General features: G+C 33.4%; 1 pseudogene; it reads left to right on the plus strand.

The window, feature by feature from the left end:
• Window positions 1-3,327: 3,327 nt before the first annotated feature.
• LOC116587264 lies at window positions 3,328-52,723 on the plus strand (annotated as a pseudogene).
• Window positions 52,724-72,089: the final 19,366 nt, after the last annotated feature.

Genomic DNA, 72,089 nt, shown 5'->3' on the forward strand with positions numbered 1-72,089 from the left:
GTGGTATTTGTCTTTCTTTGACTGACTTATTTTGCTTACCATAATACACTTTAACTCCATCCATGTCACTGCAAATGGCAGTATTTAGTTCTTTTGATGGCTGAATAATATTCCGTTGCATGCATATAATACATCTTCTTTATCCGTTCATTAGCTGATGGACATTTGGGCTCTTTCCATAAGATGGTTAATGTTGCTAATGCTGCTATTAACATGTGCAGGTGCATGTGCCCCTTTGAATCAATATTTTCATATCCTTTGGGTAAATAACCTAGTAGGGTAGTTCTTGGGTAGTAGGGTACTTCTACTTTTAAGTTTCTGAGGAATCTCTATACTGTTTTACAGAGTGGCTGCACCAGTTTGCATTCCTACCAACACCCTTCACCTGCATGCTTGCCAACATCTGTTGTTTCCTGTGTTGTTAATTTTAGTCATTTTGACAGATGTGAGGTGATATCTCATTGTGATTGATTACCGTGTCCTTTATTATTTATTTATTTATTTTTATTTTTTGAGAGAGAGAGAGCAAGTGGGGAAGGGCAAAGGGCGGGAGAGAGAAAATATTAAGCAGGCTCCATGTCCAGCCCCATGGGGCTCAAACTCAAGACCCTGAGATTAGACCTGAGACAAAATCAAGAGTTAGACACTTAATCAACTGAGCCATCCAGGCACCCCGATTACTGTGTACTTTAAATACAACTTCTAATTAGTTACACAGCACAACATAAAATTTTGAACTTTCTAAAATAAATACTGGAGATTTATTTCCCCCCAAGAGTAAGCAATTTTAGTTCCACCTCCAAGGTCTCTTGAAATATTCCACTATAATATTGTGTGTACATTTATATAGCACAGTTGTTAATATGAGTAGGCTAATTTCTACAGAGCAGAGCCTGTGTGTTTTCAGAATAGTTTTATGAGGAAATAGCTGTTTATCATAATATTAAAATTGTGTTAATAAAAATCCTTTGTTTAAAAATCATGTATATAAGGGATTAATTACATTTTTCTAAAATATATTATACATATAATCTCAAAAGAAGATATTCAAATAAAAAATGTGATTCTTTCTTCAGAAAATAAGTGGATTAGTTGAAATTCAAGTCATGGAATAGTATCCATTCATTTTTCATGTATATTGGTCAAAGGAGGTTGACCAACAATTTTACTCATATCCTATTAAAGACTATTCAATGATCTAGACAATTTTCTGACTATTGAGCTCATCTCACAGTTATTAATGTTTATATCATATTATGTATGTATAAAGAAATTTCACAATAGTAGTTTGTTCTTTAAATTTGAAAATAAATGCAATGAATATTTTAATACATTTAATAGGGAAGGCCTTCAGGGATCATAAGCAGTAATTATGCTAACAAGCTTCTTAAAATTTTGCAGCAATTGAAATAAACAGGAATGTTTGTATTGCAGTATTTTTAACTCACATTTAGAATAAGATCAATTTTTTCAAGTAAAAGCATCTATTTTTTAAATTACATATCCCTTGCTTATTGTTAAATAACACTAAATATTTTACATTTATATAAATATATTTATATATATGTGGAATTTGGCTGAATAATAGAATAATTTCCCTAATGCTTTCAACAGAGGAAATTCTTAAATACAATTCTGAAAGTGAATTTCTTTTTTGCCAGATCAGTTCCTCATTTGTATCAGAATAATTCAGTAATTATCATCATATTTCAACTGGCCATCACTTTCCACCTGGGCTTTTACAGTAGTCTCCTAATTTGTCTCTCTGCTTTCATCTTTCTCTGCTCTATAACCTATTTTCTATAAGCAAGCAGAGTTCCTTCTTAAATGTAAATATATTCATTCCAATTCCCTGCTCAAACCCTGTAATGGATTTCCAAACTTCTTAGGATCAAAGACCTTAATTTTGCTCCCAACATCCAATATAATTTGACCATCTTTTTTTTTTTTTCTCTGACCTCATCATCTGTTAACTCTGGCCACTCTGCCCCAAACATACTGCCCCCCCCTTGATTCTTGGCCATGCCAAGTGAGTAGTTTTTGGCTTGATTCTCTTTCTTCATGTATTTGTTAAAATCATTCTCTTAAAACTTATAAAGTTTAGCCCCAAAACAACTTAATCAAAAGATTTATTGACTACCCTAAATCAAGTTTTATCCCTACTTCATTCCATATCTTCTGACCCTACTTTCTTTTTCTTTAGAGAACTTATTTCCTAGTCATGCACTATATGTTTCTCTTTTTTTATCCACTTGTTATTTACTTTCTATGTCACTACCCCTATATAATCATGACAACAGTGATTTTTTTAACAGTGATTTTTAAAAATTTTATTTTGCTCTTAGTTTTATATTGTGTTTTGTTTTACTTCTATTCTTGTTGCACTCTTTAAGAATTATAATAATTCTTGGCAAAGCATAGGGGTTCAATGAAAACACACTGAATGAATCAGTGCATATTATCATGTGGTTAAGCAAGATAATAGCTTCATGAGTTTTCATCATTTCCCTCTAGTCTTGTCTGTGTGTTTAAAAAAAATACATTTTTAAAATGTATAGGGACTGAATTAATGTAGGATTGCAAAAAAGTTAGAAAAGATACATTTAGGAAATAGTTCAGAAAGAATGTTTAGGAATTTGTCCAGCAGAGACAAATTACTAATTATTTTTCAGATGCATAGAAGCTTGAATAGAACCAAGTATGTATTGGGTGAATAAATGGATACATGCATAAATCCATGAAAAAGAGAGAAAAGAAAGAAAATGAAACACTTCATTAATGGACAGATGTGTTTTGTTTCCTTTTTGTTCCATTAAGGGAAAAAGGAAAGATTCCTGCCATAGTTTATGGGGATGGCTGAACACAAAACACCTGATGTTGGACAGATGGGATTGACACCTGGTTATCAGTCACATACACTTAACAGCCAGGTGTGTCACATAGGACACTGTGTCACATAGGGCCTCATCAGGGTTTCACTCTAGAGCACACTGAACAAGAAGGGCCTGCAGGAAGCAAACTTTGTAGTAACCAGGGGAAGGATGTGACTGAGTTATTTGAGTAATTCTGAGAGTTGGCAGAAAATTAAATTTGATGCTAAGGAATAAGTAGCCATTGTGCCCAGCCTGTGTGATCAGGAGGGTTGTTTGGTTAGGGAATCTTATCCATAAGAGAAGAGAGGGCTTAGGCCGTTTAGCCCCTTTGAACTTTACTAGATTTTCAAGGCAGCACATAATATTAAATCTTATTTTTAGGCCCTGCACCACTAGATGTTTATGCATAAGAACAGGTAGGGATGAAGACTAACTCAGGATTCTGAAGTGGACGATGGAGAAAGCAGTAATTGAGAGCAATTGTGTAGAAAGAGGAGGGATTGTGCTGAGTGAAGTAAGTCAAGCAGAGCGAGTCTATTATGGTTTAACTTACTTGTAGAGCATAAGGAATAACACGGAGGACATTGGGAGATGAAGAGGAGAAGTGAGTTGGGGGAAATTGTTGGGGGAGACAAACCTCGAGAGACTATGAACTCAGAAACAAACTGAGTTTTGGAGTGGAGGGGTGTGGAGAGTTGGGTGAGCCTCGTGGTGGGTATTAAGGAGGGCATGTATTGCATGGAGCACTGGGTGTGCTGCATAAACAATGAAATTTGGAACACACATAAATTAAATTAAATTAAAAAAAAAGAAAAAGGAGAGATTGAGGTATAAAGTGATATGTCAGTTGTGCTGTTTACCTATAAAGCTGTTGAGTTTTGGTTTTGTTCAAGCTTGAAACAGGGTTTAGGAGTTTTCACTAGGATGTTTAATTAATTTAATTAAATAAAAATTAAATTAAGTTAATTTGATTTAATAAAATAAATTAATGATTTATTAATAATTAATGAATTAAATAATTTAAGTTAGATTAATTTGATTTAATTACTGAGTACCAAATTTTAGTAGCATAAATAAATAGTAGTACTTATGATAAGCATGGTTACATGCACAATTTTAGAACTTTCAAAGTAGAATTCAAACATGTTTTAATGTAGGCAGAAACTGTTGTGTTATTTATTTAGAGAAAAATAGGGGGGTTATTTTTTATCATCTTATAGATAAATATATTGATATTCAAGCCATCAAAATAACCTACTCATGCTTCTGACAACTTCTATCATTTACTAAATCCAGTACACTTCCCAGCAAACCACTGTTCCCATTGTAAGTACACTTTGAATATTTGTAATATATTACAAGGAGAAACTGGTAATGTATTACCAGGAGAAACTGCCAAAATTTTTTCAAGTATAAACTAAAATTATCCAAGTATTAAGATAGTAAGAAGATATGATATGAAGAAGAAATACTCAACTGTATGTTTATTTTTCTTCAGTGGAAGAAGCTAAAGACTATGACAGGGATAAATATGGAGTAGACTAGGTAGGCAGTTGAATAACATGTCAGACAATTATATTATATTTGTTAAAGTATACATTTAAAAAATTTAAACATATAGTGGTCAAGCAAATTTAAAATAAATAAATGTAAAAATCTTTCACCTGATTACTTAATGATGGAACTAAGAAGTAAGTTAAAACCAGTTCAATGATCACCTGAGGAGTTTAGTCCTTATACATAACTTATAAATAAATGTTAAGCTAAGAATTATAGACTCAAAATTGATTGCAAAGTTAATTAATATCTTAAGGATACAAAATTGATTAATATCTTAAATAGCAACAAATGTAACTTTTAGGGTTATCTTTTCTTCAAGACAAAAGTGAAAAATGGTTTAATAAATAGAAAATAAATCAAAGGTGTCAGTCTTATACTTTATTGAAAGAGCATTCAGTAATATCTTTTGCCAATTTTCAAGTTTAGTTTGGTTTTTCGGACAGTTTCAACCTTTACAAAAAATATATGAATGAATCTATTTGACTGTATTTCTCTTCACTTTACAAATTAAAAATAAAGCTCAAAAATCACAGAGTAAGTAAGTAGAAAATATTGGATATTAATAAAAGTCAGTCCACTTCATTTGTAAATCTATCATCTTTCAACTACAACAACTTTCTGCTTAAACCATCTCTTAAATTGGACAATCACTCGGCAGAGAGATATCAGAAGGAATGCAAATACTGGATTGTTAGTTGTTCTACAACCAGTATGTCTACAGAGTAAGATTAAATATATAAATTTCCAAACAATGTATTTAATACCTGCTCTACTTCCCTCATTCTCAGCTGATGACACTATAAAAATAATTTTAGAAGTCTACAAATTCCTAACCATTGAGCTACCCTTCTTCATGCAGCTATCTAGGCATGTAGTCTTCTTTCATACTAGATGCTATGGAAGCTCTGCTCCCTACTTCAAATATGCTCAACCCTTTCGCCTGTGAATTAGAACCCATCCTTTACTACTTACTCAAAAATACTGATACAGAAACTCTATCTCCTTTCTCACGCATATGCAGTTTTCCCTCTCTTTTATTCTCTTATCTTACAAGTATGATGTATCTTTATTCATCTCTAAGAAAAAAATTGACCTAACTTTAACTCCAACTATGAATCTATTTTTCCTCTTCTTTTGAGAGAAAATATCCCATAAAAATATTGTCTTTGCAGTTTCAAAATTCTTGTATTTGTCTTAAATTCCATCTAGAGAGAATTTCATCCCCTGTACACTGAAATTGCTCTTGGCAAATTAACAAATAATGTTTAAATGGTGAAATCCACAATCTATTTCTCAGTTTTCATTTTACCTGAAATGTTTTTACCTGCTTGTATTCCAGGACACGGCATTCTTCAGTATTACTTAGTTCTCTTCTTAGTTTATTTTGCTAATTCTATCTTTAGGGGGGTTGAAGAGCTCACTCCTACAATAACATCAATACACTGATTCAAATTTACATTTCCAGAATGCAACTTTCTCTGAATTCCAGTCTCATATATCCAACTGCCTATTCAAGGTCTCTGATACCATGTCAAACTAGCATCTGAAACATGACAAATACAAAATGGAGCTCCAAATCTTCCCCTGTCTCTCCTGCCATCATCTCCATCTCCTACTCCTCCAATGGCTCAGCCAAAATAATTTGGCATCCTTGACCTTTCTCTTTCTCTCTAATAACCTGTATTTAACCTATAGCACCCCTTCTCGGTTTTATCCTCAAAAATGTATCCAGAATCCAACCATATATTATTACTCTCAATATTAAAATCTTGTCCAAGCCATCATATTCCGATTAGATTATTCAATGGCATCTTAAACTTTCTCCCTGCTTCAATTCTTCTTCCCCTTTAATTTATTCTCAATGAAACATCCAGAGAAAAGCCCCATATATAAACTGCTATTTCTCCATTCAAAATCCTTAATTGAATTTCTATGTCAAAGACTTTCCACCAAAGTCTTTATAATGATTGACAAGACCTTACATCAACTGACCTTTCATTAACTCTCAGGTGTCTTTCTACTTCTCAGACTCTCACTTGCTCTGTCTTCTTCCTTATCAATCTTCTGTGTTTTGTTTTGTTTTGTTTTGTTTTACTAGAAAACTGCAGGAATGAACCCAACTCAGGATATTAGTATCCCCTTTAATGAAACTTGATTTCGCTAGTTATCTACATGGTTTATTCTCTAACTTAATTTGTGTATTTATTCTAATATGATTTCTGTTGGAGTGGTTTTTCCTAACACTATTTTAAAAATAAACATTCTTACTTCCTATACTATCTTCCCTGAATTATTTTTTTTCATTTCTATATTTCAAGCACTATGTTTTAATATTTGTATCCTTTATTTGAATATAAGATGTCTTAGTAGAGAAATTTTTTCTATTTTTGACTCTCCTTCCTCAATCTCATAAAATAGTGCCTGAAACACATGTTTGTTCCTCAGTTAATGAACTATGAATAGATAAATAGCATCTAATCAATAGGTTACAGATGCTCATTAAATAATCTTCTCTTTTTTCTTGGACCTCCATTCCAAACCAGATCCACCTTCCTATGATTTATTGATTCTAGATATTGTTCAGCTTTCCAGAATCAGGATGACAGACCTAAGAAGGATACATGCATAATCTTTACTGCAAATTACTTCCATTTTTTCTCAATGACATTTATATGCAAGCCAAATTTAGTGACATGAATCTAAAGGAATTATTTTCTAATAACGTATTTAAAATATTATAATATGCTGCCTAAGATATTGGCACTACTAGAAAGTTATAAGAACCTACTATGGATTCTAAAGTTTTTTGTTGTTTTTTTGTTGTTGTTGTTGCTGTTGTTAAAATCAAGGGACTGGCAGGGATGCATTCCTTTCTGGAGGCTCTAAAGAAGAATACATTTCCTTGCCTCTCCTAACTCTAGAGGCTGCCCATATTCTTTGGATCCTTAGCTCTCTAATCTTCAAAGTTAGCGAGGGCCAGTCTAGTCTTTCTCATGATGTCATCTTTTTTTTTTTATTTTTCTGACTCTTCTACCTCCCTCTTCCCCACTTTAGAATCTTTGTGATTACAATGTGTCCACATGGCTAAATCTAGATAATATCCTTCATTTAAAGTGAGATGATTAGCAACTTTAATTCCACTTATAACCTTGATTCTTCCTTGCCAAGTGACAGAACATATTCACAGATTCCAAGAATTAGATGTCTACATCTTTAGGGGATCATTCTGCCTACTGCATCTATAAATAACATAAACTCCAACTATGAGTTGGCTAGAAATGCAAATTATTGCACCCTATTCAAGTTCTACTCCTTCAGAATCTATGTCATTTTTAGTCACACTAAATTTTGGGAAATGATGGTTTAGGAGATACAAATCAAGAATAAGTGACTTTCTTTGTCAATAAGAATTAATATCCTAAATTGTAAACATTTAAAGATATAATAAAGATATCAACTTATGTATTTTAGATACTTTTCCAGCTCTTCGTTCCTTGATTTTGCATTGCTGAGCAGTCTACTACCAAATGAGTTGCTGTTGCTATAGCCTTTTCTCTGACCACCTTCCATTCTGTGGTTTGCAGACATTAAATTTCCTTCCTCCCTCTCTTCTTACCCATTTCAGGGACATCCCTGCTGCTATTACTTCTCTCAAACCAAGATTACACCATGCTGATACCTCTGGTAAATAAACGGCATTGGGGATTTCTAATCCAGATTCTGGTTATTACTGTCACCCCTCTGGATATTGGTTTTTGTCATTTCAATCCCTACTTCCAGAGAGGTGTAGTGCATTTTATAAATCATAGATGGACATATCAATATTTTTTTCCTGATGGAAATATCCAGGAAACCAGATAAAATCACACTTCAAATTCTGTAAATGTTTGTCTTAAAGACCTTGTAAGAATTCTACTATTATATAAAAAGTGACTTATAAGATTATTATAACAAAGATCAATTTTAAATAAAACAAGAAACAAAATTGCTTTCCTACTTTGCAACTTTTTCTCATGTTACCAGATACTTACTAGCTAATTAATTCCATATTAGGAAACATTATTTTTCTTTATCACTTAGGTAGAGACATTGATTCAAATCCTTTTTTAGAGATATATTGATTTAAACTCTTTCTCAAAATAAATTGTTATCTCTGTGACATTAAGCAAAAGGTTTAGGGTCTGTAGGAGTGTAGGAGGCAGAGACCAGACAATATCCAAGTAAAGACTCTCCTGTCTGTGAATTATTTACTAAATGTAAGGCCAAGTAATACTTCACACTGATGTTCTTGCTGACTGAAAAGCAAATCCCCAAATATTCATAAAAGTGTAGAGTATCTATCCTGCTTAGTATTCTGAGTGAAAGGGTATCTGTCACAGCCTGTGCTGAATAGATTCCCTGTTTACATTACGAAACAAACACATTTATGACTCAACCCATCTGCTATGTTATTCCTTCAAAAACTTTGGTACATGATATAATTTCTAATAAAAACATAGTTCAGGGAATATTCCCAGCTTTTTTTTCCCTGCAAAAAAATAAGCTTGATATATTTATATATATATATTACCAAAGGATCTTTGACTCAGAAACATAGATCATGGAATATTTTATGTAAAAACAATAGAAAAGGGGTTTAGTTATTTTAACCTATCTAATCTCCACTGGCAAAAGTTACTTTTGGTGTCTTAAATTTTTGTGAGTCTATATCAAGTTTCTTTTCTTTTCTTTTTCTTTAAATTAGGTTTCTTAAATGCCCTTAACTTCTATTCTTCCACATCTGATATAGAACTAATGTCAACCTCATGAAGTCATTTTGAAAAATAAATGAAATAATGATGTACATAAAATCCTTAGTGGATTACATGGCATAAGTAAACTCCTTGATAAATTGTAGTGACAGTGAGACAATATATCAACATTTATATCATTATTGTCTTTATTTTTTATTTTATTTTATATTTTAAACTATTATTTAACTTCAAAATATATGTATTTAAGGTGTACTGCATGACTTATTGTACATATACATAATGAAATGATTAGTACAGTCAAACTAATGAACATATCCTCTCACACAGTTACATACAAATGGGCAACAGGTAGGTACACAATCAACACCACTAATCATCAGGGAAACAAATCCAAACCACAGTGATACATCACCTTACACCTGTTAAAATGGCTACAATCAAAAAACTTAAAAATAAGTCAATAAAATATAGAGGGTGTTGGTGAGGATGTGGAGACAATGAAAATTTTGTATATACTGTTGGTGAGAACATAAATTGGTATAGCCCTTATAGAAAGCAGTACGAAGGTTACTCAAAAAATTTAAAATTGAACTACCATATGATCCAGTATTCTCTCTTTTGTGTATATACTCAAAGAAACTAAAATCGGTACTTTGAAGAGATAATCTGTTTTTATTATTTTAACACAATATTCTACATTTAATTCCATGATTTTTGTTACTGGATCTTTTCTTTCCCCCTCCCTCCTTTTTAAAATATTTTATTTATTTATTTGATACACAGTGAGAGAGAACGCAAGCATGGGGCGCGGCAGGCAGAGGGAGAAGCAGACTCACTGCTGAGCAGAGATTCCCTACCTGGGGCTGCATCCCAGGAGCTTGGGATCATGACCTGAGGCAAAGGTAAATGCTTAACTGACTGAGCCACCCAAGTGCCCTGGATCCTTCTTTCTTTGGATATTTTAGATATTTAGATAAAATAATAAAATAGGAGAATTTAGGAGTTGAAGTTACTGATCTTAGCAAAGATATTAATTCCTAACGTCTCCATTTTTCTTGTTTTCTAAATTGAAACAGGAAAACACCATTCCAATCAGATCCCAGCCTTCTGCATCTGGGGCGCCTCTGTCCAACACTTTATCACTTTACACCTGCTAGTTGACACCATGCTTCCTCTCAGTCTCCTGAAGTCAAGCTTCTGAAATGTATTTTGAGTGCTGTAAAACACAGCATGGAATTGTTTAAACACGAAGAGCAATTACTTTCTCATGCAGGGATCTTTGGTGGTCCAAAATGTGTACTTAAAATTCAATGTAATATGCCTTTTTGTTTGTTTTGTTTAAATGAGTTTCCTTCTCAATGATAAGTGCACACATACATTCAAAGAAAATATCATAGGAAAGTACAAAATTGGAGTATGGTTATATGTTTAGACATAACAAATTAGACATGCAAATGAGATGACTCTTCGAGGATAATTCTTAGTGTGTGTGTGTGTGTGTGTGTGTGTGTGTGTGTACCCCAATTTTGTGCTTCTCTGCCTTGTTTAGGGTATTCTGTAGTAATACAGAATGGGAACTCAGTGGAAAACAAAGACAGTGATATTCAACCCTGAGTTACGATGGTAAGATAAATGATATAAATAAAGATGAACTGAGAAATAAAAGTTTAATTAATCTACTATCTTGTGATAAGCATTTAGAAGTAAAACATAAACCAGAAAAAAAGTCTTCATGTAAACCAACATATTATCAAGTCAATATATAAATAAAATATTTTTTTCACAGAAATCAACATTAGTGGCAAATAATCAACTTTTTAAAAGTTCCTTATTTTCAAGTTATTAAAAATTTGAAGAAAAAAATTCATATTTCAAAAGAAAATGAGAAAATTGTTTTTGTCCACCCAACACATTAATTCAAAATAAAGCGTTATGGAGAAGGGGGTGGGATTATGGACATTGGGGAGGGTATGTGCTTTGGTGAGTGCTGTGAAGTGTGTAAACCTGGTGATTCACAGACCTGTACCCCTGGGGATAAAAATATATGTTTATAAAAAATAAAAATTAAAAAAAATTAAAAAAAAATAAAGGGTTATCAGTAGCTGTCTTCCCTACTATAATGCATGATCTTGGAGGGTAGAAGTGATTTATTCTTATTCATTACTAAGTCTCACAACCAGAAAGAGTAAATGGAATATTTTAAACTAAATAATATACAATATTTTTACTTACTTGTAAAACTATTTTCATTCTAAATTTTTAAATTATTCTATGATCTCCCTGATATGAGGAAGTGGTGATGCAACTGAGGGCTTAAGTGGGTAGGAGAAGAATAAATGAAACAAGATGGGATTGGGAGGGAGACAAACCATAAGTGACTCTTAATCTCACAAAACAAACTGAGGGTTGCTGGGGGCAGGGGGTTTGGGAGAAGGGGGTGGGATTATGGACACTGGGGAGGGTATGTGCTTTGGTGAGTGCTGTGAAGTGTGTAAACCTGGTGATTCACAGACCTGTACCCCTGGGGATAAAAACATATGTTTATAAAAAATAAAAAATTAAAAAAATTAAAAAAAATTATTCTAAAATTATAAAACTTTTCTCTAATCTAGGCAACCCCTGGGCAAACTAGGCCTTAATAATATCATGTCCAACTTTCTGCTGCTTCCTCTCTTCACTCCAAACCTATCTTCCTGATTTTCAGTTGATTTAGCCTATATCTCTCTATATTTTAATATGACAATTAGTCAACCTGTTGAGTTGTGACATTACTATTTAGGTTTAACTTTTTGACAATTATATCTGATTTCCTTTCCAATAGCTTCTCCCTTTGAATAGGAGGCTTCTTTAGGTTTATACTGGCAAAATAAGTTTATATAATCATCACATCAATGTACATTCTTATAGGTAAATTTTGCAATTACATAATTTTTCATATTTTTATTTTTTTTAAAGATTTTATTTATTTGACAGAAAGAGATCACCAGTAGGCAGAGAGAGGAGGGAAGCAGGCTCCCCACTGAGCAGGGAGCCCGATGCGGGGCTCGATCCCAGGACCCTAAGATCATGACCTAAGCCAAAGGCAGAGGCTTAACCCACTGAGCCACTCAGTTGCCCCAATTTTTCATCTTTTTAAAAACTTAAGAAATAAACCATTAAATTAAAGCATATGTCCTACTTTTTTCTGTGTCATAACTATCCACTGCATTGTCTATGGCTTGAAATTTCAGGAGAAAGCTAAAGCAATACATTTTGATAATGGATTTTTGTGAAGGCAGACTGATACTTGTCAAGTTCAGGGTTACATCTCTGTAAGACAGCACATTTGCTGGCACATATTTGATCCTCCACAAATATTCAATAATTGAATGACTTTAATTCTTCTCTCATCAGTGCATCATTTGGTGCAATCCTTCAGTGCACTCCCACTGTCATACAGAGGGATGAGGAACAACAGGATATGGCTGGGGAAAAGGAGGCAAATCTTAAAATCTGTTAGGTAAGTTTGTTCTGGCTGATTCCACTTGTAGGCCTGTAAGAAATTAATTATATAGAATGAAATATGTCTAAAAGTATCAAGTGGAGATTATTGAACTAGGCAGGAAAAACATGCAGTTTAGGAAATTCAGGAAAAAAAAAAAAAACTACCAATCTGTCTACCCCTTTGTTTTAATCTACTTATTTAATTTGATCAAAACCACTGATATTTGCACAACTAGTAAATATAGTCATTAGAAAAGTAGTCACCAGAAAAATAAGATGAAGAGAGATCATTTCCCAAATTACACATTTGGACCTAGACTTTTAGGTAGTGCAAAAAAAAAAAAAAAAAAGTTACATAAATGACTATATCAATACCAGTTGATTTATAGAAATGAGTCCTATTCTTCATTATATTGTGATTTTTAAATGAGATTTTGTGAGATTTTAATATGGGTCCTCATAAAGATAATAGTAAAGGTATAAGATTTACATTGACAAAAAAAAAGATCTACACATTTACATTGACACATTTTTTCTATTGAAAAGCAATTCATCTTTTAGGGTTTTCTTTATCAATCAATGATAAAGAAATAGCAATCAAATGCTTGTCAGTAAAGGTATTTCCATTAGAGGTTAAAATATACAATCCATCTTAGCAGTCTTCCATGATTATCTAGTTTAATTCAAAAACATAGGGTGAAAATCTATTAAAATAACATTTTCAAGACATTGGCAGTGAGACAATGGAGGACACTGATCTAGAATGGAAACAAATAATGTGAGCCCTGCAACTGCCCCAGGCTATTTCCCTGTGAGTACATCAAGATCATAAGACAGGAGAGCAAAAAGAAAATCATAAAGCAGGAAGAAGAACTGAGTCAAAGCCTGACAGATTCCCGAAGTGAGGCTATGTAACAGATTGCAGGGAGAGAAGCATACTTGAGTTTGCAAAGCAGAGTGCCAGAGAAGAGAGAAATGAGCAGAGAGAAATCTAAAGATCTACAGCAGGTCTCCCTTAAGTAGTTGGCAGTGTATAGATCAATACAGGCATGTGGGGCAACTACCCTGATTTGAGGGAATGAACATCCATAAAAATTAGGGAATTTTAGGAAAGCTCGTGATTACTGCCCCTGAGTAGAGCATTCAGAAGGATCTCAGAGGGGAATAACTAGACCTAGACTACAGCCTGTTCTGGTCCCACCTAACAAACTTTAAAAGCAAAATTCAAAAGAATCAGTTTCCAGGCAACATAAGGTCACTTTAAAATGAAGTTCAATAGCACTTAATGGAATAAAAGAAAAAAAATACCATAGAACTAAAAAGGTACAAAACTCATAATAACTGCCATCTGATCAAAACTTACCAGACATGCATAAAGAGGAGAAAAATATATGCCATATAAGAAAAAAAAAAAAAGCAAATAAATTAAAACAGGCCATGACTGAAAATGCTGTTAAAATTGTTATAACCTGTTTCATATGTTCAAAAAGCCAGACAAAATATTGAACATGTTTAGTATAGGTATGGAATATATAAAACAAATCAAAGCAGTAGAGATGAAAACTACAAAAATAGAGAGGAAATATATTGGTTGAGATTAACAGCAAATTAGAGATTACAAAATAAATAAATAAATAAATAAAAGATTATCATGAAGATATAGTGATAGAAACTAATTCAAAATTAATCACAGAAAGTAAGAGATAATGAACAGAGAATCAGTTAGCAATGGGATATGTTCAAATACCCTGTATAATTGGAGTACATGTGTAATTGGAATATCAAAAGAAGACAGAGAAACAAAATAAATATTTAGAAACATAATAACCAAAAAATGTCTAAATTTGATCAGAACTATAAACTCACAAATCCAAGACTTTCAAAAAAACCGAAGCACAAGAAACGTGAAGATGTTTCCACAACAAGAATCACCATGGAGCTGCTACAGCAACCTCTGAACCACCAATCTCTGTATATTTTATACATGATTTCCACTAATAAGCCCCATAAGTCCTCATTCATCAACCCTTCCCAATCATGACCCTTTTATTTCTCTGTTATCCTATTTGAGAGAAAGTTTATATAGAAGATTTCTTTTTCTTAATCTAGTTTGAAAGATTTTTCAACTGTTTTATGACCAGGAACTGTACCTTTCCTTATTATGTATCTTTTCCCTATCGTGTTTTAGCTGCACTTTTTTATTTTTCTGTTATGTATTAGATCCATCTTATGCACTGATTTAGATTTTGTTGCCTTCAATTATGTTGATTTTTTTGCGCAAGGTGACCTATTAATCTCAGGTCCATCTGCTTCCTCTAAGACATTCCAACTCTCCAACTATACCAATTGCTTGTAGAATCTGATGAACCACAGCAATACAAGGACTGGGATCTGGCTTCTTGGCAGCTATGGAGGGAAAAGTAATATAACCCCAAATTCTAGGAGCAACAATTGCCTAATGAACAACTGTCAACCAGTGGGGGTGGGAGACAAAAGGGAACTGCAAAAACATGTCTTCTCCATCATGTTGTCTAATGGAAGAGTGCAAGACTTGTTTCTCTACCTCTGTCCAATGATGTCCCGCTTGGCTAAGGAGACATGTTATGTCTCTTTGTGAGGCAGCGGTCACCTGGAATGCATCACTCGTTATGGCCTCCAATCCATTTAAGACTGACTTTCTTTTTTCTTCACTTCCCCTGCATAGATTTTGCACTTCCCAAAAAAGTGATTGCTCCATGGGCTTTGCTTCAAGCCAAACACAATGCAGTTCAAACTTAATTTTAAAACTTTTATTTTAGAGTTTTAGTGTGTGTGTGTGTGTGTGTGTGTGTGTGTGTGTCTTTAATCTCTAATTATTTGAGATATATAACCTATTTTACACCTTTACTTATACTTTCTTCTATGTATATTTATATTTCAATAAATGGATAAGCCTGGTGGTGGGTATTAAGGAGGGCATGTATTGCATGGAGCACTAGGTGTTATATGTAAACAATGAATCTTGGAACACTACATCAAATACTAACGATGTATGGTATGGTGACTAACATAACACAATAAACATTTTTTAAAAAGTTAAAATTCAAAAAAAAATAAAAAGATGACACAATTAGCCCCAGGGCATTTTTCAGTACTTGCAGTGTTTGACTCAATAGCCTATGCTCCTACAAGCTGTCATAACATGCTCATAGTGAAAGTTTGTCAAAATGAAGATCAGAAGGGCTACTTGGTAATATTAGTAAATTTGAATGTTTTCTTTCAAGAATAAAATTCTTGTTGCTCTGCACTATAATTATGTTCATATGCAGTACTACTAAGTTTTGTCCATGCGACAATACCGCTTATTATCTCCATCACAAGGTTAAGACATTGTTCATTTCTCCCTCTGCCCTGTTAAGTAGTATCATGGTGAAGCTTCCAATAATCTTCTACATCAGCAGTACTTCTGTGATGAGGAATGTTGTTTTGAATCACAATGTATATAACACAGAGATATTTGTGGTTTACAATGTCTGAGTAGTTTTTGTTTATTTGTTTTATCTATTTTTATACAAATATGTGGGAAAATAGTGCAAGTAAATCTGTGTATCTTTCATCTAGATCCTCCAATGGTTAATATTTTGTTATATATGCTCTACCTATCTAGATAGTGTCGCGGCCGGGGCGACAAATCAACCAGGAACGTGAGGGTAAGAGGATGGTGAAAAGAAATTAAGAGACAAAGAGATGGGGGCAGGAGGAACACTGAGGAGGATGTCCAACAGTGCCGATTTTATTCCAAATCTTACAAGCATTTATAAGGCAGATCACAATAGAAGGAGTAACCGCAAGTTCCTATAACAAGTTTTACATTTTTTTTTAAAGATTTTATTTATTTATTTGACAGAGAGAGATCACAAGTAGGCAGAGAGGCAGGCAGAGAGAGAGAGAGAGGAGGAAGCAGACTCCCTGCCGAGCAGAGAGCCCGATGTGGGACTCGATCCCAGGACCCTGAGATCATGACCTGAGCCGAAGGCAGCGGCTTAACCCACTGAGCCACCCAGGCACCCAACAAGTTTTACATTAACTACAAACAAATTTTGTGATTCCAGGTAGGTAGTCAGGGATAATGCCATTAGCTACTATTGATACAAGAAGTTACAATCAACCAGGGAGTGGATTATGGGAGGTACAGGAACAACAAGGACCAACTAAGAATTTATGACCTGACCACATTGTTCCCTTCTGTAGGGATTATGTGTGGGAAGTCATGTAGGCGAGCGCACGACACATAGCACAGACCCTTTCTCAGTGCTAATCAACCTTTCCTGTCCATAACCCTTTATTAAGGTATTTGGACTTAAAGGGAGACAAAGTCAGGGCCTGGTTTGGTCCTCGTCTCAAGCCTTATTGTGGCCTCCAACAAGATAGCTATCATCTATCTCTTCCATTCATTTCTCTCTAAATATACAGAAAAATATTATTTTTCCACTTGAAAATATTTCCATGAATTTAACATAAGATCTTTCCTAGATCCAAAGTCATTGTTTTTCAAAAGCACAGAAAATTTAATAGTCGCCTAACACAGATACAGTGGTATTTTCTAAATTACGATCCATACTCAAATTTTGCTCTTATCCCAATAATATTCTGTAGAGCCTATCTCCCAATCTAGAACATGATCTATGACTATTCATTTTGTATTTAGTTGTTAGGGCTATTTGATCTTTAAGCTGGAAATTTCTTAATGCTCTTACTTTTCTCTCATGAAATAAACATTTGTGAAAAGTACAAAACAATTTGCTTGGTAGAATGCTTATTATTTTAGATGACCTGATTGTTTTCTCATAACCAGGTATAGATTTTCCATTTTTGAAATGATACCGGATAAGTGATACAAAATCCTGTCCTTCTTATATATTTTGAGGAAATACTGGATATTAACTGTCCTGTTGTATTTATATAGTATTGAGTCATTTGGCGAAGGCAGCATCCATCAGATCTATCTTTTCTGAAGTTAGTTTTTACTTGTAATTAATTATCTGTGACTATATCTGGTTATTTTTCAAAAAAAAATAACAAAGGATTTGAAGTGAACTAAAATACTGGATATGGATTTCATCCTTTTTGTTGTTGTTGTTTAAGATTATCTATTTACTTATTTGACAGACAGAGATCACAAGTAGGCAAAGAGAGGGGGGAAGCAGGCTCCCCACTGAGCAGAGATCCTGACGCGGGGCTTGATCCCAGGACCCTGAGATCATGACCTGAGCCAAAGGCAGAGGCTTTACCCACTGTGCCACACAGGTGCCCCAGATTTCATCCTTTTCGATTGACTGATTCTTTTTATTGTGGTGTGGTGAAAAGCATGTAAAATGAAATTTATGTTCTTAACAAAATTTTAAGTGTACAGTATGCTATTGTTACCTGTATACACATAGATGTATATAGCAGACCTCTAAAATATGTCTATCCTACATGAATAAAACTCTATACCCATTCAAAAGAACTCCCCATTTTCCATTTCCCCCAATCCCTGGAAAACATCATTCTACTTTCTAATTTACGAGTTTGAATACTTTAGATGTCTCATATAATTGGAATCTTACATTTATCCTTCTCTGCCTGACTTATTTCACTTAGCATAATGTTCAAGTTTCATCCACGTTGTAGTGTGGGATAAGACTTCTTTCTTAAAGGCTGACTAGAGGGGTGCTTGGGTGGTTCAGTGGGTTAAATCCTCTGCCTTTGGCTCAGGTCATGATCTCAGGACCCTGGGATGGAGCTCTCTGCTCCACGGGAAGCTTCCTCCTCTCTCTCTGCTTTCTCTCTGCCTACTTGTGATCTCTATCTGTCAAATAAATTAAAAAAAAAAAAAAATCAAAACTTAAAAAAAAAAAAAGGCTGAATAGTATTCCATAGTATGTATGCATATGTATGTGTATATATATATATATATATGTACTTTTTCTTTAATTATCTGTTAATGGGAATGACAATTCTTTCTGCCTTTGATTTTTCTGAATAATGCTGCAAAGAACATGGGAATATGCATATCTCTTTGAGAACCTGTTTTCGGTTCTTTTGGATAAATGCCCAGCAGTGGGATTGCAGAACATATGATAGTTATATTTTTAATTTATGAGGAATCTCCATCCAGTTTTCCATAGCAACTATATCATTTTACCTTCCTACTAACAATGCACAGCAGTTTGATTTGCTCCACATCCTCTCCAGCCCTTGTTATTTTAAGTGCTGGAAAGGATGTGCTCACTCTTTTTCTTTCTTTTTGATAATGGTCATCTTAATAGGTGTCCAGTGTCCTTCAATTTGCATTTCCTTGATGACTAGTGATGTTGAACATATATCTCTTGGCTAATTGTAAGTCTTCTTTGAAGAAATTTCTATTCAAGTCCATTATCTATTTTTTAATTGGGTTATTTGTTTTGTTTTTATAATTTTTTATTTTTTTATTAACATGTAATGTTAATAAACATGTACAGGGGTACAGGTCTGTGAATCATCAGGTTTATACACTTCACAGCACTCCCCACAGGGTTTTGTTTTAATATTGAATTGCAAGAGTTCTTTATTTATTTTGGAAATTAACTCTTATCAGATATGTGGTTGGCAATATTCGTTTCACATTTCATACATTAGCTTTCACTTTGTTGATCCTTTCCTTTGCTGTGGAGTAATGTTTTAGTTTGATGTAGCTCCACTTGTCTGTTTTTGTATTTCTCGGCTGTGCTTTTGGTGTCCTATCCATGAAATCATTGCTAAGATCAATGCTATGAACTATATGTTTTTCTCTAGGAGTTTCAGAATTTCAAGTCTTACATTTAAATGTTTACTCTATTTTGAGTTAATATTAGGTATGGTATAATATAATGGTCTGATTTCATTCTTTTCTTGAGGATATCCAGTTTTCCTAAAGCCATTTATTTAAGAAACTGTTCTTTCCCCATGGTATAATACTGGCATCCTTGTGAGATATCTATACATCTATATCTATATAACTATATATTTATATCTATCTATCTATATATATATGGATTTATTTCTGGACTTTCTATTCTGGTGATTTGTTTGTTTGTATGCCACTACTATATTGTTTTGATTACTGTGGCTTTGTTTAATGTTTTGAAATCAGGAAGTATAACTCCAGCTTTGTTATTCATTATTGACATTTTATTGGCTATTTGGTATCCTCTGTGATTCATATAAATTTTAGGATTGTTATTTCTACTTCCAGAAAAATGTCATTGGCATTTTAATAGAGATTTGATTGGGATAGCCCCCAGTAGGCCTCATACGATAATCTCTGAGAGAGTGGATATGTTTGCTTACATTGTAAAGATTTGCTGGTGAAATGATTATTACTAATGGATGACCTTAAAATAGGTAAACTGTCCTAGTGGGACCTTCATAATCACATGAGCCTTTAACAGTAGAAACAGAAATGGAAGCAAGAAAGATGAAGGAGAAGAGAATTTCAGATACATATATATATAAATTATGAGGGAGCCATGTAACTGGGAGTGTGGACAGCTTCTAGGAACTGACAACTGACAGTGAAAAAGGAAATAAGAACACAAGTGACAACCAGAAAGGAATTTGAGACCTCCATCTTAAAACAACAAAAATCGGATTCTCCATAAAATGAATAAGACTAGAGGGGGACTGTGTCCAAAAATATCCAGGTAAGAGCCAATGTTGACCAGAACTGCAATTTTCCCTTATAAGATTCTAAGCTGCACAGAGTCACCTAGACTTCTGACTTATCTAATTGTGATATAATAAATGGGTGTTATTTTAAGCCACTACATTTGTGGTAATTTATTTTGCAGAAATAGAAAACAAATACAGATTGTTTGTATGTATGTATATGTATATATGTATGTGTGTGTATGTATATTTGCTCAGAAATAAAATTTCCTCCTCTGTATTGGTGATTGAAGTTACATTGGGTGTTATTGTATTCTTTAGTCACAAAATCATTTTGTCATAACTTCTGCCTGAGAGAGTTATATATGTACTAAAGACAGAAAATATTTTGGTTTTATTAAAGGTATTCTAGGAGTGCCTGGGTGGCTCAGTGGGTTAAAGCCTCTGCCTTCAGCTTGGGTCATGATCCCGGGGTCCTGGGATCAAGCCCCACATCGGGCTTTCTGCTTGGCGGGGAGCCAGCCTCCCCCTCTCTCTCTGCCTGCCTCTCTGTCTACATGTGATTTCTGTATGTCAAATAAATAAATAAAACTTTAAATAAATGTATTCTACTTTCCCTAATTAATTATCGGTATACCAATCCTAACTTCTAATACCTTCATATTTGGGGTAAAATATTAAAGAAATGACATTTTTGTTGATCCTCATTTTCAACTGAATGTGGTTGTGTTTTTCTCAACTCAATTGGATTTTATCGTAAAAATCTTTATTCTTTCTATGCCATCTAAACAATCTTACTATTTGTATATGATAGAAGCACACCACTAGCTTTCCTAAACTACTGCATTTAAACTTAATTTTAATTTGAGTTACTTCTATTTTAAAAAATATTTATTCCATAATTTAAAATCTTGACCAACACAAAGATAGTCATTCATGTTTAATAAGTCATTTAGAACTCAATGTCATACGTATATATATTTTTTTCAGTTTTCTGAACTATAACTGTAACTATTTAGCAAAGAAAATGTGTTTCTGAGAATTCAGAAAACAGAAACTAAATTAATATAGTTTTTAATGAAATGTGATTGTAAGATAGACATACTATTGCACAACTGGATAACAATAAGGGCAAAAATGATTATTTTCAACCTCATTTATGAAAAATAAAGTTTCACTTTAAAATTATGTTTACATATTTAAAAATATGAGGTTAATATTCTTGTGTAACAATGTATAATTTTTGTTTTCATTTTGTTTTGACACTATATTGGTTTTTGCTTTAGTTCTTAGAAATAATGCAATATAGTAATGGTTTTTATTTCCCATTGATACATTTTAAATATTTCCTATATATCTGTTTATATTCAAAGCAATCTTTTAGAAATTCATGTAGCATTTTCCCCCTAGAGGCTTAAATGCAAGACATTTTTATCTTTAGTGGTAAATAGATCTGACAACTTGTTTAGCCACAAAGTCAACAAGATTAATAATATCTGTTAAAGGAAAATTAAAAACATTCTTTTCCATCTAAAAAGAAAAAGTAAATTACTGCAACAAATACATTAATGCAGTTAATCCATTACATTTATAGATTCCATTATGTAAATTTATTAGATTTTTATCCAGCATCATTTATTCAGAATAATACAATCTTATAAGCCATAAATCGAAGCTCGCTAATGGATTCAGATATGTTTATATTTTTTAAGCACTGAGGAGTAGAAATGCAAATACTGTTGGGCCACAAGTGACTCAGATCATCCATCCATGAATGAAGAAAAAAAAACCAAACTCATCAAAGCTATAAAATGATGATCAGATTTATAAGAGTATCAGAACATGTTTTTGAGGGAACACTACCATCTACTAAAATCTGTATTCGATGTAAAAGAATGGGAAAATGTTCAAAAATACTTTAGTGTCTGTCATTCATTCAGCTTAATGATTCCCAACCTTGTGAGAATGTTGGCAGTTCTGGTTCAAAAGAAAAGCTCTCAGGTTATCTCCTGACAATTTATTTTTTCTTCCTATTTGTTTATGTTTTCCAGAATTAATACTTAAGATAATTACAGAATTTCTAAACTAAAGGTGTCTGAAGGTCAGAGATAGAAGAAAAGGGAACCTAATATTTATTTTCATGCTTTAATTAAAAGATCCTATCAATTCTTATTCTTGTTACAATCCTCACCCATATGCCAAATAATCAGTATAGTTTCCAGATCCTGAAGCCCTTATTCTGAAAACTATTTTATTTCTATCAAACCAATATTGTTGATTTAACAGTCCTATATGATAGTTTAATATTCTAACTATTGACAATATTGACAGAAGTTATATATTTTTCTTTCTTTCTTTCTTTCTTTCTTTGAGAGAGATTGAGAGAGAGAGAGCAAGTGCACAAGCAGGGGAAGCAGCTGAGGGAGAGAGAGAGGCAAGCTCCCTGCTAAGCAGGGAGCCCTATATGTTTCAATGAGTATGTATTCTCATTCAAAAATTTGCTCTATGTAGAACAGTATTTCTCAAATTATTTAGAATACTTGCTAGAAGAAGTAATCTATAAAAGTGCTTCTGTTTATAATATTTTATTATGTATAATTTTTGGTAGAGGGTTGGAATGGCATCTAAGTGTATATATTCTAAAGAATATCTCAACATAATACCACATCTATGATTCTGCTTGAATCAATGCCATCATCATAGGTCTATGGAACTCTAAACATGTTCTGGGAAACACAAACTCATAATAGAAGTTGCATCTTTCTTTTGAAGTGAATTATCTTACATAATGCAAGTCCATGTATATTACAACCATGGAGAAATTTTCAGTGTGCTCTGGGAGGACACCTACATAAGCTCATTTTCCTTTGAATTAGGTGACAAAAGAAAACAAATGTCATTATTTCATGTAGAAAAGAAATCTCTTAATAAATGGTAGAAGTTTTAAATATGTCAATTAGTGACAAGCCAGAAGCTGAATATATGTATACATTCATATGAATATATAAAGAAATTGGTCTCATTTGTTAAAAATATACTAACTAAATTAACTAAATAATTATGCATAGAAATGCAAAAAAAAGAATGCTTTAACAAATAAATATCTAAAGATGCACCTTTGTTAAATAAATCTTAATGAATATATGCACAATTTATTTAATATATCCTGTCCACATGTGGTCACTGCAAGTCCTTGCCCCTAGGAACAATGAAATAACATGAAGAAAATAAAAAAAAAAAGAAAGAAAGAAAAGAGAATGTAAAGTTTGTTACAAAAGTTCTAAAAATTATAGAACAATGACATGTTACAGAACAGAAAATTCCTACTAGGTATAATGCAGATGGAAAATATTTCAAACTCCATACACTTCCTGAAGTCTAACTCACAAGTATTCTTCGAACTTACTGTTGCAGTAAATTGACTAGACCTAAGATGACTTCCTTTTGGGGAATATAGTGTTGTCCCAGAAGTATCTTCCTAAATCAGTAATCTTGGATAAATTATTTACCTTAATTTCCATCGTGGTATAAAAAAATAGGAACAATGGTAGTATATGTCTGTGTTGGTTTGAATCACCTGAGAAGTGGGATCAAGACAACATAAATGTGCAGAATGTTAAAGAGAAATTGGAGAGATAACTTCGTAAGATTGGAACAGTGATCTAAGCACAACTGAAGTCTGACCCAGAAAGAAGGAGAAAAAGGAAGGTAGATTGTGTAGAAGGTTTGTAAACTGCTATGCAATGTGGAGAATTTCACAAGGCTGTTGGGGAGTTTTTAAGCCAAAACAACCATCAGAGATAGTCCTATCCCAGGAACGGATGTCCGGCAGGACCCCTGCTGAGCTCAGCTATTATCTGGGAGCAGTCCAAGTGAAGTGCGGACTCAGCACACATGCAGAGGTAGATCTCAGAGCAAAGCAGTTGGGAACTGGGGTTGAACCTGGGAACTTGGGAACTTCTCTCCTGGTAGTTGGAGGTCTACAAGGTACATTTTTGTGGCTACTGCATTACCTCACAGAGTTATGAATCTTATGAAGACGATTCTACAAAACACTTAAAATAGTTTTAAGACTATGCTTGGTAAATGCTGGCTACTTTTGAAAAGATAAAATACCTGCCCTTGAGTAAAGAAATAAGCTGCAGTTCACTTGTAGACACTTAGGACTTTGAAGATTAATAGTAGTCAGAATTGCTAAAGCAGAATGCCCAAGGACAAACTGAGGCACGCAAAGGACTACATACTGTAAGAACAAGGCTCCTGCTTCACCTCAGAGGTCTTTTTCCTGACCTAGCAATAGCATCATCAGGCACAAGATCAGCCCTTCTAAGAGAAAAGACCAAGGGAAAATTGGATGTTTCAGGCTGTTGCTGATATAACATATTCACCAATTATAGAGAATAAACCGTATTAACGCAGTACAAACATATAGCCACCAGCCTCCAGGGGCATAGGAACAGAGGAGTCTTACGGTATTTTTGTAAACAAGTGAAGATATAATTTTCTGACAAAATTAAAAATGTAAATTAAGTTAAAACAAGATATTAGTTTTATAAGATGTACAAGATTTTATACTTAGAATATGACTCAAATGCAGAGTCCTCCCTATGCACACATTTTTCTCAGGTTCTATGTTGCAGTATCTCGGTATTAGACAAACGTACTTGACATTTCTAATGATGCGTTTATATTCAAGGATAGCATTTTATATCTGTTCCATGATATTTCAGTTACAACAGATACACTATATTCAAGTTAGATCATGCTCAAAGACTGGCATTATTAAACTTTAATGAATGTGGATGATGATAGGAGGAACATTCAGCAATGAGAATATAAGAACTTAAAATTGCATGACATTGTTGAGATAAGGACTGTTCATAACACAGCGCACAGAAAAGTTTCAGGAGGTAAAGGTAAAGGAGGTAAAAGAAAGATTATTTTCTTTCTGTAGTTACAGATTGCCACATGCATAGCTAATTATACATATTTATATATTTATAAATATATAAATTTTATTTTCATTTTGGCCATAATGGAAATTACCAAGAGCAAATTTCTGTTCAAGAAGCATTGTGATACAAATGAAAGGCACTGTAGTCATGAATCATTGCCAATAACTTAAATTTCCTGTGCCTCAGTTTTCATATTTATAAAAGCAAGGTGGAAACAACTCTCATAATAATGCTCTTAAATTTATAATATGTGCAACTATTTATCACATGTCTAGGTCAGGGCAAGTAGTCATAAGAAAAAATCTTAAACTCATCTAATGGACTATCACAGGAGGAGGGAGAATTCTGTATTGATAGGAACTTCCAGGTTGGTGAAAGCGTCCATGTGTTGGGAGGGTCATACACCCCAAAGCCATGGGGACAGAAGCTCCCATGCTTTAGACGCTTCTGGAACTTGCCCTATGTACTTCAACATTTTCCTATTCTTTTATATCTTTATAAATGTCCTTTATAATAATAGCAAACATAAGACAACATCTATGAACATATAAACTAGAAATCTCAGACTCAGGACACCTGGGTGGCTCAGTTACTTAAGCCGCTGTTTCAGCTCAGATCATGATCTAAAGGTCCTGGCATCGAGTCCCACATCGGGTTCCTTGCTCAGCGGGGAGCCTGCTTCTCTCTCTGCCTCTGCCTGCCACTCTGCCTCTCCCCCTGCTTGTGCGCGCCCGCGCTCTCTCTCTCTCTCTCTCTCTCTCTCGCTCTCAGATAAATAAATAAATAAATAAAATCTTTAAAAAAAAAAAAAACCTTAAAAAACAAAAAAAACTCAGACTCAAACTGAATACATGAGCTATTCAGACAGTAAGTGAAGACAGAACTTATTTCCCAATGCTGAACTCTGAGATCAATAGAATCAGAGTTTTAGTCATATTTGGAGATGAAATCATAACTATGGAAGAGTTTAACAAAACCTTTCATATATATAAACCATGTTTCAAATTCATCTGGCCATCTCAATATACATGTGAATATAAATGTGTCTCAAGGAGGATAAACCCAAATGTACTGTATTTACCCAGAAGACAATAAAACTTTTGGAGTTGGCAAAATTTATATGACTCTTATTATAAGCCTAAATGTTTTAACCCTGTGGCCAAATTCTAAACAACATTTGGATTCATTCAATTCTGAAGGTACAATTTCAGCCATGAAACTAGTGAAATCAAAGACTCAGATATTTAAATCATGTATTAAATTCACTGTATCATAAACCTCATTACTATACATAGCCCTATAATTTGTAGCATTAGCATGTTACTAATTTTTAATTAGTAAGGTTATATTTTCAATTATTAACAGATGATTACATATGTTGTTAAACAGAGAAAGTTTTGTAAATGCATACTGATTAAAATTCATGGTATTAACTTTTGATGATACAGGAATTGAACTGACCCAACTCAACTATTTTAAAATATGTCTACCAGACTAAAGAAAAAAGATTTTTGTGTACCTAATTTTTAGGTATTTTAGAATATTCTTCATACTTATATAAATTTTATTAGCAAGACTATGATTAATTATGTAAATAGCATAGCAAAACTATGACAAGTTATGTTTACTTAAGGAAAAAGTATTCACAGAGAGGCAAGATAAATTTTAGCCTTGTTTATTTCATTGACTATTAAATCACTGGAAAAGCGTTAAGTCCTGTTCAGAAAGCCTACACTCCCCTAATGAGCTTGCATTAGGCAACTGAAATTTTGGATAACGATTTCTCCAAGGTTTCTCCTCAGTTAGTTCCTTTTTTCTCTTTTCTCTGTCATTCATTTTCTTATATACAAAAAGGTAATTGATTCTTACATGAAAATAAGGCAAAATGACAAGTGATGATGTAATATTTTGAAGTGTATTTTTTATAAGCTTACTTTCCAGTCATGTATTTAACAGATAATCTATTCAAGAGATATTTCTACATTTGATTGATGGTTTCCAGCCCCATAAAGTTAGAAACTAGTTTATTGAAAAAACTATGAGTTGTGATTATGGCCTATAAAAAGGATAAATCAAAGCTTGTGATTTTGTAGCTCTATAGAAAATTAACCTGTCATTTAGCTAACTTGACTTTCTTACCTGTGCATTCCCTTGTGAGGTCTTCAAACACCTATAGGCATGATCTTTTGTCTTTCGGATGGTGCCTTATTAGTAATTCAAGAAAACTTTGACATGAACCAAAATCAAAACCAAAACAGAACCAAAAATCTTTCAATATTTTGCTTTTACCCATTTCCCTTGTTATTCTTTTTTCATTCCTCTCTTCCTTCTTTCCCTTATCGACTTTCTCATCTTCATTTCCTTTTCTTCACCTTCAAGACTTTCTTCCTTTCAGCTTTCCTTTTATTTTTTCTACAGTTCCCCTTTCTTGACCAAGCTGCATTCTAGATTATAACCAATTTTGTAAGCACTGACAATGTTTGTATCTCATTATAGCTTTACTGCAATGCACCATGAAATTCTGCACAAATGTCCTAATTTTGATAAAGCTCAATATATCTATATGTTCTTTTATTACCAGTGCTATTAAAGCTATATTTATTTATTTGAGAAAGAGAGAGAGAAGGAGAATGTGAAAGGGGAGAGGGGCAAAGGGAGAGAATGTTCAAGCAGACTCCCTCCTGAGCATGAAGCCTGTTGAGGACTCTCTGGCTGCATCCCAGGCCCCCGATATCACGACCTGAACGAAAACCAAGAGTCAACTGACCTAGCCACCAAGTTCCCCTGTTGCTTGTGTTACTGATCTCATATCCTAGAGGTTATTGCCAATGTCATAAAGCTTTTTCTCTTTATGTTGTCTTCAGAAGTTTTGCTCAGAGTTCTTACACCATTTTTGGCTAACTTTTATATAGCATGTAAGGTAAGGATACAGATTCATTCTTTTGCATGTGTATATACAATTTTTCCAGGACTGTTTGCTGAAAAGACTGACATTACCCCATTGAATGGCCCTGGCACCCTATATTATTTTGAGTCACTGAAGTGTCATATATGGTTTAAAGTTACCTTAGTAAATAATGTCTTATAGGTCATAATGATTTATCACCCCAACCTATAAATATTTATGGTATAAGATATTACCTCTAGGTGCTCTAATATATAATTTATTTTGAGGCTTTGGGTTTGATCATTTAACCAACTTAATTTTCCATTTATTTCTCTGAGATAAGTGAAATTATTGATCATAAACCTCCATCTTATAGACCACACAAAACCAGATTTATGTGGATTGTGAAACAAGAAAAAAAGATATCATACTAAAGTTTATAGGCATTTTTAACTGACACAGACTTAAAAGTCTTTAGTAGTATAAGTGGAGAAAGTGCACAACATAGCAGTGTCAATTTATGAAAGGTTACACTTGTTTGTGTCAAGTGTCTGAGTCTCCCTCTTATATTTTTGGTTTGCCTGACTTTAAGAACCAGCATATTTTAGAGGTCCCCACTTCTAAGACCTTGTTCTGATAGAAATAGTTTTCAAAGACTGGAAGAAAATGCAGGTAACTGACATTTACACAGTAAATTATTTCAACTATTGCTGTTTCTTTAATCACACACTACATGTCTGCCACTTCCAATAACAGCTTGCTGTCTGGCAGACTCTGCTTTATCTCTGAATTTCACTGCTTATGTGATCCTTCGTGAATAACGTAGTCTAGTCATTAGGTACATTTTTAGATTCATGTTCACTCTAATTTAATTGCTCCCACGTACCTCTGTTCAAGCCTAACTGGCACTGATGCTTGGTTTGATCTGACCTGTGTGTTCCTTCTGCTTCTGTTAGAGTTTCCACAGACCAGGTACTTGCCACATTTATTTGTAGAAATTGCTCTGTGGTTCAAAAACAAAAACAGAAAAGCTCTCTCTTCTGTCTTTTGCACAGTTGTATTGAACATGACTTTGTGTTTCTATTTCTGAGTTATTTCATACACTGAATGGATGTTCTTTTATATTTCAGCCTCAGAGTCACCTTCTGTGTTTCTAGTAGACGTTTTTTCTCTGAATTCCCTCTCTTCTCTATGTTAAGTCAATAAAAGTGGCATATTTTATTAATGTGTTTCTTTTACAGAGTGTTTAATATTCCCTTCTTAGAGTTCAACTAAAAAGAATACATAAAAAATTCAATTTGTTAATATTATAATCACAATAATTTTATTCATAAGAAATAATAAAATATCTTATTGTAACAATAAATAATTAATATATTTAATAATATATTTATTTATTTATAAAATAGTGATTCAACACTTCCATACAAAACCCAGTGCTGTAACTTTAACCTCTATCCCTCTCTAAACTGTGAATTGCAATATTCTTTCTGTCCTTACTCTATAAAAACTTGCCACAAATGCTCTAATCATATTTTCTTTTCATTGTATCCTCATAAAATCCTCATTGTATCCTCATGACTGTATCCTCATGCAGAATCTCTAATACATGCATTTTCTTATTGAATAATTTAAATATTTTATCAGTTGGGGTTTTTTAAGCACTCTGTTAGACACATATTCATTCCTCCTAGATAAATCCACCTAAAAATTTTATATGTCAATTTGTGTTCCCTGCATCTCTTCTAGTCTGGTCCACTTCTTAAAATTAATAGAGTAGGAATATAAAGTTAGCAACAGGCTTTTTTTTTTTTTGATAAGCATTAATGCTCAAAGTCATAACTTCTTATTTTCAAAAGACATAACTTTTGAGTAAAAATTAAAGAACTTGTCAGCATTTTACTCTGCTTGTTCATTTATATTCAGTTAAGTTTCAAAGCATAAGAGAGTTGTTTCATACTTTAGATGTTAATTGGTATTTTGATTATAAGCTATTCATTCAAAATTTAAAAACCAACATGCATCTATTTTTTTCTTTATTACATGTATTAGGTTTTGTGGGTTTTTTTTTTTTTTAGATTTTATTTATTTATTACTTTAAAAAGAGAAAGAGTGCACACGAAGAGGGTTGGGTCAAAGGGAGAGGCAGATACCCCACTGAGCAGGGAGCCCTATACAGGACTAGAGCCAGGGACTCCAGGATTATGACCTGAGCTGAAGGAAGTCCCTTAACCAACTGAGCCACCAGGGGGCCCCCATATATTAGTTATTTTGAGGCCCCCATATAGTAGTTATTTTGAACTGGTATTTATTAAGTAGTTTTAGTCAAAAGAAAAAAAAACTGAATTGATTAATTGTATTAGGCTTTAACTTCTTTTCTAGCTTTATGTATCATCAATAAACTTGTAGTTTGAAGAGAGAAAATATTTACTGCTAAATGGTTTTATCATTCTACCACTATTATGAGTGTCATATTATTTTGCTTTCTGAAATACAATTTATCCAACTACATAACGAACTGGGAAAATTCCAATTCCAATTCCATAAGAAGCAAATAATTCTAAAGTATCTATTTTTAAGTTGATGGTATTTAAGTTGAATATTATTAATGGTTACAAGGAATAAAAGATATTATAATGCTACATAAATATATCCTTCAAAAGAACAATAGGATTTACCCAGAAGGCTTCCATCTTACCGTGGTGTACTGCTATTCCACAAACAGATAGGAAGTATATCAAAGATAAGGCAGTTGGGAATGTTATACTCAGTCAGTCAATCCAAATGCGTTGAGCTTCAAATTAAACTGGAAGTCATTAATTGACAACAAAGGAAATCTTTTGCTTGGGAAACTCCATTTAACGTTTAAGAAAGTAAGCAGAAAAGTTAACTGATTTCCATAGTTAGTTCTAAGATGATTCTCTAAAAATGAAGAGAAGACTTTTTTAATTATAAAATTGATAGTCTCATCATTTATCAGAAGGGAACTTAAAAATCTGTTTTATATGAATTTCTACATATACTTTTATAGAAACCAAGTATTTTATAGCAAATATTTTATATAAATGTATAATATTATATCAAAATTCCCTTTCTTAATAGGTTTTTTTAAATGTAAGATATTATAGACTACAGGTCATTTGAAGACAGTCAAGATGCATTTAGAGAAATCAAAGACAAATTATTCAATGGTACACATATCGGACCTATTGGATCAGTATTTCCTAGAGAAAGCTCAGAGGCCAAGGTAAATCACAGGTATGTGGACTTCTAGTTTTCCTTGCATTCCAAGGCATTATATCTAGTAGACTGCATCTCACACATTACAAAGGAAGCCCTGACTCTTGGGCAGGGTGTTTTTTAGCTGCAGGGCTGGGAGAACATTAGTTCACCCCTTGACATGTTATAGAGCATTCAAAGATTTACAGTGTTTTATAGTGTTATAACAAAACAGGATTTGTGGTCTGAGCTAGCATCTTAGAACTCTACCAGGTTGGTTAAATTCTGCACTTAGTTGAAGCATTTTCCATGCAGCATCAAGCTTCCAAGCAGTGCTAACTGCTGACATCATAATGGTAGATACAAAATCATGACTAGAATGGGCCTAATGGTCACTCTCAGCGAGTAGGTCATGTTAACTGGAGTCAGGCAGAAAGAGCTCTTTATAAATGTATGATACACTTATATGAGATACTTAGAGTAGCCAAATTCATAGTGACAGAAAGTAGAATGGTAGCTGCCAGAGACTGGAAGAAATAGGGAAGAATAATTTGGGTTTTGTTGTTGTTGTTTTGTTTTTGTTTTTGTTTTTAATGAGTACAGAGTTTCAACTTGGGAAGATGAAAAATTCTGGAGATGGATCATAATGGTAATTGCACAACAATATGAATGTACTAAAGTCACTGAACTCTACATTTAAAAAATGGTGAAAACAGCCCATTTTATGTAATGCGTAATTTACCACAAACTTTAGAAAATGACCAGTAGGGGCGCCTGGGTGGCTCAGTGGGTTAAGCCGCTGCCTTTGGCTCAGGTCATGATCTCAGGGTCCCGCATCGGGCTCTCTGCTCAGCAGGGAGCCTGCTTCCTCCTCTCTCTCTCTGCCTGCCTCTCTGCCTACTTGTAATCTCTCTCTGTCAAATAAATAAATAAAATCTTAAAAAAAAAAAAAGAAGAAAATGACCAGTATACAAGAGCCTCTTGAATATAGGTACTTAAGTCTTTATAAGATTTAATGAAGAAAAAAATCTTATTTCTTATTGGGAAATTATTTCTAAAACAATGAAAATCACTACAAGGAAAACTGTAGTCAGCTGGGACTATTAAATATACATAAATCAAAAATTAAAAAAATAAGCTTTTAACACTAAATATATAATGAAATCCAATTAATTATATAAATAATGCTAAGTTAATGATATCAATTTTATAAGATGAGACAAAAATTTCTAATGAGTTTCACTAGCTTATAGCTATATGTATATTAAAATGACATACCACTTTTAACTCCAAAACTTGAAATCACCCCCTTTTTTTAAGTTTACAATGTTGATTAATGGCAAAGATTTGAAATGCTTTTTTGATTGTAGCAGATCAAATTGCCGTGATGTTTTCAGAAATCATTTGCTAGACGTACCAAAGTGAGGTTTTTAACACATTAGTTATATGTTCAATGACTAGCATAGTGCTTTTATCTTAACAATGGAGCAATCGATTTTTTTTCCTTGTATTTTAGATTTCTAAATCATATAGACTGGTGATGTATACTGGACTGATCAGTAGAAAAGGAAGCACTCAGTTGACACTATTTAAAAAAAAAAATTTTGGACATTGCTGCTATAAACATTCGGGTGCATGTGCCCCTTTGGATCACTACGTTTGTATCCTTAGGGTAAATACCCAATAGTGCAATTGCTGGGTTATAGGGCAGTTCTATTTTCAACATTTTGAGGAACCTCCATGCTGTTTTCCAGAGTGGCTGCACCAGCTTGCATTCCCACCAACAGTGTAGGAGGGTTCCCCTTTCTCCGCATCCTCGCCAGCATCTGTCATTTCCTGACTTGTTTATTTTAGCCATTCTGACTGGTGTGAGGTGATATCTCATTGTGGTTTTGATTTGTATTTCCCTGATGCCGAGTGATATGGAGCACTTTTTCATGTGTCTGTTGGCCATCATAAGTCAAGCAGAGAGAGTCAATTATCATATGGTTTCACTTATTTGTGGAGCATAACAAATAGCATGGAGGACATGGGGACTTAGAGTGGAGAAGGGAGTTGGGGGAAATTGGAAGGGGAGGTGAACCATGAGAGACTATGGACTCTGAAAAACAATCTGAGGGTTTTGAAGGGACGGGGGGTGGGAGGTTGGGGTACCAGGTGGTGGGTATTATAGAGGGCACGGATTGCATGGAGCACGGGGTGTGGTGCAAAAATAATGAATACTGTTATGCTGGAAATAAAAAAAAATAAAAATTATAAAAAAAATAATAAAAAAAAAATTTTTTTTTAAAGAATTTTTTAATTTATTTGACAGAGAGATCACAAGCAGGCAGAGAGGCAGAGAGAAGCAGGCTCCCCGCTGAGCAGAGAGCTGGACGCCGGGCTCGATCCCAGGACCCTGAGATCATGACCCGAGCCGAAGGCAGTGACCTAACCCACTATAAACATATATTTTTATCCCCAGGGGTACAGGTCTGTGAATCGCCAGGTTTACACACTTCATAGCACTCACCAAAGCACATACCCTCCCAATGTCCATAACCCCACCCCCTGCACTATTTTTTTGAGAGAAAAGAAGTATGTGTAGTTATAAGAAAAACTACTCCGGTTGACTGTAGAGACATTTCGAGGGCTTTTCAGGGGATTTTAGAGCTGAGCAAAGAAACAGAAATGACCACCAGGTGGCAGTAGCACACACACAAACTTTCCTGGGTGATGCCGGGACAGATTTGCTTGAAGAAGTTCTTCGTAACACCAAACTGTCCCTATAGCAAGGGCCACTACACAAAGGGTGGGGAGGTCAAGGGAACTCTGGGCAAGAACGGGTTGGAAAAGGGGCTTTATGTATCTAGGTGATGTCACCTGGCAGAACAATAGGCATTCCTTGAGTCAGAGGACCCTTGGAGGTAGCAGTGATTTAAGGGTCTTTATGCCCTGAGTCTTATCTTACCAATAATTAGCAGATGCTGTGCACAATTCTGTGGGTTATGAAAAAAAACCAGTTTCTTATTGGCTAAAAATTTGCTTATCTGGACTTTAGTTAAAACAAGTACTTGAGTAAAAACTTTGTACTGGTGAGCTTTTGAGCTAAGAGTCCTAGCAGCCTGTAACCGTCCCTCAGAATAATATACTGCTTAAACTATAACTTTAACTAATGAGGACTTGTACTGGTCACACAAGCATGCTCAAAGATGACCTTGAGAAAAACATGCACTAGCAGCAGGCCTCTGGCTGAACGGATGACACCTGCCCTTGAAGCTGAGCAGCTGGGAATGCAGCCTGGCTTCCCTTTTTGTCTCCCTGCCTCAGAGAAAGCCTCCTGCTAAGGTAATCCATTTGAGTGCATTTGCACAACTACAAATCCCATGCTACTGGACCAGACACACCCTACTTCTCTTCCTGTTTACCTCGTTTACCTCTAAAACTTGTGACCAACATATGATTCACAGTCCTTCTTGTTTACCTACTAGACACACAACTAATGTATAACCTTCTTGTCTTCCCCTTTGTTACCTTGTCTCTAATAACTATGGGATTGAGGGGTTGTTCTGGGGGACGGTGCTTCCAGCTGTCATCCCATGCTCCCATTCTCTTACAGCTGACGTGGTGGTGCCCCAAGCGGCAATTAAACATTATTCTCTCTGTGAAATACTTACTATTTAAAAAAATCCACTTCATTTTATAGTAAATTGGTGTTAATATCATTTGCACATACAGTTAAGGTGTTTAAAAAACAAAATTCAACTGAATATTTTTAAAGATCATATTGGCTTTATTTAATAATTCTCAAGTGGGACAGCATTCAGTCTATCAGAAAAGACCTCTGACGAGTGTACAAAATAGAAGGTTTTTATAGGCAGAAAGGAGGTGGGACGAGGAAACTATACCAAACCTTTCAGATAATGTCACCTTCCTTTTATAGTGTCTCTCCCAGATGACCTCTCTAGTTTTGTCCAGGTAATTCCAGACTAAATTGTTAACAGTTAGATTCCTGTCAGAGACTGAAACTGCAATTAGGTCAGGTATTAGGTCTTGGTTTGCTGACATGGGGCTTAACACAAGTGATTTCATTTTGGTTCTATTGTCTTTTTTTCTTTTTTTAAATTTACTTATTTTTTTAACAAAGTCAAGAAGGAGAAAGGACTCCAGCAGAGAAACAATTTTTGAAGATGAAAAAAATCAGTCACTATTCAGAGGTGCAGGTATAGGGAAGGAAAAATCACTTTTATTTTACCTTTCTAGGTTCTTGGCTGAGACCCCGCCATGACAAAAGACAGATTTACAGGAGAAAAACATAAGTTTAAAAACATGTATAAGTTCTGTCTATGTAGGAGACACCCATAAAACTTGAGTGACTCCCAGAAATGGCCAAAGTGGCCACCTTAAATACCATCTACAGCTAGAGATGAAATAAGATACTAGGGAGTTGGGAACCATTTATGGGAGGCTATCAGGAAAAGCACAGTAAACATGGGCTGAGTTGTTACTCAGCTTTAGGTCAGTGACTTCTTCACTGATAAGAGTTTCTAGAAATTTAGTCATCCCTTTCCTCCTCGTACAGAGAGGGGAAAATAGAGATCTCCCTTATAAATGTAAATGCCTCTTACAAAGGGATAACTTCTACTCAGTTTTCAGAGCTTTTCCTATGTTGCTGTTTCTTAAAAATAATCAGCCCCAAATAATCCTTTGTCGAAGAGACATAATTTACTGCAGCAAATTCTGCTGCCCTTCATAGGCAATATATTAACTTGTCTAGAACAACAAATTAGTTTACAATATGAAAGCAATGTAAAACCACGTTACATCTGAAATAGAAATGCTTGACATATAAGCGGAAACAATTGTGTATAACAACAGATTTAAAAGATGATAATATGAGGGTTGAAACAATGTACCTTTTATGTTTTTTAATATGTACTTTACTTTTCAATTACATAAATCATTTTTAAGTATTTATAAAATTATTAGGACATCCTTTCTCCTCCTTGGAACAACTACAGTGATGGATAGGTGTTTTCCTAGGATGGTGGTGAAATAAGTTAAGTATCTATAACATGTCCTCGAAAACTATAGAGTTCAACAAAAAGAGTAAATAAAACCACTCACAATCCACAGGTAGGAAAGAAGTGGGATACAGAATCCAGTGACCTTCTCTTTGTAACTAAGTGATGTGACAAAGTTCTGGAACCAGAAGTGCAGACTCAAGAGTCTGTAGCAGAGCACAGAATCTGGCATGAAAAAGAACAGTGCAGTAGAGTTCTACTGGTGGTAGGAGCAGATAATATGATGCAGACGAGAGTCCCATCGAGAGAGGAAAACAATAAGAAATGGAGGGAGACTTAGTAGAGCAGAGAACTGGCTGCTGGGAAGGTTCTCCATGGTGCCTGTCATCAGAGGGGCAGTGCTGATGGAGAGGAAAACAAGTTGAAAGTGGAGGCTACCTTGTTGAGTGTGTGTAGGAAAAAAAAAATAATAAAGTAGTAAAAATAAGAGTCCTACAGTAACAAGAGCATCACAGTTCTGAAAACCATAGTTGTTTTAAATAGAGTATTTTATCGAAAAAAAATGTACTTCATTTTACTAATAGTAGGAAACTTAGTAAGCTAATGAAATACCGCACACTATCCATAGACACAAGGGTTACTGCCTCGCAAAACACTTAGCATAATAAGCAAAAAAGGTCGGAAGTCATATCTGAAAAGTTAATATAAGACAATATAGAAAGTGATAAGATTTTCACATGACGAAAATACTAATTTGGTAGGTAAAACTATTTTTAAAAAATCCCGCCAGGATAAATGAAATATCTTTAAATTAACAATTGTAGCAACACGTACAATAAATGTATTGTATATACAATACAATTGTACATAATGAATCAGCAATTTTTAAAAATTTTTATGTATTTATTTTTTTAAAAAAGACTTTATTTATTTATTTGACAGAAATCACAGGTAGGCAGAGAGGCAGGCAGAGAGAGAGGAAGGGAAGCAGGCCCCCTGCTAAGCAGAGAGCCCAATGAGGGGCTTGATCCCAGGACCCTGGGATCATGACCTGAGCCGAAGGCAGAGGCTTTAACCCACTGAGCCACCCAGGTTCCCCCATGAATCAGCAATTTTTAAAACTCACAATAGAATTTTAAAAAGCAAGACATAAAAATGTGAGAAGAAAATTCAGAAAATTCACTGAAGAAAACCACCAAATCAAATCAACAAGAAAAAAAGGAAGAAGGAGCAACAAGAAGGCCAGGAAACAATGTGTCCCTATGAAAAGAAGCAAAACAGTGAAGAGAATAAAAAGAGTATAATGTGCTAAAATAATAAGAACGTGAAATAGTTAGAATGCCTTAACTACAACCCTAAACCTAACCCTAATACAATCCAATGTGCAAATATAATTCTCAAAGAAAAACAAAACAGAGAAATAATATTTAAAACTATTATTTATAGTTTTTCTCCATATATTGAAGATTTCATTATGTAATTAAGAAAATTGTACATGACTGACAATTTTAGGACATGTAAAACTATTGTACTGTAATTCATAGGGAGAAAAGATGCAAAACTTCCAGGCAAAATGATCAAGTCACTTCTGAAGAAAATCAGGTCAACAACAGTTTCTTGACAAAACACAACATAAGACAACAGTGAAATAATATTTTAACAACCACAAAGGAAAAAATGAATTTAGAATTCAGACAAACTGGCATTCGACTATCAAGAATATGAGAATAATTGAATTTTCACGAATGTAGTAATGTGTCCTTTCTTTTTTTTTTTAATATTTTATTTATTTATTTGACACAGAGAGATCACAAGTAGATGGAGAGGCAGGCAGAGAGAGAGAGGAGGAAGCAGGCTCCCTGCTGAGCAGAGAACCCGATGCGGGACTCGATCCCAGGACCCTGAGATCATGACCTGAGCCGAAGGCAGCGGCTTAACCCACTGAGCCACCCAGGCGCCCTAATGTGTCCTTTCTAAAGAATCAATTAGAGGTAAAACTGTAGGGAAGAACAACGCTCAGCAATAAGCATATTTACTGTAGTTATTGCAATCAAACTGGGAACAAAATGAACTGATAATATTTAAATTTTAAAAGTTCTATAAAAGTAGAAAGTAAATATAAGAATATAAAATAACCCCATTAATGACTGTTTCAGTAATGAGTAAGAGCAAAGATTTATAGAATCCCAAATAAATAGCAGCCTAAGGATATTATGAATTATATTACTGCAACATGATAATTTGAACAAAATCAAAATCCTCATAAATACCAGAATTAGTACCAAAGAGCCAAGAAAGGACACTATATATAGAAAGATATATTTAATACACACAGGAAAGTAACTTAAGATCTCATGAAAATACGGAACTAAGTATATCAATCCTATCAATATTTATAAATGGAGTTTAAGTCTTCTGCTTTGAATTTGCTCGTTAATCAATATTTAATTTTTTTTCTATAAGATATTTAACCTAAATAGAGAGACTCATCACCACTAATGGGGTAGATAAAATTATTCCAAGAAAACACAAGCAATATAAAAGTAGGGGTCGTAATATTGTTATTAGAAAAGGTTTTCAAGATATTTTCTCAATAAGGAATGAATGCATGGCTTTGGAGAGGATTTGGCTAAGGATATAGAAGCCCACATCCTGCCCCAAACTGTCTGTGTATATAGGTTGGTATGGGTAAAGATGAATGAGTAGCTAGATCAGATTTTGTTAAAATAAACTGATGTTTTGAATTACTGGGTAAGTCACTCTCAGAATTAAACTATGATTTAATAGAGTTCAGAACACGTAATATTATTTCTTCATTTCACACTAATTAGTATTATTATAGAAGTGCATAATAGTTATCTTAGAAGTGTTATCCTTTTAAATAATAAACATAATAAAAAATCTATGCATATTTTAAAATTATAAAGAAGTGGGAAATTGAAGAGATTGAAAAAAAAATCTTAGTTTTATGGATGATACATATGTGATAATCACGAACTGGATGTATTCTGCATGATTTTTCAGATAAAATGTCACAAATTAAAAATGTTGCTAATACAGAGGAATGGGAAAATTTTTATTTATTCTTAGAGTGACAACAAAACATGGTCAATTAGGCTTTATACTTTCTGAAAGTAATGTTCTAAGGCTTTTAGCGATGATTGAATGGTGTATGTGCACTTAGAAGATGATTACATCACACTCAGAAGAACTCAGCACATTAAATACAATGGCGAAGAGAAGAATAGTATCCGATAATGAAGATGTTGGTGGCAGAGTGGAGATGTGTTACCGGTGGTGATGGATAGAGCTACTGTCTGTGAAGACTGTTAGATTTTTCAGTGTGGCTATTCATGTTGCATTCTTTCAGCCACAAAATCGGCTGATCAAGGGACTGAAATGAAAGCAGATGTTTCGCTAACATATCTTCAGACAACGTATGACTAATGCAGGCAAACAGAATCACATCTAGTTATGTACTATGGGAGGCTTTGACATAAATTATTTTAAAATATTTTGGTTGTGTTGCCACCATGTTTCCACAACAGGATTACACAGAAGAGCTTCAACGGAACAAAACCAAAGTGGAGATATAAATAATATGTTTAAATAGTTTCTGTAATATACCTAGTTTCTGTAATCTACCCTCAGAACCACATAGTGAGTTATATTCTCTGGTTGTGCCCACTTCAGTTCTATTTAAATTTTTATTTTTCAACATAAAAAGTAGGTACAGCCGGTACAATGTTACATTTAAAACACTTCAATGTTCACAATCTAAAAAATTCAGTGAGAATTCCTGTATCTACAAAATCAGTAACATTATACAGATGATGATCTTTCTCCTGATTTCTGCTGACAGACATATAAGAACTATCAACAAGTGTCGAGTATATTAAAAGAACCATGTGGTATGATCTCCACTAAGGAGTCAAGCATGTAGGTAAACTGCATTATTTGTGAAACCACATTTTATGATTTAATCATTTGTATTTAGTCATCACTACAGAAATAAATTGCCATTCCCGCTCTTGTATGGACTGAAATTCACTATGCAACACAAAGTATATTCGATCATAGTTAAATATTGCTGCTTTCATCGTTTTATAGTACATTGAAAACAGGGTTAGATAGGAGGAAACAAAATGTTAATCTTGCATTCACATAAAATCATGCTCAGTTTGCTTTTATAATTAATAAGCAGTGATTTTATTTATTTATTTAATAAGTTCTAAAATTATATATTACTAACTATTATTTTTGTCATCTGGAGAATGTTTATTCTTTTCCATATTGGAGATAAATCAAAGAATATATTTTCAGTTATCTCTTTCACTTGGTTTTCAATTACTTTCTTCAATTTTGAAAAGAATAAGAAAGGTTTTGGATCTTAATTTAAGATAAAAATTTGATTCCTACGCTTATTAGAAATTTGATAATTATAAAAAAGTTATGTGGTACCTATTATGTGCAGTATGGTGAATATAAATGTTATTCAGATACAACAATCTTTTCTAAGATTTTAAAATCTAAAGCATTTAATAAGATTCAGACATAAATATAACACAGGATTGAAAAATATAGGTCATAAAGAGTTAAAAGTAAGAGTCATTATTTATTTGGAAAAGGGAGACTATGCTTTAGCATAGGTCTTGAGAGAGCAAGAAATATTTTTTCCCAGTTGAGATAGACTCTAAAGGGCAAGTGGAATGTAGAACAAAGGAGATGAGTCAAGACGAAGGAGCATGTTTGTAGAAATAATGAAGATCTGAAAGTATAAGCATGTATTAAAAAAAGAACAACCCTTAGTTTGGACAGGTCTTGTGTTTCATTAAAGGGATTAGAGAAAGATAAGCTTGAGAAAGTTGAGTGGGGTTAGTTCAAGCAGAAAATTAAATATCAGGAAAATAAAATTGGGGTATTAAAAAAAGGACATTGGCAATTTTGTTTTCTTTCGTGCTGTTTGTTTGCTTGGGAACTGAAATATCAGAGCCTAGGGGACAGACAGAAAAAAGAAATTGCACAGAACTTTATGGATATTCCAGGCAAGACAGACTGAAATTATGAACTGGCAATAGAGAGATGCCAAATAGTAATTTTGGTTACATTGCCATATATCTCCTTATGGCAATGAAAAGAAAAATATATGCTACTCTTTGTGTGAAAAGAGAAGCAAATTTTCAGCTTTGCTTGTCACTCTAATATAGATCAAAATAAACAATAAGCCATAGATAGATAATGTTATATTTTTGGTATTGAGTTAAGCAGGAAAAGCGTTATGATTACAAAATAATTTCCAGATATTGTGTTTTAAAAAGAACCTCATTATTCTGATTGATTTTAGGAAAAATTCATACAAAAAGAAATTGCTACTCCTTCCAGGTCCCACCCTGACCTGATGAGGAAAAATAAATTCTTGTACAGGTTAAGGCTTACCTACAGAATGAGGGTGTTAAAATGCCCTCTTGCTTTTCATCACCTCTTGAGACATATCTCTAACTCAATTACTTCCCATGTATGATCAGATCAAACATCAGCTATTCCTGCTCTTTTTCCAAAAGAAGCTATTGCCATTATATTCCTTAAGAGTTTTATACATTTTCAGGACATGTACACTGATAATTAAAATATCTTGCCTTAATTCTGAGGACTAAGTCAAGAGACAATAGAATGAAGGCGACAGAAGGTACATATCGTAATTTTGTTCTGCAAAGCTTCCTCCTAGGATATATTTTTTAAAGATTTTATTTATTTATTTGACAGAGAGAGACACAGTGAAAGAAGGAACACAAGCAGGGGGAGTGGGAGAGGGAGAAGTAGGCTTCTCGCAGCGCAGGGAGCCCAATCCTGTGCTTCATCTCAGGACCCTGGGAACATGACCTGAGCCCAAGACAGACACTTAACAACTGAGCCACCCAGGCACCTCCGCCTAAAATATTTTAAAGAACCTGTGGCATGTAAATTGGTAACAATAGCCTAAGTTTAGGGATAGGCCTCAACTTTCAGAAACATGGCAGTCTAGCTCTATGGGTATGTCAGTTACTCCCATTTGTGACTGACTTATTTCATTTATGTCGTTCTAGAATCTTAATTTTAAGATTTCCATATTAAAAAATTGTTTCTTTTACAGTTGTTATTTTTCACATCTTCTATAAAAACATGTCTTTACTCAACTTTACAAATTAATGTAATGTGCTTTAAAATGTTTATAATTTTGCTTGTCATATTTAAATTTACTCTGTGTATACTGTGAGATGAACATCCAGTCCTTTTTAAATTTTGGAACAATTTTATCTTTAATGTTTTAATCCTTAAAATTTAACATAGCTGATATTTTAAAAATTAACTAATTCAAAATCACTATTGTCATTTCTCTGAATTAAAAAGACTTAAAAAGCCTAATAACCTTCAACGAGTTTGCATGTTTTTGTTATACAAGATTTCAGTTTTATTATTCTTCACTATTATTTTAAGTATCATCTTTATATTCCTCATCTTCCTGATCTTTATCATTATTTACATAAATGTTGTGTTATTCAGTAAATGTATATTTAAGTTTATGTACTGTTTTTCCAATGTGTTTCTTTGTAATTTCTCAGATTTTACTTTTCAAATATGTTGATTCTTATTAAAATACATTCTTCAGAATCTCTTTGTTTAACGTTATCTTGATTTTAAAAAAGTTTGGGTTGTTTGCAATATATTTTACTCTTATTATTAAAAATAATCTTAAGAGTAAAACAATCTAGTTTGTCAGTACAATCTCTAGCTCTTTAAATTATTATTCCATTTTTAAAGATCATGCATATACTGTTTTTGAAAAACTTTTTGTCATTTTTTTTTCTTGTAGTACATTTTCCTTTTTCTCTGGCTCCTTTTATCTTTTTATTTTTAAAATATTTTTATTTATTTGAGAGAGAGAAATAGAAACCATGAGCAGGGCCATGGGCAGAGGGAGTTGCAGGCTCCCGCTGAGCAGGGAGCCCAATGTGGGGCTCAATCTCCGGACCCTGGGATCATAAACTCAGCTGAAGGTAGAGGTGTAACCAACTGAGCCACCCAGGTGCCCCTCCCTGACTTCTTTTAATAAAATTGTTTTGGCTTTGTTTTGCTGAAATTTCAGCTATAATTTGTATATAAAGTAAGTAATTTTTTTTTTTAATTTTCTGGTAGGTGTTCTTCTTTTAGCTGTGGTTTTATATCTTTTATCAGTGTGGGACATTCTCAGAATATTCCACTCACTTGCTGCTGTTTTCAGGCCTTTTAACCCATACTCTTTTTCATTTAACTGTTGTTTCATTTTTCAAGTCTTCTTATTCTCTCAATTGTATTGAGTGATCTTTTTAAATATATTGTGAATTTACAAAATTTGTATTCCCTTGTGACTAATGTGATGCTTTATTCATGAATTTATTTTTGTTTCTGCATTCATTTTCATATACATAATTCTATTTTTTCTTTGCTTCCTCATCATTGAATATCGTTCTGTTTGCACATTTGTCAATAAAATTTGTTTACATATTTCAGCATCATTGGCTGGAATGAGCCTAGAGTAAATATACAGCAAATTAATGCTTCTTGGGTTCTGTGTTAGTGGATCTGGGATTCGTGCAGACTAGAGACGGTCGAATCTGCAATCAGCATTTAGAGGAGAATAAAGAATAACATATGCTCCTGGTCTCTCAGAAACCATAATAATAGAGCTCTACAGATCCACAATGCAGCATGTAGCTTCATGAAGTACAAACACGAAATACAAGGATTCTTCATCCAAGATGGGAGTTTGCATGAAAGGATAATAAACCAAGAACAGTATATATTTCATTTATAAACTGGCTAGTTTACTGAAAGGCTTCCAATTCATCTGACAGAGCTTAGGAAGAGCTGCTGTAGTCCTCCAGGAAAGAACAGCTTTCTCCAGGAGAAAACAGAAAGAATTGGTGGATGTGTAAAAGTCTAGATGGAAAGTGGATGAGTACAAAGGGCACTCCTAAGGATTTGGACATGACTGACACCAGCCAATGTATTAAGGTTAAGGAGCCAGGACTCCTTACATGTTGAAAACAACATGGTCTGTCTTAAAAAAATACACACACACACACACACACACACACACGCACACACACATGCACACACATACTGATGTTTGACTAGAGGTTGAAAAAAGGACCACTGAAAAAACTGTAATGTTAAAGGTCTCCAAAAGATTCTCAGTGAGACCCCTGTTCAGGCAGTTTCAGCAGTGAGAGAGAAAAAAAAACATTCCCCTGCCCCAACCCCCCACACCAGTTCTCTTGGTTGAAGTAGGAATTGTCTAAGAGAGGAAGGAGTCCTGGGGGGACATGAAGAAGTGACATTATCACTTTACTCTGTACTAAGAGATGTTATTTCTCCGATATCCTTACAAAATCTTAAGAGAATTTCAGTAAATTTTCAAAATTTACATATTTAGAGTGTGAAAGTCAGTCTTGGAGACTGACAAAGAGCATACTGTAGAGTATGCTCTCATAATCACAAGTTTTACTGCATCCCGGGAGAACTTTCTCTCATGACCTAAATAATAGAGCCAATGTGATAAATATAAATATTCTCCAAGTCATTAATTGATGAAAACCTAGTTTGGGCTAAGATATCAAATTGATTTTAAAAGGATACCAAAGATTATCCTCTATTGAAATAGTATTTTAAATAGCAATTTACCAAGTAAATATATGAATTCTACTTCTCAGAGTAAATAGGTTTCTCAAAATTCAGAATCCATATTTATCACAGCAAGGAAAAATTCTGAAGAGGAAAGCATTTATGAATGCAACATTTTTTCCCCCTCTGGGATATCTGAAAACTAGGTTGTTGACTGAAGTGACTGGCTGTTTTCCTTATCAGGCAAACATAACCTTAATACTGCTGGAAAGACCATCAAGAGCTTCCAGAAATCAGATTTTAGAGCCAAATGTGCTGTGCAAGTATATTCTTTTCCTTTCATTTTAAGACTGTCATTCTGGAACATTCAGAAGTGTTACATTCATAACCGGAGACAGAACAAACATGCAAAGCTATGGTTTTCAAATTTTGTTATGCATTTCAAACTAAATACTGTTTTGATTGCTGAAGAAAAATAAAACAGCTTGCAAACTGAAACAGAATACAGAGCTGATATGGTCATTTTCTAGCATTTTTAGATATTTATGAAGTTTTTCTGAATTTTCATTTGGAAACTGGATTTCATTCCAATAAATAATCCTGTTTTAAGTACATATTTGCAACGTAGTAGAGGTAAGATCCAAACACAGCTTTTCTGCCCCCCAAACTATTCTATAATCCTTCCCTAAAAATAATTTGCTTTAATAAGAAAAATAAATAAGCAGAAGAAATATTTCTAAATTTTAAAACATTATGGCAAGAACTATGTTCCATTGTTAAAATAGGTACCCTTATGTTATGCAATATTTACGCACAAAAAAATTGAAATGTGAACTTTATATATTCATTTGGTAATTTTGTTTTATTTTTTCCTCTGATTTTGGGGTAAGGGTCAAAAAGTGAACGAAGAATGACTTAAGGGGAGTTTTTTGGTCAATTCTTCACACGTGAAAAGGAGTAATATCAAGTGTTTTGGTTTAAGAGCATTCCAGCTGGTCTTAAAGGTTAAACTTGCTCCAAGTTGATACACTCATTGCTTGCTGACCTAAAACCTTTGATCTTTAACAAAACTAATTTACTTTCTTTTAGATCTACAGACACTGTCTTTGGGGAATGAAGGATCAGAACTTTCTGAGGCCAGAGAGGCCCACAAGTCCTTTCCAAGCAGCCTCAGCTTTCCAATGAGTCCAGCAATTTTTCAGCAAAATGTTTTTCATTTTTAAGGTCACACAAATGACTTACTGATATCCCTTTGCACATCTGTAGACCTTATCCTCCTTTCCAGAAAGAACAGAATACTCTTGGAGTGCCTGGGTGGCTCAGGCGGTTTAAGTGACCAACTCCTGGTTTCGGGTCAGATCTTGGTTCAGGGGTCATAAGACTGCCCTGTGTGGGGCTCTATGCTCCGTGTGGAGTCTGCTTGAGATTCTTTCTCTCCCTCTGTCCCTTCTCTCTCTCTCTCTCTCTCAATAAAGAAGTAAGTAAATAAATAAATAAATAAAATCTTTAAAATAAAGAAAGAAAGAATACTCTCGCACAACTGCTGGGTACCAAGGAACCAAACCTTCTTGCATAACCTCTGAGCACCATGAGATAACTGTAGTTGGCCTCATCGAGTCTCCATGTAATCCAGAAATGTCACAGACCACTGCACTCCCTTAACTGATTTAACCCTTTAAAAATCTTTGGGTCAGATCGAAATCTTGGAGTTGGCTTTTGGACAAGAGTCTGCCTTCTCCCCAGGTTACCAGCCTCCTGAATAAAGCTCAAATTCTTTTCCAATCAAAATTCATTTCTTGAGGACTGGCTCTGTCCCTCATTTCTTGAGGGACAACAGCCAAACTTGGGTTTCAATAACATTGGTACATCTGGGTTCCATATATATATATATATATATATATATATATATATATATATATATATGCTTATAAACAAGAGTAATTTATTTGTAGAAGTCTGGAAGTCCAAGATCATTTTTCCATGCATGTCTGAACTAAATATTTTCCTTAGACAAGCAGTATGTTATCCATTTACACCATCTAAATTAATAACATTTATAAACAAATGATAATTTTAGCTTCTGCATGTAATAGTTATAAGGTGTTTTATCTTGTTCACAAAATATACCTGGCTTTTTGATGGCCTGGAGAATTCATGGCAACAGTGAGGGATATAGAGTTGATAATTCATGAGACCATTCTGTGATATTAATGATTTCTTTAAGATTTTATTTTATTTTTACTTATTTATTTATTTATTTATTTATTTATTTATTTATTTTATTTCCAGCATAACAGTATTCATTATTTTTGCACCACACCCCGTGCTCCATGCAATCCGTGCCCTCTATAATACCCACCACCTGGTACCCCAACCTCCCACCCCCCGTCCCTTCAAAACCCTCAGATTGTTTTTCAGAGTCCATAGTCTCTCATGGTTCACCTCCCCTTCCAATTTCCCCCAACTCCCTTCTCCACATAAGATTTTATTTTTGATCAGTGGGATTATGGAAGAATTTGGCAATGTAAGGAATAACTATCAGCTGTGTCCTGCCTCAGTTCTTCAGAGTACCATCTATGTTGGCTGCCAATAGATTGTCAAGTCAAGGGATATACAAACTTAGTGTTGACCAAACTTTGCAATGTCTGGTATGTACATTGCTTGTTACAAGTGTAATAATTTGTAAAATGTTGATGTTTGTTATTGATCTCACGTACATGTTTGTATAGACATTAGTGTGTGTACAATCACTTAATGAATATCTTAGATAGGGAACACATCTACACGCAAATTAACTTTTTACCCAGAAGCCTCCAAGAATTTTTATTTTAAGACTTTATTTGTCAGAGAGAGAGAGAGAGAGAGCGAGCAAGCACAAGCAGGCAGAGTGGCTGGCAGAGGCAGAGCCAGGAGCCTAATGCTCCTCCCTGTTGAGCAAGGAGCCTGATGCGGGACTCAATCCCAGGACCCTGGGATCATGACCTGAGCTGAATGCAGCGGCTTAACTGACTGAACCACCCAGGCATCCCAGAATTTCTATTTTAATATAATCCTGCTCTGACTTATCTTTTTACCTTTATATTCCTATGTAATGATTACTACAAAATAAAAGTGATATAAAAGATGTGTGAAAGCGACATAAAACTAATGCTTATGTTTGGATTGTGCTTTTTCATAATAACATAATTGTACTATAATCATAGAAAAGGAAACTCTGCCAAATTTTATTCTTAAATATTTTTATAGAAAAATTAATGCAAGTTACAAATAAGACAAGTGGCCATCAATCTATTCATCTCCATTTATGGCAGAAAATGATCTCAAATTTGTTGACATTTCAATATCTCAGATTCCAAGTGATTCTGGAAGCTCAAAACCAAAACAGTGCATTATTTACATTCATAATTTGCTTGCTTTTGAGGAAAATGACATCTGTGCAATATCTCCCTTCCAAAACACATTAATTTCTACATAGGCTGAATTTAGAGCTGGGAAAGCTAATATAGAATACAAGTCCTATATTGTCACATATAAAATAATAAGATTAAAAATATAAATTAATTTTCTAGTAGATATACTCCACAAAAAAAGCATAGACTGTTTTATACCATAAATATGTTATTTTCATAATCAAATTCCTTAGAACTTTTTTTATACTTTTTAGCTAAAAATAAAGCAATTTTGGTGAGGGGGTGGTTGGTCTCCAACTCTGAGTTTTAACGTAAGCAAAGACTCATGTGTACATCTCCATAATCAGAATACAGGAAAATTCCATCACGCAAAAAATGCCCTCAGGTAGCCAAACTCTCCATTCATACCATGCCCCTTACAACTGATCTGTTTCCATCTTTATAGAATTGTCTTTTCCAGAAATTGTCATTTCCAGAAATGTTTTTTCCAAAATTAAAACTGGAATTTTACAGTAGCAACCCTGTGTACAGCATCATTTTACATCTGGACATTTTAAGTTCACGAGTTACTTCTACTTTTCTCCGTATGTTTTTAAGTCTTTCCTTATATTCTTAATCCTAGTATTCCTATTACTTCTCTTTCCTGCAACTCAAACATGAACTATATTCCTGTGTTTTGATTTTATACTTCCTAGAATAATCACATAGTGATAAGTGTTTCTCTTTTTTTCTGTCTTTATACAGTTGCTTCACACATAAGCAATATATCTTTTATTCCACAAAATGATTCTTAGTTTCCTAGAATGGAAGGTGCTACGTTTCAGAGTTTCTCAAAATGACAAGATGCAAATGGGTTGGAAAAAGAGTACTCCTGATATTATGTGTTACTTAGTGAGGAAAGGTTTCTAGATTTGGATAAGTTATGAACATCATATTTTAATACTCACAATTTTACATATAAAAATGAATATAAATTCTTATTTCCAGATACTTAAAAAATAGTAAAAAGCAGTCTATTACTTTGGGCATTAAAGGATTACAAGCAAAAGATAAAGGTGGTTTCAGTACCCTAGTTCTGAGAATTTCAGATTGTTTATTTTCTGTAAATTTACTTCAATATCAAAATGCCTGTGAATGGATTAAGTTTATGTCATCTCTGAATCTATTAATTGTTGTGTCCTGATTGCACTTATGTGGGTTGTTCTTGAGACATAAGTGGTCAGTTCAGAACTCAAAGGGTTACATGCACAAACCAGAAGAGCATATTTCTTGTTCTTGGGTTAGCTCTCTGATAGTGCTGTTTTGCTCTCCACTCCCTCATCATCTGCCACCAGTGCCATATTGATTCCTGAAAGCTTTCTATATTGAATCTGCTTTCCTTCTAATTGAAGTGATGCAGTTTGGATTCTCCTGGAGTAGATACTGAAAGGGAGTTAGAATTACAAAAGGTATATTGAAAAGTAACACTTTGAAAGAAAAAAAGGGAAGCAGGTAGGACTGTGCAGGGCAAATAATCAGGCTGTGATTCCATCATGACAACACCTGAGCCAGCCCAATGGAAAGTTTCCAGAGCAAATACTGCCTGTTAAAGAAATCCCTTTGTTGCATAGAAATGGCTAGATTCTTTTACTACCGTTATGGTCCACCATTGGCTGGGCACCTCCTTTACAAGAGCATAGCTGCTGCTCTAAAAGGTAGGTGTACCCTGAAAGTCCTAAGCACTGCAGACTTTAACACATTGTAGTTGGACAGAAGGTCTTTCCAGCTTGAGATAGTAGAAGTGTTGTTTCTGTTTTTCCAAGTCTGACACAGCAAGCCAAATAAAAATAATAACAATAATAATAATAATGCCTAACTAATTTCTTTACCTCATATTAATAACTTCATAAATTTCTTCCTTTCTATGTCTACATATAATTATAACTGATAATTCAGAATATATTATTAAACTAGATCACAGATAAAGAATTAGTATTATTAAAATGTCCACACTATCCAAAGCAATTACAGATTCAGTGTACTCTCTATCAAAATACCAACAGCATTTTTCAAAAAAGTAGAATGATACTAAATATATATGGAACCCGTGAATGACCCCAAATAGCCAAAGCAATCTTGAGAGAGAACAACAAAGCTAAAGGTATTACAATTCCACACTCAAAATATACTACAGAGCTGTAGTAATCAAAACAGTATGATACCGGCATGAAAAAAACCATAGATCAATAGAACAGAATAGAGAGTCCAGAAATAAGCCTACATTTATAAGGTAAATTAATCTATGTCCAAGGAGGCAAGAATATACAATGGGGAAAACACAGTCTCTTTAATAAGTGGTGCTGGAAAATTGAGCAGCTACATGCAAAAGAATGAAACCAGACCACATTCTAACACCATACACAGAAATAAACTAATGGATTAAAGACCTAAATATGAAACCTGGAACCATAAAAATTTTAGAAGAGAATACAGACAGAAAATTCTCTGATATCAGCCATACCAAATTTTTCTAGATATGTTTCCTGGGGCAAGGGAAATAAAAGCAAGAATGAACTATTAGGATTACATCAAAATAAAAAGCTTTTGCACTGTGAATGAAATCATCAATGAAACAAAAGAGCAACTCACTGAACAAGAGGTGATATTTGCAAATGTTATCTCTGGTAAGGGATTACTATTCAAAGTATGTAAAGAACTTTTACTCAACATTGTAAAAACAAACAATCCAATTAATAAAAACGGCAGAATGAAGTAGAGGTGACCTCAGGGATGAGCTAATGCTTTAGTGGCTTACCTTGGCTCAGTGGACAGTGTGGCTCATAGCCATGAACCAGGATCTCCACATTGTGGCACCATCAGATTCTCCAGATGATATCCCACTCTTGGAAAATGAGCCAAGGTCTTCAATGGAGTAAATTATATGCCTATTCCCAAAGATGGTCCCTTTCTTAAAGCACTACTCTTTGAAGTTAGATTGTTGGATGATGATAAGAACTTGATACAGAGTCATGATAACTGGTTCACACACAATAAAACATCTGTTTATGGTCTCCTAAGAGGTGGAGAACTCTGGAAAGTTGTTGCTTTTCTGAAGAATAACATGATATATGTTTATGTTCCACTGTTAAATAAGCTGTATCTCCTCATCCACCATTAATTAGCGTCAGTGGAATTTCACAAGGCTCTTTTCTTTTAGAGGTAAAATTGATATATATTTTTTTTACTTGGGACAGAAAAAAGACACTGAGCTAAATACAAAATTGAACCAACTGCTTGATTTACTTCTACAAAATTGTCCATTGGAATTTTCTTGGATGCCAACCTACAGAACTCACTGGGTAGTGCTAGTCTTGTTTCTGTGATGCATCTATAAAAGCAGCCAGCCTGGAAAGTTAGAACCTACAAAGGAAAACCACAAGTTTCTATTTCTATCACTGGAAAGGTAAAATCCATACAATATGATAAATAGGATATAGCAGATACAAGGCAAGTCTTTGGAGCTATCATTTTCAAGTGTGATTTAGAATCATGCCAAACATTACAATCAGCTTGAGTCTCCCCACCAATGGATCTCCACTTCAGAATATTCTAGTTCATCCTTGTGTGACTTCTCTTGACCTTGGCATTCTGACTTGTAGTAGCATTGATGCAATGGATGATTCTGCACTTAGTGTACCTTACAAATTTCCATTCACTCTTCCTTTAGAGGAAGAGTGTTTTCCTTTCCTTCCTTTATGTTACTATACTTTCCAGGTTCCTGTCCCTCCAATTGTAGGTTTTTTGCCTTTTTTTTTTTTTCAAATGAAAGAGGAAGAAGTACACGTAAAAATAACAGTTAATTTAAAATATCACGAAAGTGTCAAAAATAATTTTAAAATCTGTGAAGCTCATGTATCTTTTTATAATAGAGGTTCAATTAGTAATGCAAAGTTAGTTTTGGCCAGCTTGAAGTATTTCAAGAGGAAAGCTTATATTGATCTGAATTATTGGATACAAGTTCCTCAGATCAATGGAAATTAGTCTTTCTGGAACTGTAACTTTTGGAGCCAAGAGTCATAAGAAGCATCCATTTGACCAGATTTGGATTGGAGGTACAGCATATTTAAAACTTCATTTTAGAATCTTAGATTATACATTCATTCACTGGTTGTTACACAGATCAGCATTTAGTTCAACTTTCTGCATCAGAAAAACCAAAATTAAGTACATACTGGAAACAAATTTCTTCTGATTATTACATTTGGAATTATAAAGCTCCTGCTCCAGTAACATATGGATCATTATTATTATAATTAACCCATGTTTAAATAGGATCTATATAATGGTAACATAGCTTAAGTTAAATAATAGTCTTTTATTTTCAATCTGTATGCATATAACCTATGAGTGAAAAAAATGAATGATTTAATCATAAAAATACTTTGGTCTAATGTTTTTATTCTGACAGTTTGAAAGAACATTTAAAAAAAAAAAAGATTTTATTTATTCACTTGAGAGAGTGCGAGTGAGCAGGGGTGGTGGGGAGAGAAGGGGCAGAGGGAGAGGGAGAAGCAGACTCCCTTTTGAACAAGGAGCCTGATTCAGGACTTGATGCAGGCCTTGATGCAGGGCTTGATTCCAGGATGGGGAGATCTACTCAAGATGAAGCAGACACTTAACTAAGCCATCCAGGTGTCCCATTTTGAAAGAATATCTTAAAGATGAATGTCTCCTATGATATTACTCTTTGATTTTACTCTAATATGATCCAGAGCATAAAACAGTGTTGATTCACTTTAGGCTTATTTTAGACTGGTCCTGGGTCACCCTACCATACATGTTCCTTTCTGCCCCTGTGGGAGATGTGACTATCAATTGTAGCCTTAGGTCTCCACTGAGTCTTCCTGGACTCAGCTCAGGCTCTTTCTCATTGCAGAGCTGCAGGAAGCTACTCCTGATGGATTGAAGATGATATGCAAAATAGAAAACAAACAAACAAACACAGCTCTTTGCTCTTTCAAAGCTGCATAGTAAACCCTTAGTGTGATGTGTTGTTATAGAATACCAGATACAACATCAGAAACCACCATAAATCTCTTGAAAAAAATAGTGAAAATGAAGGCGTATTGGTTAATAGTAACCTGTTCTTAATCAGAACTATCTTATTGGCTAAGAAAGAATATGTGTAATTCTAAAAAATTTAAAAATAAATTTAAAAAATTAAGAAGGGCCGAAGACTTGAACATACATTTTTCTATTTTTCAAAAAAGACATGTAGATGGCCAACAGATTCATGAAAAGATGCACAACATCACTAATCATCAAGGAAATGCAAATTAAAACCACAATGAGCTATCACCTTATACTTATCATAATGGCTAAAATAAAAAAGATAAGAAATAACAAATAATAAGTGTTGTCAAGAATGTGGACAAAAAGGAACCCTCATGCACTGTTGGTGGAAATGCGTATTGGTGCAGCCGCTATGGAAAACAGTATGGAGATGCCTCAATAATTGAAAGTAGAAATACCATTTAATGCAGTAATTCTACTATAGGGTATTTACCCAAAGAAAATGAAAACACTAATTTGAAAAGATATATTCACCCCATGTTTGCTGCACCATTATTACAACAGGCAAGATATGGAAATCACCTAAATGTCCATTGATTGATGAATGGATAAGGAAGATTATAAAATATATAATTTATGCACCTATAAAAAGGAATGAGATATGACATTTGAAACCACATGGGTGGTGAATAACCACACACTAAGTGAAATAAGTCAGACCAAGAAAGACAAATACCATCTGATTTCACTCATCCATTGAATTTAAAGAACAAATGAATAAACAAGCAAGGAAAAAGCAGAATCACCTATAAATACAGAGAACAAACTGATGGCTGCCAGAGAGAAGGGGGTGGGGATGGGGATGGGCAAAATGGGTGAAGGGTAGTGGGAAATACAGGTTTCCAATTATGGAATGAGTAAGTCACGAGAGTAAAGAGCACAGTACAGGGAGTTAGTCAATGATATTGGAATAGTGTTGTATGGTGACAGATGGTGACACACTTATGATGACTATACCATAAAGTTGAAATGTCGTGTTGTACACATAAAACTTATGTAATGTATGTCAACTATATACTGAAATAAAAATAAATAAAAATAAAATTAAAAAGTAAACCATAGATATACTCTGAAAAGTATGTTGTTTGGAGTTTTATTTTCCCCTAAGGAAAAACAACCCAAACATCAAAATAAACATAAAACATTCAGTAAGAATATTTCCAATGTATAAGCTTCTTTTCCATAAAATTACGTTATCAAGAATAAAACTTTAACAAAAACTAAAATAAATCCAATCTCCTGAGAATCAGGGACAGAGGTAATAAAAATAATAATTGATTTTTATATTTCTAAGAAAAAATTGATATAAATACTTTAAGAACATAATTGAGTAGATGGATATCAGTCTTTTTATTAAATATATTTTAGACCAGAATATATAGCGTAATAACATATGATCTATCTTGTGAGGCGAACGTGATAACCACTACACTACGGAAACATATGATCTATCTTGAATAAATGCCCCAAAGAGTCTAACTATCGATACAGAATGATATATTGCTAATTTCATTACTAATTTTAAAATTTAATTTAATAACATATTTCTTCCTTCATGTGACTAGATAAACTTTGTTAAATATGTATTTAATAATAAGTCTTGTGAAATGTAATTACTTATGTTAAAAATAATTTAAAACAAATATCAATTTTGGAAAAAGAAAAGTAATCATTAACGCAATATCATTAGACTTAAGAATTAGAAACAGTCAATGATTATACTCTTGCAATAGAACAATGAAACGGATACTGAATCACTACATTTTTTTAATTAGAAAAGTTAAGCATGCCTGCTCTTGTCACTTCTATCTCACATTATACTGGATGTTCTAGCCAGTGTAACTGGACAAAAATTATAGACATATAAGTAGGTAGATAGATAGATAGATAGATAGACATCATTTATATTGTAAAGGAAAAATAAAACTGCTATTTGTAGATGACATCGTCCTATGTGTAGAAAATCCTAAAGAATATACAATAAAACTTCTGGAATTAAAACTATTTCATCACATCTCAGGATACAAAATAAATACAATAAAATCAATTAATTCTTCTTTTATTATTTTTTAAAAAGATTTTATTTATTTATTTGATAAAGACACAGCAAGAAAGGGAATACAAGCAGAGGGAGTGGGCGAGGGAGAAGCAGGCTCCCCACTGAGCAGGGAGCCCGATGCGGGGCTTGATCCCAGGACCCTAGGATCATGATCCGAGCTGAAGGCAGATGCTTAACAACTGAGCCACTCAGGTGCCCCAAAATCAACTAATTGTGCTTTTAGATACCAGCAATGAACCAAAATATGGTACTAAAAAAATTCCATTTATAATAACATAGAAAAGAATAATTTAACAAAATATGTTCAAAACTTACAATCTGAAGACTATAAAATGTTGCTGAGAAATATTAAAGAAAACCTAAGTAAAGGGAGAATTTTCATTCTATATATATGGGCTGGAGGAGTCAATATCATAAAGAGCAATTCTGCAAATTTGTATTTTATTTAACATGTTGTTTTTAAAAATCTCAACAGCCATTTTTGTAGACACTGTCAAATTGAACTTAACATTTATATGGATTTTGATAGGAATTATAGAAACACACAGTAATCAAGATAGTGTAGAATGTAGCTTTGGTGAAAGAACAGGTATGTAAGATCAATCAAACAGAATTGAGAGTCCAGAAATAACCTTTGTATTTATGGTTGTATCAATCTGTGGGAAAGGATATCTTCAAATTATGCTGAGATAATTGAGCATTCATCTTCAAAATAAATCAATTAGATAATTTGTATTGTACATGAAAATTAACTCAAAGCGATACATAAACCTGAATACAAAAACCAAACCTATACAATGTCTAAAAGAATACGCAGGAGAAAATAACCATGATTATGGGTTAGGCAAAGAGTTCTTAGCTGAACCAACAAGGGCATGATCCTTAATAAGAAAGAAAAAATAATGGCAAATTGGATCTTATAAAAATTGGAAATTCTTTGTACTTCAAAAAACACCATTATGGAAATGAGAAGATAAGCCATAGATTGGGAGAAAATGTTTACAAAACATATCTGATAAAGGAAATATATTCAGAGTATATAAAGAACTGTTCAAACTCAATAATTAGATGTTAAATAAACCATTAGAAATAGACCAATGAGGGGTCTCGGGTGGTTCAGTCAGTTAAGCCGTTGCCTTTGGCTCAGGTCATGATCCCAGAGTCCTGGGATTGAGCCCCACATCGGGCTCCCTGCTCAATGGAGAACCTGCTTCTTCCTCTTCCTCTGCCTGCTGCTCTATTTTGGTCTCTCTCTATCTCTCTAATAAGTAAATAATATCTTTAGAAAAAAAAGAAATAAAAAAAGAGAAAGAAATAGACCAATGATTAAATAGACTGAATAAACATTTTGCCTTAGAAGAGTTTTTACCAAACATAATTTTATATATAACAAACATATTTAATTTTATTTCTCCTAAAATTTATGTTTCTTTTAACATCAAAATGTGTTCCATTGATCTGCTTCTTTAAAGATTTATTTATTATTTGAGAGACAGAGATAGAGGGGGCGGAGAGAGAGAAATCCTCAAGCAGACTCCCCACTGAGCACAGAGCCAAACTGGGGCTCCATCCTAAGGCCCTAAGATCATGACCTGAGCAGAAATCAAGAGTCATCCACTTAGCCGACTGAGCTGCCCACGTGCCCCCCACTGATATTTAATGAAGCACATTTCTTGAGGTTGTATTTTTCTGTTTTTATATAAAATCATGCTATTCTAATTTGCACATGTGTTCTTGCTACAGAGCATGACTACATGACTGTCCTACATAGATATAGTGGTCCCAAAATGTTAGCTTGTATACCTTGGTTATTTAGATAAATCACCACTTAAATTTTAAATTCAGGCATGAGACGGAAGCATAATGTTTGCTTATAATATATTATAACATTTACTGAGAATATTTTATCTCACATGGGGGCATGTCAGAACACATTTAACTTAAAAATACCTCTTTAGTTTTCATCCTGATTCTTTAACAACTGAAAGAGAATTGCATGGCTTATATACATCTAAATAATTAAGCCTTATATGTGAAGAAGGTCATGCTTCTCTAATATATTTAAAAACACACACCATGAATTTTAATGTAGATGACAGGGAGACATTTAAATGATGTTTTTCTAAAGCCTTAGTGTTTATAATGATGTTTTAACACAGATAAATGATTGGACCGTGCAGAGTATCATTTTGATCCTGTATTTGTTACCGTGGATATACTCTGCAAACTTCTATTGTGCAACAAGCAGATCACTCTTAAGTAAATTGGTGAGAAAGAAAAAAAAAATAGGTCCCTAAAGAAAAAAAATGTTAAAGAAAAAAAAGAGAGAGACAGTTTTAATAGTTGGATCTGTTCTTCAATGACATGGGCTGCATTTTGAGGCAGAATTCTAGTAAGATGTAATTAAAAAATTACATACAATCACCTTTAGAAATACTGTAGTGCAGAGCCCCAAAACTTAAATGTGTACAGAAGTTTGCATAGTGATAGAAATGAAATAATCAAGCCAGATGTAAGATATGAAGCTGATTGATTTTTTGTAATGTCTGATTTTTTTTTTAAAGATTTTATTTGTTTATTTGACAGAGATCACAAGTAGACAGAGAGGCAGGCAGAGAGATAGAGAGGGAAGCAGGCTCCCCGCCGAGCAGAGAGCCCCATGTGGGACTCGATTCCAGGACCCAGGGATCATGACCTGAGCCGAAGGCAGCAGCTTAACCCACTGAGCCACCCAGGCACGCCGTAATGTCTGATTTTTATTCAGGGACACTGGAAGTGTGCTTTTTCTTTCATGAACTCTCTCTTCATAAGAAAAGCCAAAAAGAAAACGTTTTTGATTAATGGCTGACCCTAGGCCTGAATGCCAAAAAATCACTGAGGAGGAGTAGATAGTAGGAAACTATCAACTGTGCTGTGATCTAGCTAATAGATGACTAATAGATGACCATTACTCAGCTCCGCCACAGTGATGCAAAGGGGTAAATGTGTAATTTTTTTCCTTTTTTTTTTTCTTTTTGAGAAGAGTACACATCTCAAATATACAGTATTGCATATTTGAATACAAATTTAATTAATACACACACACACGTGCATCAATATTTTCTTATCCAAATGAGACTTCAATTTAAGCAATGTAAAGCATGTGCCTTGCCAGTTTGCAACATGTAATAGTAGTGGTATTTGAATTGTATGTGTATTTGAGTTAAATGTTGATGTAGAATTCTTACTATGTTTAAACTCAATGATTCTGAGCTTAAAATTATCAATGGTTGATAATATACAAAATTCTCAGCATCTAGAATCCAAAAACAATTGCTGTCTCTATACAGATAAATGGTATGCTTCCAGAAAGAGTTTGTAAAAAAAAAAAAGTGTTTGTCAGCTATTTTTTTTTTCTCTCATATGACTATAGGGCTGTCAGTAACATCCTATGCTTCCTCTAATATTTTGCAATAAATGAGTGAAGTCTATAAATCTTTATAGCATTCTTTGTATACTTAATTAAATTATTGGAATAGATTATTATAAGCCTCTATAAGATAAAGAATCTAAATTTATTCCTTTTTTTTCTCCAGCTTTTAATTTTCAACTCCTTCAAGTATATAGGGGAAATTAACCTTTGGAACCATACAAGGCATCTGTTATAGACGTGAGAGTAGAGGAGAACGAGTCCCTACAGACAAGTCTTTCTGCTGTTAAGTGAATGTCATAAAGAAGTCATATTCATTATAATAAAGTAATGGGGTAATTCCTGAAACAAAAATCTATAGAACGAAGAAATATTTAAGGATTGAGTATTACTAATTCAAATTCGAGGATTTTATATATTGGAATATCTTTATGATTGCGGATTCACAATTTAAATTAAATATATACGATAGGTGATCATGAATGTAATGACTCAATTAAAAAAGCTAGAAAAATTGCAGTTTCCTTGTTATAATAATAAAAATATTCCATTTAATCTAATTAGACTTCAAAGAAGACGACTGTACTTCAATGATTTCCAGCTCCACTTTTTTCAAACTGTGCTGTCAGGATGAGAATTAATACAGCTGAGCTGTGTGGTGGAGAATCGTCTCATACAGCACCACACAAGTATGTGACTGCTTATTTCTTAAATCTTAAAACACAGTAAATAAACATTTTAAATATATTTCCTCTTAAAGATTTTGCCATATAAAAGGACAAGCAAGTTCATCAGTCAACATTTCCATGTTAGTCGATCTTAAGCTTCTTCATCAATGCTCAGATAATTAGGTGGCCAGTAAATAATACTTTTCAAAAAGCCTTATTTTGGAACCTGGTAGGATGATCATTGTGGTAAAAGAACACTCTTATATTGGAACTAGAACAAAGCAGAATTGACTCCCTGGTCTGAATAGTGAGTGCTGGTTACTTAAAGTAGAGGAAGTAGAAAGTAATGGATTGTTTCTGTTTTGTTTTTTTAGTGTTCTCAAAGTTCAACACATTTGGCTTTAGATATAAATTGGTCACTTTGTAAAACTATCTATTCTTCACTGAAGCTGCTGGTTATTGCCCCACATACCTATCACATATAAAGGAAATATATTCAGTTTAAATAGTATTTCTGAGTTCATTTGAGGCAAATAAATTATACATATTTTAGATATTTTTCCATTTAAAAATAATACTTTATAATTCTATTCTTAAAAACAGAGATAAGAGTCAGAGATTGAAAGATTTTTAATACGTGATATTATAATCAATAAAATATGGAGAAAAATGAATAACAACTGGAAATCATCATGAGTGGAAAGAGTATGCTCCTGCTTCCAGGTAGGATCTCATAACTGCAATTTACTCATTAGCCAATGTACAAAAAAAAAGTGAGATTTTTAAAGATACTTAAAATATGGATTTTATGACTTTGAAGTTTCAAAAGAGTCTGCATTTTGTTGTCTCTTGTGAGAGAAAACCTTGAGCAATAACTAAATGCAAATAACACTCAGAGCAATATTTTGAAGCCAATAATGCAAATTATGAATGAATATGACCAAACTGTTTTTTCAACTCAAAAGAGAAAATTTTTGGCTGGGAGCAATGCAATGAAAACTATAACCAAAAAGCAAATTAATTAATTGCTTGGAGCTTCCTTTTAGAAAAGTTTAAAAATTGCCTTGATAAGTGAATTTTATGAAATAGATGAAAACTTGGCACAGCCTGTCAAGTAGATATCTGTCTTGTGTCAAAGAGGGCAGTCAGGCTCCAAAATACATTACCACAGGACATTATTTTTAAATGTACAAAATGGATACATTTAAAAGCGCATAGAACATGCTTGAAAATAATAAGAAGACTAAAAAGACCAAGATTAGGCTAATCTTTACAACTTTATAAAATGATGGATGTCATCCACTAAGCCTATTTTTCCACGTTTATTTATTTTATTCATACTGTTGAGTTATAAAGTCGATAATTAACAAGGTGCTTTATAACTAAAAACATACATTTGAAGAAAAGCAAAAAAAACTGTTTTAGAAAATACTGAATTAACAGGAAAATATGAAAGCTTGTATAGATAGTTGTCAATTCAGTGTGTGAAAAAGTATTAATTGTGCAAAAAGTATTAACAGTTTTCCAACCCTAGTTCCATTTTATTTATTCTTTTCTCTATTATTAATGATATAAGGGGGGAAGTTTAAAAGACCCATGCCTTAAATATTTAGTTTTGCATCATTTTAAAGGACAGTAAAATGTTTCTAGGCTACTTCAAATACATTAGAATTCACATAATTTAAAAATTTAAGATAATGTGATAATATTTAATTTTTTGAAAAGGAAGGAAACATATACCATATACTAAACAGAGAATGATCTAAGAACTTTAAATACTTTATTTCATTTAATATTCAGCACATACACAGAAACTATGATTTATTGCAATTTTAGAGGTGGCAGAAGTAAGGGTTAGAGAGAATAAATAATTTGACCTAGCTATCCCTTAGTAATATCAGGATTTAATCTCCTCTGCCTAGCAACAAAACAAATCCTTTCTCTGTTATATCAGACTGACTTCTCCGGTGGGGTGGATGTTACAATTTCAAGTTTACTGAGAAATTTATTGTTGTTTGTGACTTTTTTTCATTATTTGGAACAGAGTTGTGATGGTTATAAATCTGTGCAGGGGAAGTTTCTGAGTTCACAAAGATACAGATAGCACTAGACAAGTGTGCAATATCCTTGTTAACATTTGAGGGTAATATGAGGATAGCATGTCCAGAAATGTTTGTGTTATCTATATAGAGAAAGAAAATGTCTTCAATTCCTTGTACATGTGATTTCTGGGTGACTTCAATTACTTTCCAGTAACTATGTTGGCAACTATTTTAGCCCAGGCTGTCAGCTAGCAAATTAATTTAGAAAGGTCCTCCTGAGGGTGGGTTTTCTGACTCATGTTAGTTGCTGAAGAACAATATAGTTAGGATTATACTACCTGTTTCTACACTAGAAGACAGCGTCACGTGGCTCTTTTCTAAAAGTGATGAAAAAGACAGGAATTTGGATGTTTATTTCTAAAGGAATTTCTAAACAAACTTCTTAACTGATTTGTATTGGTAATCCAAATTTACATATCTAGTATATGTGTTCATGTGCATGAGTGTATGTACGTGTGATATGTGTGTATATGTAATATTGGTATATGTGACATATATGCAAGATATATGATATACATCATCTATGGGTATGTGTATTCATTGTCTTGTCTAGAATGCAAGCAGCAAGAGTCTTTGTCTGGAGGGTTTTGTGCAATGCAAATAGAGTCAGAGTATGGGAAACAGAAGATAAATGAACATACCCTACAGTTATTAAGACAACCTCATTTGTTCTCAACAGCTTGCATTTGCAAAGCACTTGGAAAGGAATGTATGTTGCCAAAGTTAATAATCTGTTTTTTTTAATGCAAATTCACAACAAAGACTTTCCCCTTAAAGATTATAAATATCTAAAGTTTATAATTTTAAATATTTCAATATCCAATAGGGGTTCAATTTAGCTGCATAAACTGGATACAATATTTTGTTGCACTTTTTCTTCCATGTATCTGGAGTTAGATTTAAATGGTTAGAATGTTAATATTTTAAATAATCATATTTTGAAATAAATATTAATTTCCTGAGGTTTCTATTGATTGCTCTCATATAAAGAAGTATGTACTAGTAGATTTTTAAATATATATTCATACTTGAATGATGGGAAGTCACAAGCATTTCTATTGCCTGTAATGGAAATATGTATGCAGATTCTGTCATTGAAATGTTCCTTTTACTTTATCATATTTCACAGAACTTTATATCCAAAGGGGAAAGAGAAATTTGCAAATATTTCTATTCAATGAATAAACATAAGGACAATCCTCACAGCACTTTGCAGATTGTGCTAAGGCATCAGACTGGCAAGAATGTAAAGGCTCCAAATGCTTTTGTCTATTTGCTTGGCATCTGCCAGCATATATGTGTTCTAGTTGCTGACACCTGCTTCTCTAATTTATTTTGCAAAAATCTACTTAATTTTTAAATGAGTGGAAAGCCAACTTTAACATTTAAAGAAAATATATTACATAAAAAAACCCTCTGGCATTTTGTCAAAAATCCAAAACTTTTCATTCAAGATAATTGCATAAAAGGCCATATCAATGTAAAGCTACACCTCAGAAATGATTCCTGTGTACTGAATAACTGAGAATCCATGCTATATGAATTATTAAGAGTCCCATGCACAACCTAGCTAACTGATCAAAAATATTTGATTGCCTTTAGGGTCACAGAGTATTTGGGGGAGGGAAGATTTTTTTTTAACAACTAAGAATAAGTTGTCAGCCATTTTATCTCTGAACAAATATTTATTTTGGTAGACACTATTCCAGCCACCTGAGTTATGTCATTAAACAACAATAAAAAAGATATTTGCTTTCACGGAACTCGCATTATTGAAAAAAAATGATTAGAGTGGAAAAAAAAAAAACCATATCCCCATTTGCTTGTGATAGTTTCAATTTGTACTTGTTTTCATGACATGTTAATAGCAAACTTCCATTCTCCAAATTGTACTAATTAGATAATATTATTAAATGGTCAGCTTATCAAAGTAAATAATAACTTGGTAAATTATATAGAATGTTCTGTGATATGTGCTCTAGAAAAAGAAATAGTGAGGTGGGGTGGATGGTATTGAGTATTGAGGAGATGGTGGGGAGGAAGCTGTGTGTTACCCTGGTTGTCAGCCTAGGCCTCACTGGGGACTGAATTTCAGCAAAGATCAGGATGACTGCAATAGCCATAGAAAAACCATGTCTGCACAAAGGAAATGCTGCTGAAAATATCTTAAAGTGAGCATGTGCCTTCAGTCACAAAGAGAGAACAGCTGGAACAGAGAGTACAGATGTGTGAGAGTAGAAGAGTCAGATCATGGGACTCCTTGTAGGCCATTGCTAGGGTTTTGGATGTAACTAAAAAAAAAATTGAGAGAAACAACTGGATTGGATTCAGCAGAGAAGTAACAGAAGAATCTTTTCTATCAATCTTTGTTGATAGAAAAGAGATGGCAAGAGGAAAAAAATGCAAAGGGAAAACTCTTTCAGGGCTCTTTCCTTTCCTTTTTCACTGGCCAAAGTTTTTAATACAATTAATAGTGGTGTCCTTGGTATTTTTATCTTTTAAGAAATGCTTTTACGTTCTCACCACACAGTACCATGGTTGTCCTATCCTTCTGGTTGCTATTTCGGGAAGTTTTTTGCTTGTCTTTTATTTTTACTTCATATGGAAGGTATTACCAAATGCTCCCTTCTATATCTTGCTACATGCGTAGGTGTTTCCTGTTTAATGTGTCAGTGTGGTGAATAAATGTGTATGTATGCACGCACATATAAATGTATATAGCAGCCTTTAAATACATTTTCTTATTTCTTTTCGGATTTTTGCATGTATTTTGTGATACACAACCTTAATATTCTCTTCTATTATCATCTCTGTTTATTTTGGTAAAAGGAGTAGTCAGACTTTTTATACCTTTTGCATTCTCCAAATAGTACAATATTGTAATTAAATTACCTGGAATATGTGATATAACTCATCTGTAACACTGAGCTTTTTATTTTGTTGTTACAATAATTTTTCAATATTGATTCATTTGATTTTATTATTTGTGTACACTTATTCATAAGTCTGTGCTCTTAAGTTATATTTTTGTATGCTTTTAAAATTTAAATTATTAAATATATTGAATGCATTGGCAAAATACTTATATTTTCCTATTTAAATATATGTTACTCTTATTATTATTTTCTGCTTTTCTTCTATACTATTGGTACTTATGCATTTTTTTCACCTTCGAGAGGAGAAGGAAATATTGCAAAAGTTCTTCAGTTTTTTTTTTTTTTTTAAGATTATTTTCTTAACTTATTTATCTGAGAGAGGTGAAGAAAGGGCAGAGGGAGAGAATCTAAGGCAGACACATCGCGGAATGCTGAGTTGGGGGGAGCCTGACGCAGAGTTTGATCTCATGATCCTGAGATAACCATAAACCAAGAGTCAGATGCTGAACCGAAGGAGCCACTCAGGAAGCCCAGCTTTTCAGTTCTTTTAAAATTTTATTTGATTTTAGTTTTTAACCATTTGACTAACGTAAATGTGTTTTGGGGGCACCTGGGTGGCTCAGTGGGTTAGAGTCTCTGCTCTGCTCTGTTTTTGACTCATTTTAATTTTGTATTCTCTTTAATTTCTTTTCTTGTTTTGACTATCTATTGTGTTTGAATTAGCCATTAATTTTCATCTTTTAGGTATATTCATTTATGCCTTTAAATTTCAACCTTTCCTTAAATCCTAATTTAGTTCATAAGTGGTTCTTGAGTTAGCATTTGTGAGATTTTTATAAAGTGTTATTTTCATTATTATTTATATCTAAATATACTCTCACTTTTGTTATAATTTATTTTTTGATTTTGGATATATAGAAATGATCTTTAAAAATATTATTATTCTTTTTTTTTTAAGATTTTATTTATTTGACAGACGGAGATCACAAGTAGTCAGAGAGGCAGGCAGAGAGAGAGGAGGAAGCAGGTTCCCCGCTGAGCAGAGAACCCGATGCGTGGCTCGATCCCAGGACCCTGGGATCATGACCTGAGCTGAAGGCAGAGGCTTTAACCCACTGAACCACCCAGGCACCCCTAAAAATATTATTATTCTTAAAAAAGTTATTATTGTTCTATATAAAATTTTATTACGTATTGAATGAATTTGAATTTAAATATATGTCATCAAGTAATGTGTACTTTATAACTGAGATTAATAAACAATGCCCCGTAAGCCAAATCCAGCCCTAATCCTGTTTGATTAAAAAAAAAAGTTTTATTGCAATCCACTCATGCCCATTCATCTACATATTTTCAATTCTACTTTTGCATTATAACATGAGAGTTGAATAATTATAATTGAGACTACATGGCAGGCAAAGATGTGGATATTTACTCTCTGCACCTTTACAGAAAACAAGGGGTTTTTTTTTTACTCCTGTTATACAATGTTTTGAAATTTAATAGGAAAGACCTACTTTATGAAATAATACATTGAAAATGTAGTGGTGTGTACAAATCCATGTATACTTAAAAAGGTGTATCTTATAGTCATATATTGTTTTATTTACTTGTTCATTGAATAAGATTTATTATATGTTTTTAAAATCTACAAATGTGGTTTTCTGAATATGCTGTTAATAGTTAAGTGACTTATATAAAAAAATAAATACCTTAATGATAGGTGTGTATTTTTACTTTTACTTCTCTTAATTATTTTAATTATAGTTTTGAGATATTATGTTAGGGGCATGTGAGCTTAAAATTAAAATTCCCATCATGCTTTCAATACTGGCTAAAATCTTTCCTTTTAATTTCAGTAGATATGCATCAACTTTTTGTTTTTATTATTAGATTTCATTATATCTATATTTTTTCTCAGTATATCTGTTTATGTGTTTTAGTCATTTTTCTTGTAAATAGCACATGGATGCAGTTGTGTTTTTAACCAACATAAAAATATTTATCTTTTAAATAAATAATTAATTTCTTTTATATATAATTTGATTACTCATTTATTTATATTTTTCTTTAAGTCATTTATTTTATTTTTTCTATTTGCTTCACTCTATATATGAAAATGCATGTGTGCAGTGTGTGCAGTGTATTTTTCTCTTTTGGTTTTGATTTATTATATTTTCTAATTCCATTAATTTTTCCTACGAGTTTCAAGATATATACTCTTTTGAATTTTCTTAGTTTTTTCTTCAATATACTAATTTAATGAATTATAAAGTTAATGATAATTTTACTACATTTCTATAAGATACAACTGGAAAGAGCTCTCTGACTGATGACAACTTTCCAAATTATATGTCAACTCCATAAAATAGTTTAACTTTCCTTTTTATGCCACTTGTTAGAAATTATTTCCATTTTAATATATCAAAGTATTTACATTCACTGGCATGTTTGACTTTTTTTTAATGGATGTTCTTATTTGGACCTCAGAATTTCTTATTAGGTTCATTTTTCTTCTCTCTGAGGTGTAGGGTTAAGAAATTCCTTTAATGATAGGTTCTCAATGGTACAATCTCACATTTAAGATTGTATAAATTTTTTAAAATTTAATTTTGTATTCCTGCCAGTTTCTATTATTATTAGAAGTCAGCTGACAATCTGTCATCCTTCTGTACACAACATCCTTCCTCTTTCCCCAACTACTTTTAACATATTTCATTGCCTTTGGTGTTTTACTGCTTCATGATGATACGGCAAAATGGGAATTCTTTCTGGAATCCATTAATCTTCATTTAACAGTTTGTAACTTTAAACATTTCTGGAAAATTCTCATTCAGTATCCCTGTGTATTTTGCCTCTTCCACATTTTCTCTATTAACTACTATTAGAATTCTAAAAAGTCATATGTCAAACTGTCTCATTTTATCTTCAATATATTTTATCTCTTTCATGCTCTCCATTTCCTTGCTTTTGCTGTTTTTGTTTTTCAGATCTATTCTGGGGCATCTAATCCCTTTTCAGATATTTCAAATCTGTTATTTTACTCTTCCCTCAACTTTGTAATCTCAAATACTGTATGGCTAATTCTTAAATTTTTTTCCCCAAATCTAGTAAATTTTTAAAGATCTCTTATTCCTAATTTCAAATCCATTTTTTAAACAAATAAAATATATTTGTCTTTTCTCTTGTTTCCCTTAATTACTGCCCAGAGTGGTTTGTTCTTTATGTACTTATTGCCTTTTTCGTTGTGAGCTGATATTCCTTTACGTGTTGATTTTTGAAAGCCTGAGTGTAAAGATGCTTTTCTTCAGAAATGTGGGTCTGTCATTGGTCTTTTGTCATTACCAACTCAAGACCAGTTTAAGCCATCTTCTAGGATTATAGATTTTGGGGACAGAAGAATAAAGTGAATTCAGATCCCAACTTCTGTTTGTGCATTTTCTGGAAACTTTTCTGATCTTTCCAAGGAATATGGAAATCTATAAAAGCAAGTGTAGGTACAGTAGAGTTCCATGTGTTAGTTTTTCAGATTTGCTCAATTTTTATGCATGGCATCCCCTTCCAAAGATTCAGTCTTTACTTGGGAATCTATAATTTGACATTTACTCTGTTGATTCAGGGGTTTGCTGTGTATCTTCCATATACACAGATAATTAAAACCCAAGACATAAGATCAAGTGATTATCAAATGCCCTAAGGTAGCTATCAACTTTAAAGCTTAGTTTCTTCTTTAAATTCACAGTTTATCATCATTTTATGCTCACACATTTCTTTTACTTTCCTGACTGTTGTGAACTGTTTTGGAAAAAAAGTTTTCATATTTTTTTCCCAGAATTCTTAACTTTTCTATACTGTGAGTTTTGTTCATATCACTCAGATTGTTAAATTGCCCATAAACATAAGTAATCTAGCTTCTAATACATTTTCTGAAAACAGAAAATTGCTAAGACAAGTCATTGTTTATATTTTCTTTTTTTTTTTAAAGATCACAAGTAGGCAGAGAGGCAGGCAGAGAGAGAGGGGGGAAGCAGGCCCCCCGCTGAGCAGAGAGCCTGATGCGTGACTCGATCCCAGGACCTTGAGATCATGACCTGAGCCAAAGGCAGAGGCTTAACCCACTGAGCCACCCAGGTGCCCCGACTGTTTATATTTTCTTATCCCATCTATTTTTTTCAATAAAGTTTCTGTATTTTTTATACCTCTCTTGTCATTTTAGTTCAGCAACTGAGAAATTAACATTTTGGTAATCCTCCTATCTTGAACCAAAGTACTTATAACTGCCAAGTTTATAACACTTTGGCTTTTGTATAGCACTCAACATAAAATCAGGAACTCAGTTATCTGGACATTTCTATATAATTTTCTTCCTTTTGGTCTTTGGGTGGCAGAATTGTAAACAAATGTTGATGCATAATAAATTATTCTAATTATGGCTCCAAGACATCAGAATCCTTCTACATTATTTAAGATAATGACTTATTATTGAACTGTTCAGTTTTCCAAAGACTTACAAAATTATGGTAATAATGTCTGTTGCAGGCATTTTCATTAATGTTATAAAGGCACAGTTTACCTTTTTGCTCCTTTGAACTTTGATAATACACTAGTTTTTTCCTGGAGCAACTTTGTTTCAAAATATTATAACTGGCAGACATGGGAAAATGGAATGAAGGTAAAGCAAATTTGACCAGCAAAGGTTATAAATGAAGATCTCTACACTGAATAGTCAGGTGCAAATAAAAAGGCTACAGATAAATAAATATTATCCTACAATTTCAAAAATGTGCTAGAAGTGTCAATTAGTGCTGATATCTCTTTCTAAATCTAAAGCATAATAAACAATATTATGTCAATTTTAAAGATTGATAAAATGAAAGGCAGAAAGCCTTAGCTAAGGTAATAGATTCTTAGCAAATCTAGAAATGGGAAATGAATACTCTCAGAAAATAAAAACATAAACTACTTCTCTTGTCTTACAGCTACTTAAACACTATCATTAAATAGAATAATAAAGCAACAGATTTTGGGGAACCAATTAGTTAAAATTTTTTTCTAAATTTCCATAAAAATGGCACTATAATGAACTCCTGAAATAAGAAAATATGTAAACATTAGATTATAACTAGGACTGTCAAAGCCTTGGTAAAACTGTATGAAAACAGAGCCTTCAATTTAATACTGATACTATTTCAGGTCCTTGTTGTGTATACTAAACACTGGCTTAAATGTGTGGACTTTAAACTTAAAGAACCCAACTTCCTCTACTCTACTCTATCCATTATGCTAAAATAAAGAACTAGTTAGGTTTTCTTTTTCACACTGGTAACGTCACTAAAGGAAGTACTTCTTTTATTTTTATTTTTTTTTTTTTTAGTTTTAAAGATTTATTTATTTATTTATTCTGAGAGAGAGAGAGAGAGAGAGAGAGACAGACAGAGACAGAGAGAGCATAAGTGGGAGGGGCAGAGGGAGAAGAAGAGAGAATGCTAAGAAGATGCCACAGGCAGCACAGTGGTTGATGTGGGACTTGATCTCATGACTCTGAGATCACAACTTGAGCCAAAACCTAGAGTTGGTTGTTTAACCAACTGTGCCACCCAGGCACCCCAAGAAGTACTTCTTTTAATTTCTATTTAAAAAACCTAAAATTTAAAAAAAAAAAAGGAGTTTACTAATTTGCTGATTTTTCATATGGTGCTTAAAATAATGAGAGTATAAAACTAAAGAGGGAAAAAAAGGCTTGTCCACCCCTGAAACACACACAACAGAATATATAATATAATCTGTACTCTAAAAGATGGATAGGATGATATTTCTATTACTCTGGATATATGGAAAGTTATTCACCATACTTTGAAGTTTGTACCACCATACTTTGAATGTGTATAGGCAAGGGAGACTAGGAATCTTCCCATCCAGATTTATATTCAGCATCTTTTACTTGTTAGAACAGTTGTGAAAACAAAGTAGAATAATGCACACAAAAATTATTTTATAAAACAACAAATAAACACTTTTCAGGGAGAAAATTGTTATAGCATAGGCAATAAGGAATATGAAACTATTAACTTAATCAAAAGAAATTCAAAATCCTGCTCTATTATTTATTTCTCCAATGTACTCCTGAGATTATATGAACTTCTGTACAGACTTTCTAAATATTATTCAGACTTCTACTAGCAGTAGAGTGCTAGCCAATGGGAAACATGCTGAGCAAATAAAAGAGACTAAAAAATAAAACTCTGTCCTCTAAAGTTTATATTCTAGTGTCTGAGTAAGGCAACAATCAAAAACAACACACAAAATCAGTTAAAATTATAATTATTGCCACAAGCACTTTCCTTAATGGCAATATTTGAAGTGAGATTTAAGAATGAGTAAGGGTTAAGTAAGTGAATGTAGTTAAAAACAAACAAACAAGATATAGCTTCATATTGGGAGCATGTTTGGCAATGAAGCGAGAACAGAACATGGCGTTACTGGCATTAGTAAACAAGGAGCAAAGGGATATTACTCACAGAGGATGCTGGTGTGGTAAATAGGGGCATATAATCTTTATCCCAAACCCAATTAGAAATTAACAAATAGAGCGAAGACAATACAGATTTTTTTTTTTTTTAGATTGCTCTTCAGATTAGGGCAGGCATTGTGGTGAAGAAGGAATTTTATAAATGAACCAGTTAAATTATGCCAGCCTAAAGATTCATATAATTTTTCAGTAATTCTAGTAATAAAGAAGGGATAGTCTTTTCTGATCTTTCCGACTATAATTCAAGCAGGCAAACAGATATTCCTCCATTTTATGGAAAGTGAAAGAATGGCTTCTTTACCTCAGTGAAGTTCTGTCCTATTCCATTGGATATGTGTATCCCACTATCTATTCAAATATATGGACCAACGATGTTGATGTTGTTGCAATATACAGCAGATCACTGCATTTCAAATTCTTCCATATGCAATGGGATGTGTCAGTTGAAAAAACAAAACTTACAGTCCCCTACCCACTTAAGCCCCCATGCTGCATCACCACTTCCTCATATCAAGGAGATCATATGATAGTTGTCTTTCTCTGCTTGACTTATTTCGCTAAGCATGATACGCTCTAGGGCACGGATTGCATGGAGCACGGGGTGTGGTACAAAAATAATGAATACTGTTATGCTGGAAATAAAAAAAAAAAAAAAACTTACATTGACTAACCAGTATACTACATGCCAACTCAAACTTGGGTCTACATATCAGTAAACTGAGAGCCCCCTGAAAGCAAGCATACCCCTCATACTAGGTTCTCAATCAATGATTATGGAAATAAAAACTTATCTATCAAACATATGTGTTATAAACCTACACTTTCCCATAATAGACCAAAAAGTCCCATAGGATCATAAACTTTTTTTCATACCACTTTCAGTCCTGATTTATGGTCCATAGT

This window comes from Mustela erminea, chromosome 3, assembly GCF_009829155.1.
Source record: "Mustela erminea isolate mMusErm1 chromosome 3, mMusErm1.Pri, whole genome shotgun sequence".
NCBI lineage: Eukaryota > Metazoa > Chordata > Mammalia > Carnivora > Mustelidae > Mustela > Mustela erminea.